At 42.7% G+C, this 72089-nt stretch overlaps 1 protein-coding gene and 1 long non-coding RNA gene across 2 annotated transcripts; both read right to left on the reverse strand.

Moving 5' to 3' along the window:
* Positions 1-48837: 48837 nt before the first annotated feature.
* On the reverse strand, positions 48838-59464 carry RASSF10 (Ras association domain family member 10). The gene has a single exon (XM_083500411.1). The coding sequence runs from the start codon at positions 52020-52022 to the stop codon at positions 50529-50531; it is 1494 nt and encodes a 497-aa protein (XP_083356537.1). The 5' UTR covers positions 52023-59464; the 3' UTR covers positions 48838-50528.
* A 7508-nt stretch (positions 59465-66972) lies between these two features.
* Positions 66973-67620, reverse strand: LOC310705686. The gene is made up of 2 exons (XR_014525449.1): positions 67420-67620; positions 66973-67152 (listed from the first exon to the last, which is right to left on the reverse strand). It is a non-coding gene; the product is annotated as an uncharacterized lncRNA (long non-coding RNA).
* Positions 67621-72089: the final 4469 nt, after the last annotated feature.

The raw sequence follows: 72089 nt of genomic DNA on the forward strand, positions 1-72089 counted from the left end.
AAGGCACACTTGGCAAATCCACACCGTGATCAACTCCCGCCTGGATACCTATGTCCTCACTGTGGAAGGATGTGTGGATCCAGAATTGGCCTCCACAGTCACTTATGGACTAACTGTTAAAACCGTGTTTTTGGACAACAATCTTACTCGGCTACGAGTGAACGCCAAAGAAGAAGAAGAGCATGTACAGTGGCCTTGAACCAGCACCTTGATTCTTATCCAGGGGCTTAGCCTGCTTACTGAGCTCCAGCTTGCTTGGGCCACTGCCTTCACTTGGTCATGGGTATCACTGTGGATCAAGACAACATCTTTTCCCTCTTAAAACCTTAGTCATCATTTTCTCAGATGACTGAACAGTGTCCAAAACTGGAGTGTAAGGAAGCAAATACCTATATCTGAGTTATGTGTCTATACTGAGTTTATTGTAATGATATTTTAGGATCCCTTATTGTTCTTCTATTCTTAATTGTCTTTGAAATTTTGCTCAGAGTAGTAAAGAAGTTTTGCTCCAGGAATTAAAGGAGCATTCTCATTTTCATTAATATACCGTATTTTTTGCTCTGTAACACGCACCCGACCATAACACGCACATAGTTTTTATAGGAGGAAAATCCGTAGGCATGCCACCCGTAGGCATTCCCTCCATAACACGCACAGACATTTCCCCTTACTTTTCAGGAGGAAAAAAGTGAGTGTTATGGTGCAAAAAATACGGTAATTTCTACTGGGCAGAGTATACTATGACGTATATCCCATTGACCTTTAAAGTCACCCGTGAAGCATGCAGTTCTTAATCTTACTGTCTAGATGTGCAACCAAAACTCAGACACAACCTCCCAATGGGCTTGTTTGGCTTATGGGTATTATGCCACTACAGAAGCTTCAGCAGAAGACAATGTTACTGTCTTCAGATACCTGGTAATGAAAACTACAACCTTCTAATGTATTTCTTGCCAGCCCAAGGAGGTATACTAAAAAGTCCTATTATCTTAATAGAGTCTATTGAAGGCTGGAGCTCATATTTGACTCTTACCTTCCCTATTCTCTGGCAAGATATACAAAAGTCTTACTCATTTCTGACCCCAAAGGCGTGAATAAATATGTTGGCTTAGGTGGTGATTAATGTATGTTGATCTCTTGATGTCTACCAAATGGGGAGTCATGGGTGAGGAACTTTAGTTTGAACTCTTTGGGCATGAACTTGTTAGATCACATCATGGCTGGGGGGGGGAAAGACATTTTGCATAGCAGTTTCTTGTCTCTGCAAACCTCAGATGACAGAGAGGCTTCTACTTAAGCTGAATCGACCCCTATGGAGAAATCACCACTGATACAGGGTGTGGGTAAGGAGCAAAACACACTTTGCGTTCATTTGGCTTCTCCCCCCATCCTTTTCTGTGTGTGGGGTGTTTGACAGGGAATTTGTGCAGTTGGGAAATCTGCTTTAAACCTACTCAACACCAGTGTGCATTGTGTTTTAAAGTTGTATTGCTACAAGCTTGTCTTGATGTGTTATTTTTGTAATTTAAAAAGAAAAAACCTGAGCTGTGTTGAAGACAAATTCCATTATTTATTTTTAAAACAAATAAGTAAAATAAATAATTTTATTTATTTATTAACAATATTTTGTGTTCTTGCTCATAATTTATTCAGGTGGTTTCCCTCTGTATAGTTTCAAGAACATCATGTTTCTGCCAAAGCTTTGTGGGTGGAAAGAGCCATAAGCATCATGGGTGAAAAGGGGGGGGGGAAGTGTAGCTTCAGCTCAGATGTTAAAAGACAAGCATCTCTCCGAATCACCTCGAATCTGTGAGCCGTATGTATTTGTGAAATAAAATTAAAACCTGGCAACCTGAAGCACATAAAACACACCCCTTGTCAAAAAATTTACTTTCAAGATGGTGTTGTTGTTGTTGTTGTTTTAAATAAACCTCAAGATGGCTGTCTAAAAAATTACAGAATATTGCTGGAGGTTTTCCTACTTTAGGCCCAGTGGTACTGTTAACAGTCAATGTATGCAGGCATATGATACACAGTCCTGACAAAATAACATTTACATCTAAACAACCTTGTTCTTATACACTTAACATTATGAGATTTCAGATACACTGTACTTCATTGTTCCCCATCATTCAGAAATCAATATACCTTCACTGCTGCTTTTCAGCTGCAGATTGTCATAGATATTCTACAGTCATTCTTTTAAGCGTTTCCCCCCCTTTTTTGTCATTTGAACCTAAAGTAGCAAGAACTTTCGGGAGGGAGGTGGGGACTTTTGTTAGTCAGTGAACAGGCTAACAAAAGTATTTGGAGTGATCCAGGATTATCTTGGAGACCAGGGCCAAAAGCCTGAGAATATATAACAAAGTAAAGCTGCTCACAGACACATCATTGTAAAGCTGTTATTTGAGATGTATGTCAACAGCTTTGCACTTCAAGAAGCCAGTTAACAGTTCTGGGAGGAAACCATCCTCCCAACAAAATGTTGCAGTAATGCCATTATAATATACCCCTCCTCTCTCACTCTCACTCTCTCTCCCCCTCCCTTCAAAGCAAACAAAATTATTATTTGTTAATACACTTTAATTACCATCTTCAAGTCCTCAGAAAATGTTCCTGTCTGTGCCTACCTCAAGTATAATCAGTTGAGGACCTGCTTTATTTTGTACACAAGGTAATAGAGAAACAGATCCTTGCAACTCATTAAAATGGATCCTGTTACCAGTGATCAAAAGCACAAAAGCTGCCCTGTGAAACCTACTAAGATTACTCACTCACTTGCTGCTTATGCTCATTTATTGGATGGCCACAATCCATTTTCAGTATCTTCCCGGCAGGCCTAGAAATGAAAGGAAGTCACACACAAAAAAGCAGCTGTTGTCTTGCACAACTTTCTCTCACGTCAATTGGCTTGGTGAGGAGAGATTCCTGGGAGCTTTGCCCAATTCATATATATGAGAAACCAGTCATGAAAGGCTTCAGGGATTTTATTGGGTGAGATACGGGTCTAGGAAAATAGCATGTTACACTTGTAAAGGCAAAGTATTCTATACCTGAAAGGATTAGATTATATAGCAGGTGTGCTCAAAATGTACAAATAAATCTCTATAGTACAGTTGTGTAAAAAGAAGCAGAGATCATTTTATTTGCTATGCCCTCCCATCTCGCCACCTGAGGTGAAACAGGAATTGCCAGCTCCTGGCTGCCCAGCCATGTGACCCCAACTTCCTCTGTTACCCCACAGCTCTCCCCAAACTTGGCGAGAACGGGGGTGCTCCTCAAAGCATTGCCGCTTGCTCAGTTTCTCTGACCCGGGTGCAGGGAAGTCAAGTGACAACGCTATATGCCAGAATACCTCCCCCTCGGTGGTGGAAGCAGTGGGACGGGCTGAATGCCGCCTCTTGCATTTCTGCTGCTTGAGGCGGGTGCTTCACCTTGCTACACCTCTAAACTAGAAACTCCTGTCATTTAAGAAAACTTCACTTTCAAATAATCATTTTTTCCTGTTATCAAGAGAAATGAATGATACATTCTACACCAGGGGTGGGCAGAAGGTAGGTCTGTATCTGCAGTAGTTCTTGGGGTGATTTGGAGTAGATCATCAAGGATGATTTCCAATGATTTTACGACAGCAACAACGAAATGACTCCGCTCCATGCTCCAGCCCTAAACTATACTGCAGAAATGAAGAAGGATTGGGGTAACCTGGAGTGGAACTTTGTGTGGAAGGAATGTGAGCTGTTCCGCCAGGCCTTCGGTCGGGGTTCAGTCTGATTCTTTTCTTTCTGTATAAGAACAAGCATTAAAGAGGCCTCCTAGCCCACTCACAGGTCCTTTATAAGACCAGTGGTAACAGTTGGCCCTGGAGAATATTAACCACTCTCAATTTTACCCGTGGACTGCCATCTGTCCAGATTTTAATTTGCTCTGAACTAATTTTAAGATGTATTTTAATTAATTGATTGCCTGTTTTATATTCTTATGTTCTTTGAATACTGTGTTAGTTTTATGATGTTAGCTGCCCTGAGCCCGGCTCCGGCCAGGAAGGGCAGGGTACAAATAAATTATTATTATTATTATTATTATTATTATTATTATTATTATTATTATTATTATTCTGTTTGGGAGATATTAGAACTAAATGGTGTTCACAGTCCTTCCACACAAAAATCCACTCCTGGTTACCCCAATCATTCTTTCTTTCAGCAATATAATGTAAGGCTGGAGGAGAGACATCTGTTATATGATCCAGAACAAATTCCTGGGATTGGAATTCCTTGGTTCTAAGTATATATCTTTTGTCCCAGGCTCTGTTTGGTGGGCTGAGGTTTCTAGACCCTACATGTCTAGAATCTGCCCATCCCTGCAGTATATGTTAGTATACAAACTAACCACATTTGGTGAGGTTGCCTCTCTGCTTTGCTTTCACCGGCAGACCAATTTTCCTGTTTAGTCAGGTCATTGGCCACTGATAGGCTACTGTGGCAGGGGTGGGTGTTGTATTCCACCCTTGTACTTTTAAATGGCTTGGTGTGTCTTCGGTGCTGTTTTTAATTGGGTTACTTATTTAATTGCTTTTTAATATTTAAGTTGATTGTGTGTTTTTAGTTGCATCTGTTTTAATTTATGCTGTGGGCCCTACACTGGGAAAAAGGGGATATATAAATTAAATACAGTAAATACAGTAAGTGCACTACCACACCGGTGTGTTCTCAGCCTAATACAGTGGATGCTCAGGTTGCAAACATGATCCGTGTGGGATGCACGTTCACAACCCACAGCGTTTGCAACCCATAGCGCCGTGTCAGCGCACGCGCAGGTTGCGATTCGGTGCTTCTGCGCATGCTCAAAGCGCGATTTAGCGCTTCTGCGCATGTGTGACCGCGAAACCCAGAAGTAACCTGTTCCGGTACTTCTGGGTTTCGGCAGTCCGTAACCCGAAAAAACACAACCTGAAGCGAGGAGTGTGGTGGAGTCTCCTTCTTTGGAGGTCTTTAAGCAGAGGCTTGACAACCATATGTCAGGAGTGCTCTGATGGTGTTTCCTGTTTGGCAGGGGGTTGGACTCGATGACCCTTGTGGTCTCTTCCAACTCTATGATTCTATGATTCTATGATCTGTAAGCCGAGGTATGACTGTATGCCTATCAACAATATACAACCTTCCATTCCATAGTTCAGGCAATGTTTCTCCACAGTCCCATTTCTTAATCGGCACTTGATAGACTTGGGTCTTATTTTCATCTACCTATTTCTTCCAGAAGTTGCTCGGTCTTTATTCCCCACCACCACAAACATTTTTTCCCAATGAAATGCCCTTTGTCTCCTCTTCCTTCAACCACCCTGTTGTCCCTCTTGAAAATGGTTGGCTGTGTGAATTTGAAGAATAATGCAATGAACATGCCTAGCAAGTTTCATCCATCTTAATTTCTAGGGAAGGGGTAGAATTGTTGACTGAAAATGCACAAGCAGCAAAGAGAAAAGCTTCCTATATAAACTGGAAAATGTTAATATTACTATTCCAAAAAATCATTTAACAATATTTTTTTTAAAAAAGATAAAAAAGTGATTGCTTCCAATCACTTAATTCCATGAGAATTAAGCTGATGTTTTCTTGTTTTGTTTTTTATTGTGCCAAAGTCTTATATGGGGTGGATCTACCTGATGTTCAACACAAAAATCTAAAGGTGTGAAGGAAGGAAATGAAGCAAAAATCATGGGAAGCCTCACTATTTGTCCTATACTGCCGCTGAGGTTTTTTTTAATGACTGTGTTGAATGAATATTATTTATTGCTGAAAAGGAGACCAATGTTCTTGTGGGCTTTGGGGTCTACAGCTAATGGCTCTCCAGCATAATGAAAGCATTTTGGCAAAGGATTGCTTTTCTCCTTTTTCTGTTATGTTGTCATTTGTCTTTCTATTCACATTTCTGTCAGCACTATGTATACAAAAGCATTGTGTGGTAGGTGTTTCCCGGCAAGTTCATTGCTATGCTTCCTTGGATACTTACTAAGCCTGCCAAAAAAATATGTGGCTTTTATGAAAGTGGGTGGGGTCAAATTCTTGTTGGAGGCTCTCTCAGGAACGTAGTGTCTCATGAACTAGTTTTGATTTATAGCTACTTTTTCTTCTTCTTAAGTAGTTTGGATGAAATGAGACATTACAGTGGCAGACCTGAAAGTGTCTGACTAAACCCATAGCCATAGAACTGAATCATTTTGCACCCAAAACTGTGTCCTCAGAAGCTGCTTTGCCCCATTTGGTTTTCCCCTGGTGGAGCTCTACAACCATGTAAGTGCTGAGGACGGGATAGGAAACAAGGAAAAAACACATCACCACTAAGTAGTGGTTTAGGTGAGGGAGCTTACACATTTTAACCATAAGGTGACCTTCAGAACTGTGTTTCTCAAAGAGTGGGTTGGCAACAGAAGTTAGGCCATCCCTGTCCAGATAACGACAGAGCTGAGCCAACGGAAGGCACTCTGCAACACTGAGACCACCTGAGTCTCAAGTGACAGTGATCAATTCAGAAGCCCCCTCAAGCTACATAGCTGCTCCTTCACAGTAGCTGACCACCTTCCATCTGCAGCTGACCACCTTCCATCTATCCATTCTAGGGAGCCACCCACTAACAGTGCCTCAGTCTTATCCGCATTGATCTTCAGTTTATTGACTCTCATCCAGTTCATTACTGAGGCACACGAAATCCACTGCTGCACCTGCAGATGTAAAGCAGAAGTAGAGCTGTGTGTCATCAGTATATTGCTAACATATTCTAAGACTCTGGATGACCCCACTAAGCAGCTTCATGTAGATGTTAAACCATACCCTGCAAGTGTTCCAGAAAAACGGGAACATCCCATTTTTTCTCAGTAGAAGACGGTTGCCATTTTGGACACCATGATCTTGCACCACAATTCCCCCCCCCACAAAAAAGTGCTTTTTCAGGGAGGAGAATGGCATCACAAGATCACGGTGCCCAAAATGGCCACCAGCCTTTCATGAGAAAAAATGGGAAGATGGCATCATCCTAGACTATGGCATCCCAGTGTGTTGGAAGATATGGTTAAACATGGAGAATAAAACTGAACCATGTGGAACCCCACAATGGAAGTTTCCATGGGGACAAACAACACCCCCAAGCATCACCCTCTGAAAATGACTATCCAAATAGGACTGGAAACATCACAAAGTGTTGCCACCTCCTGCCACGTGACTCAGATAGCTGCTGATGACAGAAAGTGATGACAGTAATTGCCAGTAGATAATGCCAATCTCTGTCTCCATTTTGTGATTGGTGGGCCTCAAGTGATTTTCATGCACCTCCAAGTTCAAGAACCCTACTTCTAGAGACCTGTGCCAGAAAGAACAAATGATATCATCAGCCTGTGGAGACCTGGCTGCATGCAGATTGTACAATTCTTCCCCTGTTACTCAGCCACCTGTGCACAGGCCTCTCCTGTTTTTCTCCCCAGGTTCAAAAGGTAACTTCTGGTTTATTCAAAAGACAGGAAAATTCATTTAGTCGCTTTTCTTTAAAATTTACGCAGCCTAGATTTAAGCATTACTTACTTTTATCCTTTAATCCAACTGTCTGGAATTGTTTATGTAACTCCTCTTGTATAACAAGGGAGGAATAGTTGAAATAAAAACAAAAATGAATAAATTCTGGAAGACATAAAGAGGCTATAATGATCATACAGGTGACCTCATTTTGCCCCCCTTGTGGGTTGAATGACTAAACTGCCCAGAATTTGCCCGTTTAAAATATGGAAACCCAAAAGGTAGCCTTCCCCCCCCAGATACATGAATAGCCTTTCAGAGGTCTACACTTGGTGACTTCAATCGGCAGCAGAATGAGATAAGAAAATGCTGAAGTGGTGAAACAGACTGTACCCTTTTGAATTGTGTTTGTGTGAGGTTTTTTAAAGTTCCTTTGTGTTTTAAAAAACTTTCTTCGGAGGTAGAAAACCAGTATTGCAGGCATGAGCAGGGCTGCCTTGAAGCTACTCTCCTTAGCATTTGATTTTTTTCAGGAAACCTCTTTTTTTAATGTGGTGAAGCATGCAGAAGAAGTATCCTCCACTAACAGTAGTGCAGTGCATTGCGCCACATTATCATTATACCGCACATTATACCAACTACCGCACAATTGCACTCATTTCACACGCTAGCAAGGTTATGCTTAAAATTCTACAAGGCGGGCTTAAGCAGTATGTGGACGAAGAACTCCCAGAAGTGCAAGCTGGATTTCGAAGGGGCAGAGGAACCAGAGACCAAATTGCAAACATGCGCTGGATTATGGAGAAAGCTAGAGAGTTCCAGAAAGACATCTACTTCTGCTTCATTGACTATGCAAAAGCCTTTGACTGTGTCGACTACAGAAAACTATGGCAAGTTCTTAAAGAAATGGGAGTGCCTGATCACCTCATCTGTCTCCTGAGAAATCTCTATGTGGGACAAGAAGCTACAGTTAGAACTGGATATGGAACAACTGATTGGTTCAAAATTGGGAAAGGAGTACGGCAAGGCTGTATATTGTCTCCCTGCTTATTTAACTTATATGCAGAATTCATCATGTGAAAGGATGAATCCCAAGCCGGAATTAAGATCGCCGGAAGAAATATCAACAACCTCAGATATGCAGATGACACAACCTTGATGGCAGAAAGTGAGGAGGAATTAAAGAACGTTTTAATGAGGGTGAAAGAGGAGAGTGCAAAATATGGTCTGAAGCTCAACATCAAAAAAACGAAGATCATGGCCACTGGGCCCATCACCTCCTGGCAAATAGAAGGGGAAGAAATGGAGGCAGTGAGAGATTTCACTTTCTTGGGCTCCATGATCACTGCAGATGGTGACAGCAGTCACAAAATTAAAAGACGCCTTCTCCTTGGGAGAAAGGCGATGGCAAACCTAGACAGCATCTTAAAAAGCAGAGACATCACCTTACCAACAAAGGTCCGTATAGTTAAAGCCATGGTTTTCCCAGTAGTGATGTATGGAAGTGAGAGCTAGACCATAAAGAAGGCTGATCGCCGAAGAATTGATACTTTTGAATTATGGTGCTGGAGGAGACTCTTGAGAGTCCCATGGACTGCAAGAAGATCAAACGTATCCATTCTTAAGGAAATCAGCCCTGAGTGTTCACTGGAAGGACAGATCGTGAAGCTGAGGCTCCAATACTTTGGCCACCTCATGAGAAGAGAAGACTCCCTGGAAAAGACCCTGGTGTTGGGAAAGGTTGAGGGCACAAGAAGAAGGGAACGACAGAGGACGAGATGGTTGGACAGTGTTCTCGAAGCTACAAACATGAGTCTGACCAAACTGAGGGAGTGGAAGACAGGAGTGCCTGGAGTGCTCTGGTCCATGGGGTCACGAAGAGTCGGACACGACTAAACGACTAAACAACAACAACATCATTCTACCACCCACCACATTCTGCTAAATGTGTGGATCCAGTCTGAAACCTGGTCTCTGTGGGAATGTTCAGGGAGGCAGGAGAGGATATATTGTTTATTAATATCCTTCCTAACTTGCGCTAGCAAGTTCTATAACTTAGCAGAGTTTTACATTCCCCTTTTAAACGCACAGCAGATAGCTGGTTGCAGGCTTGTTTAAGCCTCTCAGTATTAGATTCCTGGTAAGTTCCCTTATATCCCTCTTAAAAGAAAAAACACGCCGCAAACCTGTGTAAAGTATATAAAATAAGTTTACTCACATCATCAGTTTACAGTTGGATCCCTGAAGGCAGACTTAGTCACAAAGTATACATGTGGATCTATCCCATATGGAGATAGTACCAGTGTCCTCTTTTGGCTGAGAGCCAATAGAGCAATTCTAGCTAAAATCTGCTGGAGGAAGTCAAAGAGAGAGAGAGAGAGAGAGAGAGAGAGAGAGAGAGAGAGAGAGAGCGCATGCCCTGTTCCTTTCAAGCTGCAGATGTGGATACACTCAGATGAAAAACATGCACGCAACCCTAAAAACCGCCCTGCAAATTAAAAAAACCCCCACTATCATATCAGGGAGAAAGTCAAGTTCACTTGGCAAGTTTTATCCATTCAGAAGGTGCTACTATTCCTGCACATTTAATCAAATTCCTTTAAAATGTTACCATTTTTTGTTCCTTTTCCTTTGTTAGTCAATGCTTCCAACTTGCAAAACAAGACTTTGATTTGACCTTCAGGCAACGTGGGTCCTGGTCCTGGTCAAAGTGGTCTAAAATGAAACAATCAACTATCTGAATTCCTGAAGCAGGACCCAAATTGAAGCTTGTTCTCTATGCTTATCTTGAGGCATATCTTCAAAAATCAAGACTCTTATCTCCACTTTCAGTAAAATAATTCAATAACTTTCCTGCACCCCCTTAGCTATGCCAGAGGTTCTGCTATAATTTAAGTCTCTGTGGAAATAGTAATAAAGCTTTTTATGTATGTAGCATATTTCATCTGAGGCGTTAAAGTGATTTATGAAAATTTATTAAATTTCAAACTCTCTTTAGACCCTGGCCTAATAATTCTCAGAGACATTTATTACATTGCTCAAGATCTCTGTAGTGAGGAATATATCAGTGCTAACAAGTTTTAAGGGATATTCTTTTGCCATTCCAGACAGTATTCCCTTTGTCAATATTTTTATAAAGGGGCTTTTTTCAGTTTCCTCCTGTTCTTTCTGACATTCATGTGGAAATCTGAGAGCTGTCAACAGAGCCCTATTCCCCTATATAAATCAGTGCTGTTCCTTTGTAATGAGGATTACACAGCAAATGCTGAAGGCACTTCAATGCCAGCAACCTCTGTATTAATGCTCATGGGTTCCAAGAATCAACTCAGGGGTGGAGCATGTCAGAAGGGACTCCACACACACACACACACACACACACACACACGTGTACTTGTGTAGAGCACTTCCACAGAAGGCAGAGTAGGCTCCATACTCCCCTCCTCTATTGTTTTCCCATGTCTATTTTAGATTGTAAACCCCTTATCCACAGCATTTCCCGCCTATCATTCAAGAATTTCTTTACCACTTAGGGCTGTGCCTGGGTACACCTGGCCTTTGAGAAACTTGTATTTTAGGTCAGCCCCTCCATTGTTTCTTAACAGATAGACTTCCTGTTCTGGCCACCAGAAAACATCTCAGTTCATAGCAGAAACCATCCATTTCTTCCAACAAGCTCAAAGCGGTCTGCATTGTTCGTCCCCTCCCCATTTTACCCCCTAAACAACTATGTGGTGTAGGTTAGGCTGAGAACTAAGGACTTCCAGAAGGTCTCCTAGGTTAGTCAGTATTATTTGAACAGGTGCCTTCTGTTTCAACTTTAAAATGCCTACTGAAAACTCTTCTATTCCATCAGGCTTATGTGGGCAATTAGGAATAGATCTTTTCATAATAGCTAGCTGATTTATGCTTTTAACATTTTATATGGTTTCCTATCGTACATAATTATTGTACACTGCTCTGCTATATTTTATGAACAGCTGCATATAAATGTTTTTATAAATAAAATAAATTAAAGTAGATCTTGGTTCTGGTTCTGGAGCAACAGGCTGTTATTGAATTTTAATTGACTACAAATCAAGGTCTACAATTGTCTTCTTCTTGTTTTTTTCCTTCTTAGAGATCACCCCCTCATAAACTTAGATGCTTTGGAAAGGGCCCTATCTCCACCCTTAGCGAAAGAAAGAAAGAAAGAAAGAAAGAAAGAAAGAAAGAAAGAAAGAAAGAAAGAAAGAAAGAAAGAAAGAAAGAAAGCTTTGTTTTCACCTCTCTGTGTGTATATTGGGGGGATTTCCAGCAATTTTTCTACTTCCAAACATGTGATTCTTTGCAATGTAGCTTTTATAACCATCTTTTCTCTCTGCCTCATGTTGGAATAAGGACAAAATGTTACAGGGCAAGCTCTGCTCTCCATGTTAATTGCTCCGGTTAATTAGAGATACTATCATACTTGTAACCCCAAACTGACTCCCACAGGCAGCTAAAGACACACCTATATCAGTAAGCACTACAAAAGGCAGAAACCTGCCTCAGGACATTGGGGTAGAAAACAATGGAGTAATAAAATAAGGAGCAATAAGCAAATGCACTGGTGAACAATTTTGCTTTTATACTCCTTTAGATTTTTCTAAGTGAAGTGTGAATATGGGAGTGGTAATGAAGATCACCAAAACTGAGATTAGCAGCAGAACATCAGACACACACTAAATAATGCTTTAATAAACAGGTAGAAAAAGGAGGGGAGCACTGAAGCATTTGATATGGGCCTCTCATTTCTTCATTTGTTTAAGATGAATAGGTCCTATTTGTTTGGTTTAAAACTATAATTAACTAGGTGAGAAATCAAGATTAGTGTCATGTATACTTTAATATGCAGTGCTTGAGACAGGAAGATTAAGAAATGCTCATAAGCCCATATTCTGCTCCTGTTTAAAGAAATATATTGATATTTGATTTTTTTTGCTTTGTATCACGTGCTGCTCAGTTTGGATCAGTTGCTGTGTGCAAATAATTTAAGGTTCTCTTGAGAAGGTGTCAGATAAAATTGACAAAAATACGCAAACTGGATTTACAAACCGAGCAATGAAATGACAAAGTCAAGCTTCTTGAAATACAAGTATTGATTGACTGATCATATTTCCACAACACAAAAGGTTATGACCAAAGGCTAGTAATCCTATGAATTGCTACACACTGGCCAATGTTAAGACCTGTCAGCTCCCAAAACCGAAATCAGGTGAGACCTCCTCATCAGACGTTGACCTCACTACACATTTTACCACAAACCAGCTGGAATTAGAGCACCATGAAGGAGCTCCTACTCCAGGGAAACATTGTCATCCAGAAAACTTACAGAAGTAAGGAACCAAATGAAACCAACTGGGTGCACCCCTCCCCAGCTCTGAATCCCGTGATTACCACTCAATATTTCTTGGCCATGATACGCACCTCATTGCAAGGCTCAGGAGAAAGAACCATGACCTTGTCAGCATCAAGGTCTTACTATTTCCCCGGAAAGGGTGAGAGCAGCTAAGCCGGCCATAAAAACCATCAGGTCACAGCAGAACAGTCACACCTGCTCCTTGATTTGGCTGCCTCTTGGGCAGCTTCCCTGTAATTCAGTACTTGGCCTTCTGACTTTGGGCATGGACTTGACTGGTGCTGCTGGACAGCTCCCCTGTGGACTCCTATTCCATCTGCCAGGTCTTCACAGAAGTTCTCTAGTTCCCTGGACTGCTCCTCTGACTCACCCAGAAAATGGAGCTCCGTATGGCCAGATGCAGCCATGTGGTAGCACATGAAACCAGAAGACAGCAAAGATAAAAGCATAGACGGTATGGGCAGGTCAGAGCAGGTCATAAGAAGTGTTCTTATTACCATTTGCAAATGCAACCAGCCCTTCTGCATCTAGCAAGGACACATCTTTAGAATTAAAACTTTTCATAGGGCCCGGAACAGGGTTTGAAGATATGGGAATGCAGAAACAGTGCTTTCCATATATACAACTCCTGGTAAGGACAGTCAGTAGTGATAGTGTGATCCTTTTTTCTTTTCTTTTTTACTCTACAGATAGCAATGGTGAAAAATAGCCATTCGTGTTAACTTCTGCAGCATGAAGGAAGAAGCATGTGTTTCTCACACATGCCATTCACAAATTAGATCCAAGCCCTTATTCACAGGGCTAAAGCACATATGCAGTCCTGTCACTGTTCATGAGGATCTATGGATTAGGGGTCAACTACTTCCCCAAAGGAAACCACTTATTGTATAGTAAATTATATTGGTTTTATTCCCCGCCCCCCGCTATGTTCCCCCTATCTTTATTTTGGTTGTTTAGTGAGAGTGCAGAGCATTGTTTTAGAGCTTTCTCCCCTTAATTTCTTCATTCTCATATGCCATTGAATTATGTGTTCTTGACTAAATAAATAAAAATATATATATTTTTAAAAGACCTGTTCGCTGTCAAAGAACTACAGTCCCTACATTTCCCTAGGCAGAGGGGGAATGCAGGGAGATGTATATAGAAGCAGCAGGCTTCCTATCTGCAATCCCTCGTCTGATTTTTTTATATACAGTGGTGCCCCGCAAGATGAATGCCTCGCAAGACGAAAAACCCGCTAGACGAAAGGGTTTTCCGTTTTTCGATGCGCTTCGCAAGACGAATTTCCCTATTGGCTTGCTTCGCAAGACGAAAACGTCTTGCGAGTCTTGCGATTTTTTTCGCTCCCCCCCTTTTTCTAAGCCGCTAAGCCACTAATAGCCTTTTAGCCGCTAAGCCGCTAAGCCTTTAATAGCCACTAAACCGCTAATAGCGCTAATCCGCTAATAGGGTTGCTTCGCAAGACGAAAAAACCGCTAGACGAAGAGACTCGCGGAACGGATTATTTTCGTCTTGCGAGGCACCACTGTATACCGGTACTTACAAAGCCTTTTTCCTATTTAATGCATGCAATTAGCTGTAAACTATATCAAGCCTACACAATAAAAGAGAAAAGAAAACAAATACTCAGGTTTCATAGAGGAGGAAACACGCAGAGAAAGATGGACAGACAGACCATATGAGGCTAGCATTATCTGACTTCAAGCCTCAATCATGCCTAAGTACAATTTTCTCTCAAACAGGTGGCAAAGGCCCTGTCTGGCTCAAATCCTGCTTAAATAATCACACACAATAAAAATGTCCGCTGGATGGAGATACACATTCAGCCTGTCCACACCAAACTATGAATCTAGCCAGTTCAACAAGGCCTGCATGAGCATTGCAACACCATTACAGGAGGAGAAACTTATTTCCACATACTTATCTCCCTTGATGGACACCAATGAAAATGCCTGCTGATTATAACAGAGCTGATTTTATCTGAAAGGTACATGAGAGTAAAGCTGTTTTGAAGTAGACATGTACCTCTATGGCAGGGGTGGCTAACCTGGGCCTTCCATATGCCACTGTGCTCCAAACCCTACCAGCCCCAGGCAGCAGGGCCCAAGAGCAGGGAAGACGGGAGTTCCCATTCAGCAACGTTCAAAGGGGCACGGAAGGGCTGTCCCTGCTCTATGGGCTGGAGACATAAATCACACTAGAATGTAATCATTACCAAATAAAAACCCAGAGTGGCATTTTGCCTGTGTAAAGCCAATCCACAGAAACCCTAAAATGATCGATTGGAGTGAGCCCAGTGCTGGATTTACGTACCTCAGGTTAAGTACTTAATTCGTTCTGGAGGTCTGTACTTAACCTGAAACTGTTCTTAACCTGAAGCACCACTTTAGCTAATGGGGCCTCCCGCTGCTGCCGCGCCGCAGGAGCCTGATTCTGTTCTCATCCTGAAGCAAAGTTCTTAACCTGAAGCACTATTTCTGGGTTAGCGGAGTCTGTAACCTGAAGTGTATGTAACCTGAAGCGTATGTAACCTGAGGTACCACTGTATAAGCTAAACATGCTATAGCTCAGGGCCCCACTCTCTTGCCCCCCCCCCAAATAAACTGGGTGTACATTTCCAAAATATAAGATAAAAAACAAATAAAATAAAACCTACATACAGCAACAGTGTTTTGCTTTGTGTTGTGTAGGCTCCTATGATGTAAGTAATGGGCCCCACCTGCTAGCCATCTCCCTAAAATATCACATATAAAGGGCCCCATTACCTTCAGTAGCTTAGGGTCTCATCAAACCTAAATCCGGCCCTGAGTGAGCCCTATGGGTACCCCACACAGAAGGACCCATAGGCGGCAACTCCTAGGGGCTGAGGCAGTCTCTCCCCCCAAAAAAAGTATTTTTTTTAGAAGAGCGGGCCCCCTCAATTTTCAGAGGGTGTTTGCCTCTGCCCCCTGGCACCTTGCGATGTTGTGCGCATGACATTGCATTGGGGTTGGGTCCCCAATCTGCTAGAGAAGCCAATGTCTCTGGAAGGACCATAGTTAAGGCAGCATGTGAAGCTCCAGTGTCTGCCACAGGCAAATAGATTAGCTGGCAGGGCAACCTAGGGTTGAGCACTGGAGGGACGGGAATATCTGGCTCTCTTAAAGCAATTCTTGCATAACAAGTTCTCGCATTTCTTTGATGCATGCTATAATGAACTGTTTACTATTATTATTATCATCACCACCACACGATCATATCGCAGTCCTATCATAGACATTCTCGTTTTTCATGACTATAGCCTCCAAGTATCAAATGTCTAGAAAAAAAATGAAGTTCATCGAAAAATTAATCTCTTATTTTCTGAACTACAAATTGATTGCTCACTGCTAGCAATGCAAAAGCGGCTGCAGGAAAATGCTGTTCTTTTGCAAATTTTGTGTTATTCATAAGGAATAACTCTGGGGTACCTAATGTCCAGAAGTTGGTAACTACAAGTCCCATCATCCCTGACTGCCCACGCATGAATGCAGCTGCTGGAAGTTGTAGTCCACAACATCTTACCACAATGGCCACCCTTGTAATAGCTTGCGTGAGCTAAAGTTCAAGGGCATTAAATCAACACTACATGGCGTGCTGTTGTTGTTTTAATCTTTGTAGAATGTAAGAATATTCTCAGTAAGCTTTGCACAGGGTTTAGGAATATGAAAATAATGACAATTTCCTACTTTTGGACTTTTTCAGCAGTACGTAGGGTTAGCACCATTCCCTTGTGACTGTCAACAGTCCTGAACACATTATATGTTCTCTGGCGATACAGAGGTGAGTCTTTGAAAATGGAAAATGGATAGCTAAAGGCCTGATAACAGTGGACAGCGCTGGTAATAAGGCAAGTAGATTTGCCAACCAGCACTTGCAACTTGTTGAAAACCCGAGTAGAAGATGCATCTCCCATCCCTAGCAAAGCAGAGGACAAAAGCTCTGCAGGCAGCGGCTCAGCGTGCGTTTGCTCTGTGCCCTCTGGACCAGCTGTAGGCGCCTGCTTAAGAATGAGTGTCAGTGGGCTACTGCCCCTTTGAGTGTGCTGGTTTTGTTATCTTATTACACGATTTTTAAGAGGACAAAGGTGATAGAGATGACTGAAGGCTTTCGCAGTGTATCTGCGGTGACCTTTCTAATCTTCACCGTATTATGAAGACAGGAAGACAAAAGCAACCCCTCCTACTATTGTGACAAAGACCTGTGGGGAAGAAACCACAGGACCTACTGCACTGCAAAAGGTTTTGGAGCCCTGAAAGTCGAGGCAGGGTGGGGGGGGGGGAGAGAGTAAAATCTCTGAAATATTTGTCCTGAGAAACAGCAAAAATGGTCGTTACCACCCACCACGGTGTTGCTTGCTTAGAACACATCTCAAAAACTTTGCCTTTTGACGTCCTACTTTAAAAAACAACAACACAAAAGACTCTGTAGATATATAGGCCCAAATTTGGAGGCTTAATGTGTGTTGTCCTTTGCTACCTCAAATACAACATGACAGGTTTTATTTCCTGACATTTATCACTGTCTTCAGAAATCTGCACAAATATTCAGATATGTTTCCTGCTGGCATGTTTGTGAGAAAGTGCATATTGCTTTTCTGCAAAATGAGCAGTCAGAATCGCTTATTTCAATGACTGAAATTTATAATGTGAGAGAAATGAACAAACTGAACAAATTCATTTAATTTTAAATCAAGTGTAAATAAACTGATCCTAAAGAACTAGATCAAGCACATTTGGAAGCTTCCACACAATTATGAATCCCGATAAGTCAGAGTCCCAGATGACAATGAGGCAGTACACACAACATTTTATTCTGGAATCAATGGAGAGAGAGTACTTCTATCTTTTGTCTACACAGTCCACACACAACCTACATCTATTGGATATTCTCCCCTCCCCAAAAAGCACTTCTTGAGAAACTGGTTTCATTCTGAATATAAAAGCCTCATTGTACATTGATTCTGCATTACCCCTCACAGTGTGTCCTTTCAGAAACAGATGAAAGCAGATGTGGGTGGTTCTGACAACTGGAGGTAGGGGTTTATACACACCTGCCCAATGACAGTGTGAGTGGGTGTATACCAAGACTGCAACCACCACTTCCTTCATTCCTCTGGGGTATGTGCAGGGAGGAAAAAGCATGGGGAGCCTACTCCACAGGCGGGTTTTCAAATATGCATCAAATAACCCCAAGCACCCTTGTGGATGGCAGGATCTAGAATCAATCTAGGTGCTCAGCTAGATTGGTAAAGATATTCCTTTTATATGTGTTGTATATGTGATATAACAGTGTGACACCAGATAGCTCTGTGGAGTACCATCTTTCCCTACCGGATTTCCCTGAATGAGTTTACAACACATTTAACTGAATCGTTTCTTTGACATTCCTAGATCCAGCCTAGACTGAAAGCAGCATGAAGCGGATGGTCATGAATAATTCTGGATTCACTAAAACTACATTTTGGGGGCTACAAATGGTTTAGTGTGTACACAGCCTAAGACTTCCAGCCACGTTAAGTCAAATGGACATTGGCACTCCCTTCAGATCTTCCTGAGCAACACACAAATATCAAAGAGGAGCCCTCACACTAAGGGATGTTGGGGGCTGAGCTATTTTTTTTAACAAGGACCAGGTGGCAAGATCCATGTGCATCATACATGTTTTTAAACAACTTCATTGGAACTTGTTCTGTTTTTGACTCAGTTAAAATGCTGGTATTGATCTTTAAGACCTACACCTCTTGATCATAGGGCAAAAACTTTGAATTTTATTTTCCTTGATGTTTTAAGCTAAGTGTTTGTATTCTTTTTCTGTGTCCAAGATATAACAGTTGTCAACAGCTTTGTATTTCATTATTTATTGTTGTAAGCTGCATTGAGAATACATCCTGGATTCTAGTCCCTTCCCATTATGGTCTGAAAATGTCAGTTTTAAAGAACATGAAACATGTCAGAGTGAAATATTACTTTAACTTCCTGGATTGCATTCAGAGGTGACTTTTGCTAACCTTTAAAAAAAAATTCACATTTTAAGACATGTGAATAAAGTACTGGTGGTGAATCTAGTGTTTTTCTTCTTTAAAAAATGAGGTGTTGATATATAAACTAGTTAAATGACTGCCATGGAGACTGCGGAAATAATAGTGGATACATCTGACTGCCAGTGACTGAGAGAAAATCATGAGGAGGACATAAATTAAGAAAACAATGAAATATTTAAAATAGGGAGAAAATTGGGGCTATCGCCTATTATTTCTTGTCAGTGAGATATATTAAACCAGAAAAAAGGTAGCCACTTCATCAGCATCACTTTGGGTTTGGAAATTGGATTAGAAAAAGAAGACTTGGAAAATGGATAATTTAGAAAGCAATCTATCGTTACTATAGAGCCAATTACTGCCATTCTTTTGAGAAACCGATCAAATTAAATATTTCTCATTAGGATTCTTTTAGAGATTTGTAGTAATTAAAGCAATTTAAATTGTAGATTTTCTAAAAGAAACAATTTACTGTCTTTGGGAACTGAGCCCTTTCTCAAATAACTGTGAAATTAAGACATGCTTGAAACAATCACATCTGCTCCAGAAGTTGGTTCTTTCCAAAACACTTTATTTATTTATTTTATTTTTGCTTCTTGGCTTAGTGTATAAAAAGGAATGGAAAGCAAAATCATTATGCTGTGATGTATTTCATGTAAAATGAGTGCTTCAGATACTTTGGGTATGCAATCTGCACTTCAGTCTCTGTAGCCTCATAGCCTTATTCCTAGAGGAGAAGACTTTCAACAGCTGCTAGCCACAATGGCTACACTTTGCCTCTGTGGTCGGAAGTACTATACCTCTGAATGCCAGTTACTGGAAACCTCAGGAGCCAGAGAAAACTCTTGAGCTCATGTTCTGCTTGGCGGCTTCACATGATTTATCTAGCTGGCCGCTGTGAACACAGGATACTGTCCTAGATAGGCCACCGGCCTGATAAAAAAGTGTAGATAAAATCCCTCCAGAGCCATCTCTCAGCAAGTAAAATTGATTACGATGCGATTAAATTACAGTGGTACCTCGGGTTACATACGCTTCAGGTTACATATGCTTCAGGTTTCAGACTCCGCTAACCCAAAAGTAGTACCTCGGGTTAAGAACTTTGCTTCAGGATGAGAACAGAAATCGTGCTCTGGCGGCACGGCGGCCCCATTAGCTAAAGTGGTGCTTCAGGTTAAGAACAGTTTCAGGTTAAGAACGGACCTCCGGAATGAATTAAGTACTTAACCCGAGGTACCACTGTAGTTCTTATTTCATTTCACACCCTGGCAACTCATAGGATATCTCTGACCTACTATCTCTCAAAATCAGTCTCCTTCCCCCCAACCAGAAATGTGGGCCAGAACAAGAGACTGAAACAAACCTTATCATCTGCTTGGTTATTATTATTACTTCCATGGATTTAAATCTGTTAGCCTTATGGCGTATACAAAGGTTAGCCCTTGTGGATCTTTTATCATAATTAGAGCAATGGAATGACAGTGGATTTATGGTGTGGATTTATACTAATAGCCCTTGATATCCAAACCCATTTGGATGCTTGTATCCAAAGAGTTAAATAAAAGATTTATCTGGTCACTCTCACCTTTCTTTCAGTCAATGTCCATGTCAGTCAGCTTGAGCCTAACAACAGGAAAAGGGTTGGTCAGCTCTAACATATGAAAACTCCCCAGGGAACACTGAATGATGACTTTGAGGGATTTGTGCAACATGTGACCTCGTTATATTTTTTTCACTTGCATCAGCAGGAGGATCTTTCTTTTCTAAATTTACTTATAGTTACTAGCTTCTGTGGTTAGTGTTCCCTGGCCGCTCCCGTTCTGTGCTTTTGGCAGGCTATAATTTTATGGGATCACATGTTGTAACATTATGAATCTGTATTACGTTTGCATATAATTACATTTACACCCTTGCTGATTTGCTCTTTGTCATCTTACATCCTAGCGCCATGTACGCTGAGGGCATCAGTGCTCATAAAAACAATAACCTGTGGGATTCAGTGCTACAGGAAATGGCTCAAGGAGCCCAAAATTATCCCCCATGAAACAATCAGCACCATTTTTTAGGACTATAAGAACTGTTGCCTCCTGGTACTGTAATTTTACCCTCGAAGAAAGAGCCGTTGCAGTTTGCAGCTCACCCTGAGTCAACGCTTTTGGATTTCTTCACATGAACGTAAATAACCTTCATTAAAAAGTAGTGACATGTCCTCATGTTGCCTGGGTCATTATCACTGAATGCCCCCCCACCCTAGCCTTTCTATCTATCATTTTCTTTCCAGTGCGCTTCTGGCTCAAATTTCCATACAATATTTATGTGACATTCAGCAATAGATTAGCATCAACCGGTTGCGAAGGTGGAGCCACTCGCTGCTTGACGACAGAGTACATGCTTTGCTTGTAGGGTTATATTTACTTATTTGAAAATATTTTATATGCTGCCTGTCATGTCAACATATCCCAACAGTGTAAAAAAGAAAAAAAGAAAAAAGATGTACTAAAAGCCAAAGATATAGCACAGTCAGTAGCCGAAAAGCTCAGTAGCTGACACCTCCAGTGAAAAGGAACAGGTATCAGGTGGTAGAAAAGCCTCAATGACTGGCAAGGTGCTGTCAGTTAAAAGATGGCAATATCTGGCTAAGTGGACCAGTGATATAGCTCAGTAAATGGCAGCTTCATATATAGCTTCAGATTTATTATTATTATTATTATTATTATTATTATTATTATTATTATTATTAAACTTATGTGGATTTAAAAATGATTCAGTAAATGGTAGCTTCTAACATTCACCTCAATCTCAAGAGGAGGATGCAGTGGGGGTTTTTTTGGGGGGGGCTAGGGAAACCAAGCCAGATAGGCGGGGGTATAAATTATTATTATTATTATTATTATTATTATTATTATTATTATTATTATTATTTGGTTGTGGGCACTTTGGAAACCAAAAGCTATTGTTGTGAAGCAACTAACAACCACCATGAACTACAAGGACCGCTACTATACAACTTAAAGATCCATGAATGGATGACTTCTGATACTGTACTAGAAAACAGTGCAATGGCTCAGTCAATTTAAATAACGTCAGAGAACCAAAATAAAATAAAAAAGTCAGTCTCCATTCACCACCACCACTAACGCATCTCTCTCTCTCTCTCTCTCTCTCTCTCTCTCTCTCTCTCTCTCTCTCTCATATTGTGTATTGTATGAATTCTATTATTAGGAATCATGACCAACATCCTGACTCTTTTCCAAACTAGGGATTTCATTCAGTCGACTGGTTCTGAGGCAAGATTGAAAGTACATGCCCTAGGGAGACTGGGGCCTGCGCTCTCAAACAGCAACCATCCCATGGAACTGAGGAGAACTTGCATAACAGTTTGTGATATGGCAGGAGGGAAGAGACATCTCTCGCTCCACCACAACAAAGAGCAGGTCAGCTGGGTAAATCTGCGAGTCTTGGGGATAAACTACGCATTGCAAACAAATGAGTGAAAGAAGCATCCATTTTACCTCTCCAAATAATCTGCCAGCTCCCCGCCCCAGCCGGGTTTTACATATGTGTTTATATAAACATGCATATGAACTTTCCTCAGGGGAGAGAAACTGCTGAGGGGGTGATTTGATGCTGGGGGGTGGGGGAAATAGCACACAAGGATAGGGTTGCGCATTCCCTTCCCGTCTGCATTTCTTTACTCCAAATCATACCCTCCCAAACCTGCTTTTCATTATTATTTTTTAATATGCTGGATATTCTTCACATGTAATTGCATGTAATGTGTAGTTTTCCCCTCTGTGTTCACAGGTCAAAAGACAACAGTGAAGTAAGAAGATGGAGGAAGTTGAAAAGAGGTGTGTGTGTGTTTGTGTTTTAATGGAGAAATAATAAGCAAAAAGGGAACGTCTTGGAGTCATGAGAAGTGCTGGGAGACTGAATAATAGCTGTGCATGGAAAAGCAGCTAAATGAATGCTGCCGGCATGATCTCTTCTGACATACGCATTGGGCTGAATGCATTGAGCTGGGCTGCTCAGGACAGATTGCATCTTGCAGTAATTCCCACGATTCCCCAAAAATATCCAGATCGCTTGTGATGTAGAGGATGATTTATGAATTGAAAGATTAATGCTTTTTGTTTGTTTATGTAATGGGTGCACTTGGCCTTGCCTTCGCGTAAGAAGAAATGCTGCGCCGAATATATATCCTGAAGCATTAATCACATAATTAGCAAACTGCATGAAAACATGGGCTACTGCAATGACCTTGAAAAACCCAGACAATGTTGGATGGAATTCATTTTCTTCTGGAAGATGTTTCAACAAAATATGAAAAACAGTCCGGAAGTGAAATGGAATGTTACTAACATGCCTTTACCAAAAATATTCCTTATTGAGTGTGCTACATTAAGGCTATTTAAAGCCTCAGTGAAATTGTACATTGAAATTGTACATTTCCCTTAATAAAATACAGTATAGGTTAAAAAATTTCTTCTGTATTTTCCCCTGAGAGTTCTGTGAAACTTTCTTAAGGATTGACTACAGAGAGCTGTAGCTCAGTAGTAGAGCTTGTGTTTTGCATTTTCAGGGTCCTGGGTTCAAATTCCACATCTCCTGGCAGGGTCAGAATACACCTTTCTCTGAAATCCTGGAGACTTGCTGCCAATCACTGTATCCAATACTGAGACAGATGTGTCAGTGGCCTGATTCTGTATGAGACAGTTTCCTGTGTTATTTCCTCAAGATATAACTTTTGTGATTTTTACTTTATTTCTTAATTTTATTTAAAAGAGTTTATATATTGTTTGATTTTAGTAAAAACCCTAATCAGTTTACACGAAACATTCAAATTATCAATAATGTGGCTGTTGTTTTGTTTTGTTTTAAAAAAAAACATTTAAAATCAGCAGTGAAAGAGATTAAAACCTGTCAACATCCACATGTCTCGGTAGGCTTGTCTAAACAAAAACGTTTTAAGGAGGCATTGAGAAGAGTACAGTCAAAGTGATTGCCTGACATCAACAAGTAGGGAGTTCTACATTAAAATATTGATTTCTTACACGTGCAGAAGGAGTATTATGTGGCTCCTATAACAGGGTCTGTTCCGCAGATTGAAGTGGTTGAGTGGGTGTATCCTGCAAGTCAACTGGTGTTAAGCTGTTAAGGACTTTATATACTAATAGTAAGTTAAAAAGGTAAAGGTACCCCTGACTGTTAGGTCCAGTCTCAGAAGACTCTGGGGTTGCGGCACTCATCTCACTCTATAGGCTGAGGGAGCCAGCATTTGTCCACAGACAGCTTCCGGGTCATGTGGCCAGCATGACTAAGCCACTTCTGGCGAAACCAGAGCAGCACACAGAAACACCATTTACCTTCCCGCCAGAGCGGTACCTATTTATCTACTTGCACTTTGATGTGCTTTCAAACTGCTAGGTTGGCAGGAGCAGGGACCGAGCAACGGGAGCTCACCCCGTCACAGGGATTCAAACTGCCGACCTTCTGATCGGCAAGCCCTAGGCTCAGTGGTTTAGACCACAGGGCCACCCGCGTCTTAATAGTAAGTTACTTGCATGGTAACAAATCAGCAACAGGTGCAGATCTCTGAGCAGAGGGGCTGTATGCTGACGGGGTCCCCCCTCCTGTCAGCAACCGTGGCAGTTTCTGAATCAAGCTCAAAGAAAGCTCCATGTAGAGAGCACATCGCAGTGACCCAGTCTTGAAGTCCTCAGTGCCTGATCTACTGTGGCCAAGCTTTCCCAGTCCTGGGGCTGTCGAAGCAGTCATATGAGGTGTAGCTAGTAAAAGGTGCTTCTAGTCACTGAGGCGACCTGGGCCTCCAGTGACAAAGTTGGATCCAGAAGCACCACTGGATTGTGTGCCTGCTCCTTCAGGGGGAGTGCAACCCCATCCAGGGCAGGCAACTGACAAATTTCATGGACACAGGAACTAGGACTAGCCCAGCCATGGGGCAAGGTGAGGCAACTGCCTCAGGCAGCAGGAACCACAGCTGCAGCAAATCCCGATACAGATATTTATGTCCCCCTTGTTCCTGTTGTAGCTCTTCACTCAACCTTTCATCCTGATTTGCTTCTACAAAGCTTACGTGGAGGTGAAGTTATATCTGGTCTTTACTATTTGTTCTGATTTGTTTGCAGGGCGATTACACAATAATGAGCATTCACCCTGATTTGTTTGCAGTGTGTTTACATGCTTCTTAGTTATTCATAGATAACCACACTTTCCAATGCATCTCCCATCACTTTCCAAACCGCAAATCCCCAATTATTTTTCAAAGTGGATTCTTTGCCCTAGGGTGACAGAGCCCTTTTTAATCCACTTAAATTGCACAAATCTGAATTTCAAATACGCACTTGAAATCCCTGACATTCAGGAGGCACCCCATGTCTGCAGAAACCTCCCTTTTGTGTGTGGGTGCTGCTGTTTTAATTTCATAAGGATTCACGCTCAGAGGGTGAGTCTGCAAATATTGTATAGGATGCACGTTAGTGCTGATGAAGTTCTTCATTTGTATTTAGGAAGGTGTTACATTTACATTCAATCCTTCCCCCTGAGGCGCTCAGGCTAGCATAAAATGGATTCCCTGGTGGTCTCCCATTTGAGTATTTGGTAGGTTCAAACCTGCTTAGTTTAAAAGACGGGTCTGCCCCAGGTGTCTTCCAAATATCCTCTGACATATAGACTGGGCTCTACGGATTCCTTGCATTTTTTGAAATGTTTCCTTACCCTCTTCCATTTGACTCAAAGTGATTGCAATCCCACAAGCTTTGAAGCAGCACTAAACATTGTATGATTTTGGTATGAGGGCCATATACACCACTTTTCTCAGTACAAAGTAAGCACTAAGTGACTTTCTGTGACTGCCTTAGGAAACAGTTGCCATCTCCTGATCATGAGAATGCAAGTCATCTCCACTACCACAAAGGGACTAGGAGATGGACAACGACATCAAAGAAAGTTGTCATGATTCCTGCAAGGCCAAGGTGTTATGTACTGAAGTTCTCACCCTGGGCCAGCAGGGGGATACTGTAGATACTTTTCACTCAGGTCCACGTATGCTAATAAGGGATTGAAAGTGACGTTCAGTGATTGGATAGTTACAGAAAATGGTTACTGTTGCATTCTAGAGGAGCTCTATATAAGCAGGCTGGCTGAACCCTTCAGTTCAGTTCTGTTCTGGCCTGTGAATAAACAAGAGCTGTTTGAAGAATCGCTGTGTCGTCTGATATGTTCACCCACAACTTAACACAAAGCATTTCCCTGACTATAATTAGGCGATCTCGTATTACCTATCCTATTCTTTCAGACACAGATGTGACTTGCACGAACACTCCCATGTTGTTCGATTGGAATGGGAAGAACCCTTAATTACTTTGGACACTCTCCAAGACATCTGGAATATACTACAGTCCAAAAGGAACACATACCTTTTGTTCGCTTTCAAATGTATTCTTTACTAGTTTTCTTTTTAAAACAACAACAGCCCTATAATAAGCCCACGAGCACGTGTGCAATTTTAAAATACCAGTATATAGAAATATATCTCTGTATAATAGCAAGTTGCCAGCATTCTGTCATGCTCAAATATGAGCAAAAATAAAAAGCATCCTGTGATGCAGATCAACAGATGGGGCTTTACAGATAGGAGAAATAACCCCCCACTGTTTGTGCCAGATGCAACCTACCTTCCCCCTATTCAGTTCAGCTGAACCTAGCTGGCTAATTGTAACCTAGAGAGAACATCTAACATGTGTAATGCTCTTTTATCCCATATTAAATAAGAGAACAACCTTGGATTTAATGAGGCATGTTATATCATTATCTTCGGGGGGAAGCAGGGAGGAATCCGAGTCTGATTTTGAATTCCATCCTTGCAGCCTCCTAGTTATTTTTTGAAGAACATAAATCTCAGCCAAGCCAAATCCCTACAACCAACAAATATTCCGTGATCATAGCTGCTCCCTGCTTGTGGTTCTGACTTGTTAGCCATGAGCATAGCTGTCAACGTTTCCCTTTTTTTAAGGGAAATTCCCTTATTCCGAATAGGATTCCTTGCAAGAAAAGGGAAAAGTTGACAGCTATGGCCATGAACAAAAACTGCAATCTTGCATTTCACTAGAAACTTTCTCAATGGGGATTTAATGTTGGTTTGCAAAACTGCATCTTCTGAATCAGGGCAGCTAGTGTTTCCCTTTTTTCTATGTTTTACACATTTTCAAATCAATTTGCAGTATTTTTTAGAAAGTCTGCATGAAAATTCATCAGCATTTTAGTGCTAACCTCTCCTAATACCTTTCTGCCTAAGATGTTTGCAAATAATTTTTCCTTAAAATAATGTACTTGTGTGTGTGTTACTTTCACCAATGTATGCATTCTTAGTCACACTTTGCCCTAGTAGATGTATTTTTCTATACATTACATGACTGGAGAACTGCATTGCAAAATTCAGAGAGTTTATATTTTGAAGGATGGCTATGTTTTGGTTCCTGTGTTGCTTTGAGGAAGTTCTAATTTGGTAGGTTCAATGTTATTATGGACTGAACTGAATTTCTGCCCACCCCTAGTATTGGGTGGTCATATGTGGAACAGATCTGGTATTGGTGTTTTCTAATCCAAGAGGCCTGTAGCCTGGAAGTGGGATCTGGAAAGCAAAGACAATTGATTCTGTTCTGTCAGACAAGCAAGGGTAGAAGACAATATTCCTAGAATTTGTCCCTATCCCAGCCAATCCAGAAAAAGAATACTGTTTCACAGAACACAGTTCCTAATATTGTACTTTCCTAGACTCTTTTTTACGTAAAAATCTTGAGCTAAATTAATCTGTTAAGGGCTCAGTGGCTTAAACTGGGAATCTAATAATCTACAATTAATCGAGCAAACAATTCAGTTCCAGAGCTTTTTTTTTCAAAAAAATGTTTAGGGGTACTCTCTTTTTGACTCAAGAAAATCACCATTTTATAGTTCAAACCAGGAAAATTAATACAGTAAATGGACAAATGTACAAAGGTTCACAAAACGTTTAGGGGTATGCGTACCCCTGCATACCCCCAGGAAAAAGCACAGGCTTGAATCATGCACTGCCTTTTTTAAAAGTATCCTTTGAATTAAATTTCAAAACTGTCAAATTTGAATTATGAAAACTTTCCGTATTTCAGATTTGTGCAAAAAATTGTTTCTGTTCTAATTTATCAAATGAACAAGAATGTGTCTCCTTTCACTGCATTGCTTCATAGGCTGTTCCATGGCACATGACTTCTAAAGGGTAAAGAAAACTATGGATGTATGTTTTGCCAGTGATAACAAATTAAAAAGCTTCTTTTATTCTTAATGCTGAAGGGAGTTGGATTCTGTCAGATTTAGCATCTACACATGTTTGGACTAGATACACCAACAAAACATAATAGACGTTTTAATTAACAGTCATTACAACAGAAGATTCTGATTACATTTTTACATATAAACATTCCCAGTTGAAATTAACTTAATTTCTCCCCCCAGTAATTTTAATTTGTGTTCATCATTCATTGACATACTTTTTAAATCTCCTGATGATGTTTAAGTAAGTTTTGCCCTTCAAAAAACCAGGTCAAGAAAGACAACTTAATCTCTCTGTGTTACTCCCCTGTTATTTTTTTGAGATGCTTGTGATTCAAATTGCTTTTGGATTTATTGTGTTGACTGCACTGTTAGTATAATTTGTTGAATAATGCGAAGCGTTTTCTGCCTCTTTCATCAATGAGTAATGTGCATTAACATGCCAACGGAATCTTTCGGGGTTTTTAAGAGGGCCCTGGACTAGCTGAAGGATTTCAAATGAGGCCTTGTTGCTCTACCACTTACAATTCTGATCAGGGTTTTCTTTATTTTGTTCCATGAACAGAATAGGTACCGGTGCTGTGCCAAAGATTTCCATTGCGTGTTTTACCTCCTCCACCAATTAATTAGAAAAATAAATTGCATGACAAAATTATCAAAGGGGACAGCAGATTTCAGTGAAATTCTTCCATCTGCGGTGCAGGGTTTTGTTTTGTTTTTGTTGCACTTACCTTAATTTTGTAGTGGCTTAGGGATGTTTGTGAGTGTCATATATTTCATTCTAAGAAAAATAAAATTCACGTTCTCCAACACTCTGCAGCCTTCCCAGGTGCTGCTAGGCTTCAGTGAAAAGCCATAATGAAATAAATTTTCCCATGGGGCCTTTTCAGATCAGGAAGCACAGGGAGACTGTGGCATGCTGGAGACGAGAAAATAGGTACTACTTCCAGCCATGTCACAATTATGAAGTGACATCAAAATCCTACACCCACTGGAAGTGCCCTGAGAGTGAGGCATAAAAATGGGAGTCTATTTTGTGGAGGAAGAAAACGTTTGAGAAATTGGAGTGCAGTTTTCAGCACAGCACTAATTCATATAGACCAAAACCCCTAGTCTGGCTAGCTCAAGTCTCCCTGCAGTGGTGTATTTGCCTTGCATGGAGCACTGAAGAAGAGAGGGAGCAGAAAGATCACAGATATTTAATACAGTCTGCTTCTCTACTCCTTTCCCTCCACAGGCCGTTAGGTGGGAAAGGCAACTTGTGTTTTTTGTCTTATTGTTCCAGGAGGTGAAAAGATGCTCACTGTCTTTCCAGTTAATGTTCTCCTCATCTTCTCATCTCTCACCAGATCAGTGTCCTCCCTTTCCATGGGCAGCAGGGAAAAGATGTTTCTGCACATGTATATTTTAACAGCTTCTCCACAAGAATATCTGCACTTAAAATGATAGTTGGGGGTGCAGGTACAAAAATTCCCTGGGGTTCCAAAGAGCATAAAAGATGCATTTATTTAAAATGCCTCCTTCTTATCTTAAGCGTGTTGACATTTATCATACAATTAAATGACCAAACTAATATTTTGTTGTGGTTGAGATTGCCCTTGCAATTTAGTTCGTAGCAAATATCATATCATCTAGCACTGCATTCCTTTAAGAATCTGCTCGTAAAAAACAAAGGAATATCATATTTATGCTACAAGCATATGCTGGATTTATACCCTTTTAATTACAGTAATTACCTTCAAAGTATCCTGGGAACTGTAAGTTGGTGATGGTCTGGGAATTCTTTGTTACATTTCTCTGCATAGAGCTACAACTCCTAGGATTCTGTGAGGAGAGGAATTTCCTGAATATTTTGAAGATGTGAGGAGTGTCACCTAGCTGTCAGGAAATGAACACTGGTGTCATTAAAGTAAAGGCTATCATCAACATCATCTATTAAATTTCTATACTGCACTTCATCCAGGTGTCACAAGGTGGCTTACAATATAAAACCACAAAAATACATAACATAGTAATAAACAAACAATACCCCCAACAACACACAGTTTAAAAGGCTATAAATTGTTTAATTCACCGAATGACATAGAGAAGAGGAATGGTTTTTCCTGGCACCTAAAGATATGTATCGAAGGCACCAAACAAGAGAGCATTCCACAAGCAGGGGGCCACCACAGAAAAGGTTTGTTCTAGTGGAGGAGGCACAGGAAGAAGAGTATCAGATGATGATCTCAGGGACTGGATCATATGGAGAGAGGCGGTCCTTCAGATATTGCAGTCCTGAATTGTTTAAGGTGTTATAGGTCAAAAACCAGCACTTTGAGTTGGGCCAGGATCGGTGTAATATGCTCAAACTGCCTTGCCTCAGAGAGCAACTAGCCACCAAATTCTTTACCACCTGATGTTTCTGAACTGTCTTCAGAGGCAGCCCTATGTATAATATATTGCAATAATCTAATCTAGAGGTTACCAGAGCACAGACAATAGAAGTTAGCCTATCCCTGTCCAGTTAGCTGAAGCTGATGGAAGGCACTCTGCACCACTGGGGCCACCAGAGCCTCAAGTGACAGCAATGGCTCCAGAAGTACCCCCAAGCTACATACCTGCTCCTTCAGAGAGTATAAACCAATAAAGTTAAGGCCACCTCCCTGCCCACTAACAGTTCCTCAGTTTTATTTGGATTGAGTTTCAGTTTATTGGCTCTCATTTAGTCCATTACTGGGGCAAGACGACAGTCCAGCACATCCACTGACACATTTTTTCAAGACCTGAACTCTCTCTGTTTGTTTTTCTGGACCCTTCATCTTCTGCACTATCAGGCAGTTCAGTCCATCAAAGAAGAAGGAATATCAAATTAGATAGGGATCTCTTTATATTATTGCATACCACTTTGATTTAGGGGCAAACTGCACGGTACAAAGCAGTTATGTTAAAGAAGTTCTGGTAGTACCTTCTTTCCTCCTGAAAGTTCCTCCTGAAACACAGAGCTCCAGATCTGGGTTTGAGAGGTAAACAAGGACCCAGAACACTGGTGAGAGGACAACACAAGGTTGAAGAGGAATGCACCCAGCAGAGGACCACAAGGGCATTGCTATATACGACTACAGCGTAATAGGCATCCGGCAGAACAGAATGTTTCTGCTGGCAGGGGGAAATCATCCTGAGGGCATTGACTCGCTCTGTTAGTGCCAAGGCAGCCTCTGTGGCTTGCCTTTGAAGCATATCCATGAATGAAATATGCAGAGCAGCTGCTCGGGCATAAAGCCACATAGTTATCAGATTCCATCTGGTGGGCTTACAAGACAGACAGTTGGCAAGCCTAGAACTCTGCCTCAGAGAGGCTGCAACTTGGCTCTATTAGCTTATCAAGGTTTGCTTGCTGTGGGTCCAATAAAAAGACTAAGAATATGCCCACCATCCAGATTATCACTATGTGCCAGCTAAGGCTTTATTAGGAGGGAAGAGGCAGTGTGGTTTAGCATAAAGTAGAAAGGGGACTAAATGAGAATATGGGACTCATCTCCTGCACTACTTTTCAAAGTCATGGATTTCATGTTCTCTGTTGATTGAGTTACATAGCTCAGGCCCCCACCCCTGCCTAGAGACTAAGCTTAAGATACATCCAATATTTGTATGAAGCTAATACCAAGCCTGACTCTCTGAAATATCATGTTTTATTCTGGAGGAAGGCAACTGAGAAAATATGAAAATTGTGTTTTGGTTTGGGTGTCAAAAGGTGCCATTCACACTTCAGGGCTTACCAGAGAGCAAGCCCCATTGAACTCAGTCAGCCTAACTTCCTGACAAGTTTGCCTTGAATTTGGCATTATGGTGCTCTGCAGACATTTTGGGGGTGTATATTAAATGTGTACCGTATGGATTTTTTTCAATGCTGAAAGCCAAATTTAAATCATTAAATTAATTTACACATATATATACTTCTACAGTGGAATGCCTTCTCTAGTGAGGTGTGCCTGTCTCCATCATTATTAACTTCCAGCAGGAATTTGAAAACCTTCCTGTTTATTCAGTCACTTGGTGACGGAATAATACTGTTCCAGGCAACCTAGATCATTGGGTGGAAGTATGTCTTTAACTTTTGGAATGTTTTGATCTATTTTAGAATGATTTTGTTTTCAAATTGCATATCTGTTTGCCCCCCTGGGCTCCTTGGGGAAGAAGGGCAGGATATAAATTCAGTAAATAAATACTGTAATTCACAACTGTTGACATAGAGTATCCAGTTCGTTGTAATTGAGGCAAAAACAAATGAACATGACTCTCTTTGTACTTTGGGAGCTGCATTGTGCTGGTATATTTGTGATAAGAACAAAAAAGTGAACCCTAACTACGACATATCTTGGCTTAGTAGTCATTTTGTTCCACCCTCTAGCAAGCTGCAATGCCTTTTCTGAGCAGAGATGCTGTATTAGCAATGACAAATCTCCTCAGAACACCCTCATGTCACCATGTAGCTTTGAGCATTAAACGTCTGTCTGCAGATAGTAAACTCAGTCCTTTACAGCAGAATGCAGCAGAAACAACTGTGGTTGGAACAGCAACATCAAAGGTTTTATTTATAAAACAAATAACGAAACAACAAACTACTCTCACAGCCATCTTCTTCAGCAGGGGAGCAGAGAGAGAGCAGAGAGAGGGAGGAGACATTTAAATAGTTCCCATACTCATACATCAATTAAGTAATTAAAGGTAACCTACAACATTATGCAATGTGAGAATGAGACATTACAAATACTAACAGTAGCATTGTTGTGAGGGACTTCTTGTGAGGGGGGTGATGGCTGCTGTCAGCTTCCCGGAAGAGCACCTCACTTTCATCACAGAAGCATTGTCGAGCAGGGGCAAAGGAAGGGGTGTGTGGTACTCAACGAGGGGCCTGCAGTGCTCCAGAGCCACGCGTCTCTTCTGGGAGAGATGCGGTGGCTTGGGTGCGCGCAGGTGCCGCACTGTCCAAACAGTCCGCCTGCTGCCTCCCCCCCCCCCGCCCCCGCTATAGGGTGGCTGAGTGGAAAGAGGCAGGCAGACTCCGGAGGCCCTACAGTGTGCCCTGCACCTATGGGCAGCTCGCCTCGCCCCTGGGCGCGCTGCCCCAGGCACCCGAGCAGCTTCCTCCGCCACTGTTGTAGAGTAGTTTCTATGTCTCATTCCAAGGACACAGCTATAAAGTTTAAACTGGACCTTTTCTTAACAGCATCAGCCATTGCCAGTTACAGCAGAAGGAGGGAAAGCAAAAAGAGAAAACTAAACTCACAACTGAGGAAGGCTACTTTCTGTTCCTAGATACAGTGACACTTTAGTGCCTTTTTTTCTCAGTACAGTGAGTATTAATTAAAGGCTATTGCTTCTCATAACAAGAAGTCTCTTCTGATGGGATTTCTGGGTGGAAATGGTGACCACCAGCTGCTTGGAGAAGCACCACTGCCACTGTGGAACAGGAGCAAGCAGTAAACAAAAGTAGGGGAAGACTTAGCCCAGGGGAAGCAATTTTGTGTTACCCTTCAGCAACTCCCCTCCATGTTAAGTTCAAAGTTCACTATATGAGAATTTTCAGAACCGGCGTAACATACATTAGCACATATTAACTGGAGCTGGTCCAGTTAAGTTAACCACGTTTTATGCATCTGGCCAAAGCCAATTTATTCCATTTTCATCACACTTATCTCACAAGGGTTATTGTGGTATATATACCGGTAAGTAATATGGTGAACTCCATATAGTGGCAAGTGATATTAAAATGTTTACCCATAGTGGCAATAACACTTCTGTATGTAAAGGAAGGCTCAAATTACTAATAGAAGAATTGCAAAGAGGAAACAATAAGCCACCAAATAAAGGGGAAAACTGACTGTGATTTCCATACCGGGGTGGAAAGCTCTTGCCCTTATTCCTTATTATCACATCGGACAGGAAAGCACTTAGAGAAATTACAATCATTGCAAAATTGTAAAGGTAAACAAATGTGCAAAGAAAATACAGTAAGAGAAGTAAATAAATTATAATGAATGAGATTCCCCTCCAAGGTTTTCCATAGGCTGTAGGCATTCATAATTATAGGAGGTGGTTGTTATCACAGTAAACTGCAGAGGTGGGATTAAGTGTGCATATAATTAACACATTCAAAACAAGGTAATTGTGTTCATAAACTAAATTAAGTACTTTAAAAGTGAATTACTTGGGTGACACATGACACTAAAATCAACTGATACCTTGAAATGCCACCAGGTTGGTTTGGTGGCATTTTCCAAAGTGCACGCAGATATTTCATCATGTGTGTTCTAATTCAAAACAATCTCTATAAAGTAGAGTGAATTGGTCAGGCTCTGTGCTCCATTAAATGTTTCATATAATGGTTGAAAGGCACCCATGAGAAGACAGATGTGCCTTGAGTGATTTCCTTTGGACTTAGAGAAGATTGATAGCATCTATGTCAATATTGTTGATGGGAAATGTTGAAGCTTAGTGTCAGGAGGGGAGAATCAGTAAAAACTGGGTACCCTATACTGCATGAGCGGAAATGTTCCCACTTGCCTTATGCCAACATTATAAACAACTAGGGATGTAATTCAATATAGCATGCATCTTTGTTCAGCTTTCATATGATCTCAGGCCTCTTCTGGTTCACTACAGTTTCAGTTTCACAATGTTGGTGTTCTTTCGATTTGCCATGCTTCATCTGCAGTGGATTTTGTAAACAATTTCAAAACATTTGAACCAATAACAAGGTGTTCACTTACAAAATTGATTGGAAAATTCCTTCCAGTAGCACCTTAAAGACCAACTAAGTTAGTTCTTGGTATGAGCTTTCGTGTGCATGCACACTTCTTCAGATACACTCAGTACACCACTTGATACACCAAGAACTAACTTAGTTGGTCTTTAAGGTGCTACTGGAAGGATTTTTTTTTATTTTGACTATGGCAGACCAACACGGCTACCTATCTGTAACTAAAATTGATTGGGTTACTTAACCTTAGTTATCTGACCTTACTTACCCTTCCCCCACAACCTGTAGTGTGGGTGTGGGGGGGGAGAGGGGGGATAAAAACCAACCATAGCACTTTTCAAGGGTTCTTTTGAATAATGGGTATGTGGGTGTTTGGTTCTTTGTGTTCAAGTGAACACTTGCTACTGCTGTTGGAAGTGGTGTAGACCCCTCAGTTCATTACAGCTAGCCAACTCTGGAAAGGAGATCTCTTGCATGAAGTGAAGGTAATGCAGCAGGAACCTTTTAAGATGGAAAGATGACAGGCATCAAGTGAAGCTAATTCTTTTTGTTAATTTCAGGAAAGGAAGGGGCAGGGCGCAATAATCCCATGGTCACTTGACGCATCTCCTTCAGTGTATGCTTGCTTCAAAGGTGGAATGAAACAATGAATTACATGCTTTGTTAGCAGTTTTGAAAACTGCAAACCTGGTGCACATCCCTGGATACAAACCAGTGCCTTGTATCTGATGCAGAACAAAGTAACCATCCCGTCAGCACAAGTGGGACTTCCCCTCTTCCACCTCCCCGACACCCCTTTAAATCTGTTTTGTGATTTCCCTCTACCTCTGGAAAAGATCTGGGGAGAATGCAGGGCAGACACAGGAGGAGAAAAGTGAGGAAGTCCCATTGTCTGTTTGTATGTGTCTGTGTTCTTTATTGAAAAATATGGGGGGGGATTATACCCATTATAAAATAAGCCATGAAAAAATGACAATTGTTAAGATACACTCTTGTAATAAAAAAAAAGACAAAAGAAAATGAAATTTATAAATTTACAAGGTTATTATTTTACTTATTCTAAACTTAACCTAATGCAGTGTTTATAAAAATGTCCATGGCAAGTTTGTACATGACTTGTTCACATGTTGCAAGATTATACATATCTTCTGTCCATTCATTGAAGAGACCCACATTTTTATTTTTCCAGTTCATCAATATCAGTCTTTTTGCCACAGTAAGGGTGGGGAAGTCCCATTGCGCCCATGGAAATCCTTGCAATAATGGGATGGCTGCTGGATCTCAGCCTTTGTCATTAAGCAGCTGTCACTTGCTTTATATGTGAAACATGAACAGCTTTCTTTTGTCTGTCCTAAACTATCTTTCTTTTTTCCTTATCTCCTTCTACTCAGGTTCACTTTACTCTTATCAACATCTCTTCCCCCATTTTTCCCTCGTGTTGTTGTCCCATAATTGTTGGTTCCCATTGCCCTATCAGTCAGTGACTTATTCTCACCCTCTCAACTGCCCCCACAATTCATTACATCCCCAATATATTGCGTTTCAAGCCTATACAAGTTTACTTAGAAGGAAGCCCCATTTAATTCAATAAGGTTTACTCCTAGTTAGTGGGTGTAGAAATGCACTGCTAATAGTATCTCCATTCTTCTTTCAGTATCACCAAGTTTTTATTGGTAGGGTGTGTTGAACCTCTCCCACATTGCAAAGAGGACCAGCTTTACTAAGATACAATGCAAAGTCGCTGCTTCAGGCAGAAGGTGTCAGGAGAGAAGCCATTTCCCCATTCTTTCCCGTCTACAAACTCTTTCATTGTTTTTAATAAAAATGGCCAGAGGTGGGAAGGAAGAGGGGATCATTCTGACCTTTCTTCTTATTCTTCGTATGCAAAAAACCTGTCAAAAGCTGGTAGTTCTTGTGGATAAAGACCATGTGATAATGGTCTCACAGGGCATAGGGACCTGGTGACAGCATGAAAGGATAGCTTTGTAGCTTCCTGGAAGTCACCACTCTTCTCAAGGATGAGACCACATTTCAATTGCAGTTCAGGTGCTAGCCCATACGGTGGTACCTCTGGATGTGAACGGGATACATACCAGAGCCCCGTTCGCATCCTGAGCAGAACGCAACCCATGTCTGCGTGTCTGCATGTGCGTGGGTTGCGATTCGCCGCTTCTGCACATGCACACGATGTCATTTTCAGCGTCTGCACATGCGCGAGTGGCAAAGCCCAGAAGTAACCTGTTCCATTACTTCTGGGTCCCGTGGAATGCAACCTGAAAACGCTCAACCTGAAGCAACTTTAACCCAAGGTATGACTGTAATGTGTTCTATAGTATTTTGCTTCTCAAGTCAACAAGGTTGCAAGCCAGAATGCCCATCTGTTCAGACAGGAAGCAATGGTTAACAAAAGTAGCGAGTTGATGGGGTGGTGAAGGACGGAAAGATATCTAGGAGAACAAGACCTCAAAAAAGATTTTCCTCTAAATTCTGGGTAGGTAACTCCAAGTATAAGATATATTTGAATTGGAGTAGCACCTTCTCATTTCCTAGACATTAACTGCCCCCAGTCTAGCTTTAGTCAAGTGCAAGTAGCATACATGTGAATCTGTATAAAAAATGCATCCAGCCAGTTCAATGACCCGATAAGCACTGAATGTGGTTATACCAGCAGATGTACATTTACATATGTACCATCTATATCCTGGGGTGTGCTCTGTGCTGTGGCTAAATAGCAAGGCAAATTTTGGGGTGATTTTGCCTCTTCCGAAGTAGAACCATTATGTCAACAAAGCACTCTAAGTCAGATCATGGGCCCTGAAAAGCTTGTTTTTTTCTGTACATCATCTCTATGTTTGTTGTGTTTCGCTGTTTCTGTATAGCACTGAAGAGCTCTGGGTGATATTTTTTTGTTAAAGTAGAGTAGCAGACAGGTGTGGGTTGTTGTTTTTTAAGCTAACCAAAGTTAAAATAACTATTTTTAAAATTGCCTACTGCTCTGCTTTCAGGAGGGTAAGGAATCACTCACAGCTCTACAGCACTCCATAGGCTCCAGTAAGGGTAGTCTCATTTTGCGATGCCTGTTGGAGAACATCCTCTCCCAACACAAACAAGTGCCAGAAAGTGAATCTAGGCAGTGTGAAGATGCTCGTGTTTTTCTCTTAATGTTTTAAGAGTAGACTTAGTCTGTTCTTCAGGGCTCCTGTTCCTGCAAATTTCATCTGCTTCTGCCAAAAGAAGGGGAAAAGCAGAGCTTTTTTTCAGCCAGAACTCACCAGAACTCAGTTCCTGTACCTCTCAGGAGGACACCATTGCCATTATAAGAGAACAACTGAAGCTTTCATGGTGAGTTCCAGCATTTCTTTTTCTAGAAAAATAACACTGGAAAAGTATGGCAATTTTTAGATTCCCCATAAAACTGAATGGGGAACGTACAATTTAATGTTACACAGAGTGGCACAGAATCCAAATCACAGATCAGCACAACAGAACACAGGGAAAAAAGTACAGATACAAAGTGAATGAGGGGGCATGCACTCCGCTACTATATGCACAGAAGCCATCTTCTGTTTATGTAACCTTCTTGCTGAATTAGAGCTATTGAGGTCAGTAGATATTTAAAATGTTTGACTTTAAAAATAAAATCTGGAATTGCAGTTATTAAATACATACCAGGTTGCCCGCTTTCATGAAAACAATTGTGCATTTAGATATTAAAACAAAGGTACTATATCTTATCTGAATTGGAAGACAGATTAGATCACTTCCTTACAGCTACTAACCTAAAGCTGCTTTGAACCACAATTCTACTGATGAAAAGTACTTCTTTTATAGATAATAAACTAAGTAACCAAATAATTATGCCATGCCTACTCTGCAGCTGGTTAAAATGATGATACTATGCTTCAGTGATATGAAAAAGTTCTTCCTGTGAGTCACAGTTACAGAAATACTATCATCAGTAAGCTATCTACCTCTCCCAGATTCATTAGGGAATGGCTCCACATCTATCATCTACAGGTCATGTGGCAATACTGCTTAACTACAGAGTTCCACATCTGGTGATATCGATTGGAAAGACAATTACTATTATTCTCATTGTATAGCTAAAGGAATTCCTGGGAATATCCCTGTGCTCATAAAATAGATTAAGGGACATGCCCAAGGTCAAATTGCAGGTCAGTGGCAGAACAGGAAATAAGAATTCCAGCCTCATGATTCCTAGCCTAGACCTGTATGCAGTAGGTCAGGCTGGTTCTCAAGACATGTCTCACTTCCCAGCTATTCCTCCTGTGCAGAGAGCCAATCAAAGGCCCATTATTAACGCTCAAAGTTAAAAGCCAGCAGTAACACAAAAGTGCAGGGCAGAAAATTGCCTGCCAATTCTCTTCAGAAAAGAGCTCATTATCTTGGGCAAAACATAGCTTATTCCAGAACATCTGTCAGGAAAGAAGCTTATTTCTGCAGACTCCAATGGTGACATTTCTATCGCTATAAATAAGGTGCAAAAATATTATGCTGCATATAGAACACAGTATTTATATAACATTTTGGGGTATCTTTACTTCTTCTTTTTAAGCAGGCCATGGAACTTGGTTCACTAGAAGAAGGACTGGAGGCCTAGTCAAGCGTTTGCTCTAAATCTTGGTGAAGTTTTAAGCTTACACATGCAGCTAATAAGAATATAGATAAGGATGGCATATGAAGGTCATGTCTTGATCAGGTGCCTTCAAGGAGAATTAGTTTTAACTAAACTGGAAAAAGGTCCTGGAGATTTGACATGACTTGGAAAGGATGTTAAGGAAAGGAGAGAGTGCTATATATGGAAAGAGGAGTGTGCAAAGGTCAAGAGAACAACGGGGTGGTATCCAAGCCAGATGATAGTTAACTTGTAGACCAATGGCATACATGTCTACCCAGAAGTTTTCATCCATTTGTGTTTAAGGGGACTTACTCACAGGTATGCTGGCACAGGGTTGCAGTCTAGGATTTGGCTTAGGGTTAGCACTGGGGGAAAGCAGAGATATTGTGACTAACAGCTTGCTGTATTTGAACATAATTTTTATAAATGTCAGTTGTTTGTGGATATTGATTTGAACATCTGGGGGTTTTATATTGACTTTGTATGTTTAGTTTTGGAGGGAAAAGTGTGTGTTGTTATTGTATTTTTCTTTTTCTTTTAAAAAAAGCTATACAGTGGTACCTCGGGTTAAGTACTTAATTCGTTCCGGAGGTCCGTTCTTAACCTGAAACTGTTCTTAACCTTAAGCACCACTTTAGCTAATGGGGCCTCCCGCTGCCGCCGCACCACCGAAGAACGATTTCTGTTCTCATCCTGAAGCAAAGTTCTTAAGCTGAAGCACTATTTCTGGGTTAGCAGAGTGTGCACCTGAAGCGTATGTAACCTGAAGCGTATGTAACCTGAGGTACCACTGCATTTGTTTTTGCTTTCTTCTTTGTTAAATTTGACTAGATGGATAGATAGATGATAGATCAAGACAGACAGACAGATAATTGATGAAAGAGAAACTGCCCAGCAGAGAAAGGTTAAAATGTGAAAAAGCTGTTCCTAAATGTGCACCAACTTTACAGAAAAATGACTAGTGGACAAAAGACTAAATGCAAAGTATCTGTGTTAACTGGAGATGTCCTCCCACCCCACCCCGGCATGTTGAAATGCAGTTGCAAATCCATGTTCCTGCATGGCCACCCATTCATTTAAAAAACCTGGCAAGGATGCTTAAAATAAATCTGCATCTCTTCGTTTTGTACAAGCACATTCGCAGCCTGAGAGACACTCAAGAGCCCTTTAAGTGGCATGTGTGAAATCTGTTGGTGTCTGACTGCCTCCCTAACTAGTCCTTACAAAATAAAGGCTATATGTAAAGCTTTCAGATAAACATCACAAAGTATTATGTAATGGGCATTTCTAAAGTCATTTCCCATAGTTCCCACTAGATGTTATTTCGGTTATGCTCCATATTGACCTCATTTTTTTATTTTATTTTTTGCTGAAAGTTTAATTTCCCGCCCTAGGACTAAGCTTCTAAGTTCATTTAGCCAAAGTTCATATTAAAATGACCTGTTGGCAAACAGTAACATCTGTGCACATTCCCTGAGATACAAAAATGCTCTTTCTGAAGATCCTTGCTTCAAAGCAAAACTGTAAAGCCCCTACATTGGATGGTCTGTTGCATTTGGATGCTCTGTGCCACATGGCAATGTGGTAATCATTTGTGATGGCAGCATGTAGAGAAAGCATATTACTTTTAATGTGATGTCACATCCATGTATTGGCTTATAGCACAAATATTTAAAGCCTATTTACACCACTAGCTGCGGCGGTTGTTATTTTCAGACAGCTGGTGATCGGTTTTAGGAATGCTTCCAAGAGCAGAATAATTGTGTGGCTGGAAAAATACTCGTGTGGGAAGGAGCTACAGGACGGACCTCTCCTATGCAGCTTCAGATATTGAGGAGTGGAATTCAATGTAACCTTAAGGAGATTGTTCCATTTCTGCTTGCCCAGTGAAATAGTCCCCCCCACCCCCTGTTCTGATGGTTGCTCCAACCCCCCATAGCAGATTTGCAAATAGGCATGGGATTAGGAGACGTAGGGAAGCCCTGTTGTACTAACAGGAGTTCTTGCAACGGGCTTCTGCTAATGAAACTGAGTAGTTGAATTCAGTCCCAAGATTGCTGGCCAGCAAAGAGCCTTGTGGCAGTGGGGAGCCTCCATCCTCCATCCTCCATCCAGTGGGTCTATACCTGGCCTCCTCGTATTACCTGCGAGGCCATTTCAGCCAGGCCACGCCCACCTAGTCCAAATGCAAGGCCCAAATGGGTTTCCGCGAGTAGCCCAAGAAATGCAACATGCGTCACCATTCTAAACTATTCATAACCAGCCCTTATCTACCTGTGCTATCAGCATTATTATGTTTGACCCGCATCACCACGAACCAGTTTGGTGTAGTGGTTATTGTGTTGTATTAGGGTTCAAATCCCTGCTCAGCCATGAAACTCACTGGATGACCTTGGGCCCATCACAGTCTCTTAGGCTGACTGTCTCGCAGGATTGTTGTGAAGGAAGGAACAAAACCATGTATGCCACTTGAGCACCTTGGAGGAAAGGTGGGATATATATATAATAAAAAATAATAATAAATGAGCACGTTTTGTAGGTGAAGATGTGGTTTTTGAATGAGGTGGATGTTATCAATAAAAAAAACACACCAAAGCACTTCACTCAAGTTCAAGCATTGTATAAGCTTGTAAACAAGCTTTGTTGTAAATTCAACAAAGCAGCATCTTCTATCAAATACTAATATATCTTCAAAATTAATTAAAAAAAATTAGAGCTTGGTTCAAAAGGTATTTCTCAATGGGACTCCCATGTATAAATTCTGTTTTGTCTCCACTTGTTCTTCTAAAGCCAGAATAGCATTTTCTTCCTCTTTTAAAATTAAACTAAAGTAGTCATAGAGTTATTGATGCATCATCACACATTTCCTGTCTCACAGGTTTGGAATACAGTACCATTTTAAGGAGGATGCTGACTAAAACATTGACCTGATCTCACGTGTGTTGTTTAGTCATTTAGTCATGTCCGACTCTTCGTGACCCCATGGACCAGAGCACTCCAGGCACTTCTGTCTTCCACTTCCTCCCGCAGTTTGGTCAAACTCCTTTTGGTAGCTTTGAGAACACTGTCCAACCATCTCGTCCTCTGTCATTCCCTTCTCCTTGTGCCCTCAGTCTTTCCCAACATCAGGGTCTTTTCCAGGGAGTCTTCTCTTCTCATGAGGTGGCCAAAGTATTGGAGCCTCAGCTTCAGGATCTGTCCTTCCAATGAGCACTCAGGGCTGAATTTCTTAAGAACTGATAAGTTTGATTTTACACATTGTGTGTTACCTACAGCTGCTTCTCTTGCCTGCAGTGTTTGCATTGCAGTTTAATAGAGCATGAGAAATTAGAAATCACATAGAATACTTATAGGACTTACTGAGATGCCAGGATTCTGAAACTTGAGTTTTCTGTGTTGAAAGCAGCTAGATCAGTGCATGTTCTCCATCAATATGCATAGGTCTAAGGCAGCAAGGCTCATTTTGTTCCTTTTCCACAGCTTTGGTCTATTTTTTCACGTGTTAACAAGCAGCGAAAGAATAAGCAGAAAGACAGGATCCTGTTTTTCCATCATATTTTTTCAGTGTGGCACTCAGTTAATCTGGGACAGAACAACACTTTGCCAACTTCTGTCCTCAAGTGAAACCTTCCACTCCTTTTTAGCTTGGCTGTGGTACCTAATAAAGGAAGAATAAATGAGACAAGAAGCTGGGAAAGGTAATAATCATGGTCTAGCACAAAAAGCTCTTTGATCTTTCCTACCTCCTTTTTATAGCATTGTGAGACAAGTATGCCTGCATATAAACTGTGGCTTTAAAATGCCAGATGTGAGAGTCAGACCCCTAGAATTAGGCTTAGACTGCCAACTGGGCAAGAGGGACACCTGCCCAGGGTGCTGTCTTGACTCAACCCCTAGCTGGCCTTTCTTTCCAGCTGCCATGGAGCAACCCTTTGTGATTGATTGCATCCACCTGAAGCCGTGCTCTCTTTCTAAGCTGATAAGAGGGAGCTGGTTCTTTATGTGTTTGTTAACTCTGCCCTGCCCTTCCTCCAAAAAGACCTCAGGATACCAGATATGGCATAACCTACTTTCATTCTCATAACAACCATGCAAGACATAAGAACATAAAATGAGTCTTGCTAGATCAGATTGTCAATTAGATGCCTCCAGGAAGCCCACAAGCAATAGCCCTCCCTCTTGCTCACCAACAGCTGGTATTCAACTCCTTCCTTTCTCCATCTCATTTCTTTAGTACAGTGGTTTTCAAACTGTGCTCTGAGAAATCATGGGCACGTATCAAGGAGAGTTATTTGATGAAACCATACAAGTTTCCTCAGAAGACACCACAACTATTTGTGATCTTTCCATCCAGAGCTGCATGAAAGTGCTTGATCAGCTACAACAGGTATGCAGTGCGTCCTCTAGAATAGGCTTCAGGATCTTCTACAGTATGAATGAGGTCCTCTGGTTGTTGCTGTACTCTGACTTCCATCATCTTCAGGCAGCATGGCCGATGCTCAGGGATGATGGAAGTTGTAGTCCAGCAACTGGTTCTCCAAGCCTGCTTTAGAATCATAGACTTGTAGAGGTGGAAGGGACCCAAAGGGTCAACTAGCCCAAGACCCTGCAATGCAGGAATAACACCTGACAGATGACCATCCAATTTCTGCTGGGAAACTTCAAATAAAGGAGAGTCTGCCATCTTCCAAGGTAGTCCATTCCACTGTCAAACAGCTTTAACCACCAGAAAGCTCTTCCTAATGTTTAGTCTGAATCTTCTTTATTGTGATTTGAATCCACTGGTCCAGGCCTTACCCTCTGGAGCAGCAGAAAGCAAACTTGCTCCATCTTCCATGTGACAGCCGTTCAGCATGCAAGGGTTCCCTGAAACGGCTCACAAGTTACTCAGTAGATAGGGTAATATGAAAAGGATATTCAGAATGTTTGGAAACCACTGTTTAAGGAAACATAAATACCACAATAGTCCGGAATTATCCAGGGACAAAAAACAACCCCCCCCCCTCAGATTGTTCCCTCCCAGCCTCCCTTCAGTTCTGTATGCTTATCCATCTCCAAATTGCCTAAAGATCTGAGTCAGGGTTTAGGGCAGCAGACATCTGGCAAAACCTACTGTGAATAAAGTTAAGCTCTGCGTGCTGAAATAAGCACAATGACACTTACATAAGGGATTACACTTCTCAAGCAAATGGAAATGGCTATTGGAGTGTGGGGGAGAGGAGATAATAAATACAGCATACAGGCACAGCAGCTAAGTGACACGGAAACAATTGAAACTTCAAACCTGCGTTACCGCTCAGATTATTTCTTGACATACTGCTCTCCTCTCCTATTCCAAGTGCGGGCTATGCCATAGTACAATGCAAAAGGCTACCCTGTCTCAAATGCAGACGTTTTGTACCTGCAGACAGAGCCACAGCTACTCAAGTGCTTTCACATGCAATCCGAGCTTCTGGCTTCCCAACTTTTAGTTCCTTAGCATTGGTACGTTGCGTCTCACATTTCACAAGACACCAAAGATGTGTATCAACAGCACAGTATGGCACATTCTGTGGTAGCTGATTCTTATTTCTGTCATGTGGGTTTTTTATGTGCTTGGTAGTACAGCCAAGAGGAGAGTTTACGAAAGCTTGGTGAAAAATAGACGCTATCCACAACCGCTTTCCTTACCTGCCCATTATGTCTATAAATAGTTATAAGCATGCAACAAACAAAAATGGCCTCCACCCTCCAATTGAGTTCTCCATAAGCACTTTTTTAAACACACACACACACAGTTCCGTAAAGGGCCTAATCTAGTCAAGTGAGTATTTCTCTCCTTTGACCTTAATTATTTATGAGGATGATGCTCATCATCTTATATTCCACAATGCCTTCCATGACCATGTTAGTTTGCTTCAGTCCTTGATTGGCCATATGCCATGAGCTCACCTTGACATGCCTCATGCTACAACTGCAGGGAATGGCTCGCGATTTGCCCAGGGCTACTGAGGAAGAGCAGGATTTCAACTCTAGAGTGATTCCAGCGCTGTGCCTGCTACAAACAGAATTGCCACTGCATAGGTCCCAATATGACATTGTTCAATTCTGTGCATTCTGTGTCATATTCTTGAAGCTAAATTCACATGTGCTATTTCCCCAGATACAACTGACATGCTTCTCTGCTGTTCTCCTCTTTTGCGTAGTCAGCTGTGTAAACTGAATCCGATACGCTACCAGCCAAAGCAAGTGAGAGGGCTTTTGATCTTTTCTTTCCTTCCTTCCTTCGCTAAGTAATGAATGGCCCAGTACTAACCATGTTTATTCAGAAGTAAGTTTCATTGAAACCAACTTCCTAGTAACCAAGTTCACAATTTGCAATCTTGCAGGCCGATCTTGTTAATATTTACTTGGAGATATAAATCACACAGACATCAATCGGACTAACTCCTAAGAAGGTATGTACTGTATAGCTCAGAAGTCCTACATGGGAGTAGGCCCCATTGCATAGGATTGTGCTGTTCAAATCAGAACTTTAGCATTCCAAAGACACCATTTCCCCCTGTAATTCCATTGCTTTTCTTAATAATATAGTAAGTAGATATTTTGCAAAACTGCAAATGGATAAAAACAATATCCAATGTGTTATTAATAGCTTGCCTTGAAATTTGTTAGTTGAAAGCTGCACAATTGTACCTGAAGTTCAGTTATATTTCTACTGTTGTAAAGGATGAAATCCTTGAAGGTAGATGTTACTGATGTCTGTGGATACCTACCAAATTATAGAAAGGAATTATGCTGGTCTATGACCGAAATAAAATTTGATACTGATACTGATACAAAGGAATGATATGTTTTAAAGTGTCTAATTATGGTTTACTACATAAACATCAGTATGGTAAATACAGACTGTATCCTTTTAGGAACTGTTCAGCAGCAGAGGTTGACTATTTAGCTGAAAACACCAGGTACTGAAAATATAAAAAAGTGTTACTGAAACAGCTGAAAATGCTACATTCAGCTGCGTTCTTAAAGGTCCTCTTTGTCAGCCGGGGATGGGCAGGCAACTCAACTCACTTCACAGTTAAAGATGCCATCCTTCAAAATTCGCAATTGTCTGACCTTTGCAATGCAGTTCTCAAGCCAACTAATGTGTTCAAAAATACATATACTATTCTTTATTTTATTCATTTATTTCATAAAAATGATACATCACTTGATTGTAAAAAAAACCAACAAAAACCTCAAAGCAATTTACAACTAGGGTAAAGTGTGCATAAAAACGCATGTGTCTGTGAAAATAGCATTCAAAAATACATTATATTAAGGGAATATTTTGCTTTGCAAAGATGTATATATCAGGCAAAATTGGATATAAAATGCATATGAGGAGATATTCACATTAAGATGCTGATGAGCTTTTATGCAAATGGATGCTGAAATGTGGATAACCAGAATTAAAGGGTGAAAAATAAGAAACTGAGAGGAGCTACAACTGACAGATAAGCCCATTCTAATGGTCACCATATTAATTTATTCTGGTCTGTGTTCCTGATTTGAACTAAATGTCAAAAAGACACTGCAAGCCATGTTTCTTTCTCCCTCTTTGGCCCATATTTGTTTGAGCTAAATAATGAACACACTTTCTCGCCACCTTATAGCTCCCACCTACTAATATTCGTTTGAGGGAGCACCAAACGCTTCTTTGGGTGTTCCCTCCTCCAAGAAAGTTAACACTCCATGCAAGACAAAGTGGGAGCAGGGTCACTCCCACCCCCTCCATTGCTCTTCACTGGTTGTCTCCAGTGTGCAGCCTACCTTACTGGTGTGGAGCAGACCCCAACTGCAGTCCTCCTCAACTTGTGGAGGGCCACGGCAGGGAGAGATTTAGGACTGTAAGAGTGGTGCACATGCACTGGGGGCTGAGCCAAGGGGGCGTCCTCTCATCCTCTCAAAGACGCTGGGCTTTGGGAAGGAAGTGTGAGGCTCTGACAGGGTCCTAAAGTCCTCCTTCCTAAAGCCTAGTTAGCACTCTCCCAGCTTTGAAAAGGAAATAGGAGGGCTCTAGGACCCTGCTAGAGCCCTCACACCTCCTTCCCAAAACCAGGTGCCTCCTTTCCGGCCTTTGGGAAGGCAGTGTAAGGGCTGGGGGGGTGTGTGTGCCAAATTTTGGCCTCACACAGGTTGCCATACTACCCAGGTCTGCCACTGGCAACAGTGGGGTGACAGCAGGGATGAGAGGAGAAAAGCTTGTCCTAACATATTCTTCCATGTAATGTTAATGATATTGAGAAAGGAATGCTTGAAGGTTTCCAATCTCAGGGATATCTCATTTACTTTCCAGACAGCACATTTGTTGCAAAATTGGCAGGTGGAACACGGTTGTACAAATGTGACAAGACATTTACTGAAGGTCGCCCTGGCTCCATCGGACCAAAGGTGTTTTGAACTTACATTTATCAAAAAGTAGCTACTCAAAGGTCTTTTGAAACTGAGTGGAATTCCAAATGCTGCATAGAATAGGGTTCAAAGAGGGGAAAGTTGGTGGGCATGCATGCCTGAAGTTGGTCTTTGGGTCATGGTCATAGTCTGTGAGGCCAACAGTGAGGTTAGCAACTTCGCACCTGCATGCTGTGACTTTCCAATAGTGCCCGTCTGCAAAGGTATCTGGTTTTAAATAGCAACCACAGAGGCCCAATCAGGTCTGCTCTTTCCTTCTCCTCCCTGTTCCCAACCAATCACTCCCATGCAAGCTGCACTTCGCCACAGGTGGAAAACATCCTTTGACACCAATGGAATTAGCACCGCTGGTTCCCCAATTCTGAAACTTTGAAAATTTATTTGAAGGGTTTCCATTCCCCCTTTTCAGACTCCTAACCAAGAGTACACCCCTAGCTAGTTTACCCAGTTGGACAACCATAATGCATTATAAATGGGGCTGCCCCAGAAGTTGACTCAGAAATTTCAATTGGTACTGAAGAGCAGCTGACTGTCTTAAAGGACAAGTTACAGCACATTTCAGTCCAATTCAGAGTGTTGGTACTTACCTTTAAAGCCTGAAATTGTTAGGGGGTCCAAATATCTGAGGTAGAGTCTTTTTCTTTAGGAACCTGCCAGGGCTTTCAGATCTTCTACTGAGACTCTTCTCTGAGTACCATCTTTTTCAGAGTTATACTGTTCGGTTACATATAAGAGGGCTTTTTTAAAAAAAATAGATATGGCACCATGATATGGAATATCATCCCAAAAGAGGTGCACCTCGCATTTACACTGCAATCTCTATTCTTTTTGGCTAAAACATTTAAGCTCTCCTGGGCATTTTAACTGGTTAAGGCTTAGTCTTGATGGGGGGGAGGTGCTGAATGGTTTTTAAAGATTAATTTCATTGTGGTTGATTTGCATTTATGATATACGTGCCTTGAAATTGAAAGAGGATGAAGGGTGTTTTAAAGGAATGAAATAAATGTGAAGTAACATTGCTCGGTTGTGGATATTACAGAAGGAGTAGCAAGATATTGTTCCATTGCTACTGAAAGGTTATTCAAGGCAGCAGGGCAATAGCTCAATTAAGGCACTGGCATGTGTGATGGGAAGGTTCCTGCACAGCATTGACTTAATCAGCACTGATGGATTACTTTGGCTTAGGCTAAGACCTAATTTAAGTCCATTTTATTTAAAATATACAATTATTCTGCTATTGTTTGGGGGTTGCTTATGGGGAAATGGGCTTGCTAGACATATTGGTGTTTCCAAAAGTCTTCTGTTGGTTTTGAGCAAATTACGTTAGGTCTTCTGCATCCATCATCCATTTCTGAGAGGAACAGATGCTACATTTTTTGTGGTGTGGTTTAGTTTCGTTCGCCTTCAGTGGTTCATTATTAGCATTTAAATTAACCCCCACCCCACCTGCATGACCCCATGTACACATGCATATGATATCTATTGCTGTTAAGGGCATCAGGGAATCAACTGGAATCTATTCCAAAACACAGCATACATACTTGTGAGTGAGTTATTAATCACCCAGTGTTGCTGCTGTGTCCATCCTTATTATTAATCATCATCATCAAAGGAGCAAACTAATTATTTCATGGCAAGTTACACAGCTGCCTTTAAAGAAGGGGGAAAAAGATCAAGGTGCTAAGTGTTCTGTTTCAACTGGAAAACATAAATCAAATGAATTCTATAAAGAAATGCATACTGTCCCATGTTTACATTGCAGAACTGAACGGTTAGAACTTCCCATTCAACAATCTTTGATGTGAAATAAAAAGGTATGAATCTGAAGGAAACAGGTTATTCCAATATTAAATGAAATGCAAATACCCCTCTCTTGCTGCTTCTTTAAAAGATAAAAGTAGGAAGGAGTCAGCCTGAAATCTGCCTGCCAGGGACTCGCTTTAACACGTTTCAATGTCAAAGCCACAATTAAGATGCAATCAAACGGCTATGATACAATATAATCTCCCTTTCTCATTCCTTCAGAGAACCCCGTACATCCTTTGCAGTCAGTGGGCATCAAAACGCAGCTGATTTCTTTCCTTCGAACTTTTTGTTTGGAAAAAAATACCTATAGGGTGAGATGTTTTTTACTTCAGAAAAAAAGAGAAGCCGGTGTTCTTAGGTGCACAAATGTATGTTATGATTCCCGGTGACCACAAATTAACTACAAACATGAATTTTATTATTATATTTTATCAGAATGAAAGCATGTGCCTCCTTGAGTCGTTTTGAAAAATAGATCTTTGTTGGGAGGGGGAAGCGGAGAGATCCAGGAACTCCCCGTCTGAGCATCTTGCAGAAGACAAAACAAACAAACAAAGAATAATAATAATAAAAACCCGAGGGAAAGCCCAACTCTGCGGTCCCTGAGATGACATGTGGGGGGAGGGGGGAGGCCGCCGCTATACCAGGGATTCGCAAACGGGCAGCGAGTCCGAGTCCTGGCTGTGCATGGAGCTCAAGCCCGTGTCGGAATCCTCGTCGTTGTCGTCGCAGTCTTTGCGCAAGCCGCGCGCAGCCTGCTCCCCCCACACCTCCGCCGTGATCGGGGCCGGGTCGGGGGGAAGCTGGCCCCCGTCGTCGTCGTCGTCTTCGACGGGGAGCTGGAGAGATGGGGCCGCCTCCTGCTCGAGCTCGCCGCCCGCCTCCTCCTGGACGTCGAGGGAGCGGATGGTGTCGAGGAGGCGCTGCAGCTCGCTCTCCTTGTCGGCCCAGGCGCGCTGCGTCGAGTCCAGGTCGGCCTTGACGGCCTCCAGGTCGGTGCTGAGGCGCAGCCCGATGTAGAGGCTGGTGCTCAGCTGCGTCTTGACGCGCTCCTGCTCGACGTGCAGCTCCCCGCCGCCGCCGCCCACCAGCTCGGTGGTGTTGCAGTCCGTTTCGGAGAGGCTGGCGCTGGAGCCCTTGGCGGCCGCCAGCTCCTCCCGCCGCCGCTTCATCCAGCGCTCGTTCAGCTCCTCCTGGATCTCGCCGGCCAAGTGCTCCAGCAGATCCTCCTGGCGGCGCCACTGTTCCTGCAGCAGCGCCACCTCCTCGCACTTGCGCGCGTATTCCTCCAGGTCGCCGTCGAGGGTCGCCGCCTCCAATCCCCCCTGCGCTTCCCCTTCCTTTTCCTCCCCGCCGTCGGGGACCTCCGTGTCGCCGCCGCCGCCGCCCACCAGGTAAGTGTCCTGCACGTAATTGACGCCGTGGCGCTTCATGCGGTCGAAGTGGATCTTGGCCTCGAAGCGGTCGATCTCGCGATCCAGCTCGCGGAGGCGCTTCACCTGCTGGCGGATGGTGTGGTCCTGCGACAGCACGAGGTGCACCAGCGTCTCCATCCTCTCGGCGGCCGGCGCCTCCTTGGCCGGCGGCTCGTCGGGCTGCCCCGACGGCTGGCCCTTGCGCTTGTTGATCTTGGCCAGCTTGCGGAAGGCCTTGCGCACCACGCGCCGCTGCCGCTCCTGGGTCAGCGCCAGGCTGGCCCGCGCCGCCGCCGTGGCCAAGCCATGCTGGCAGGGGCTCTCCTTGCTGGGCACCACGCGGGCCTCGGCGCTGCGCGGGCCCGTGTTGGGCAGCGACGCCTCGCTGCGCACCAGCACGAAGCGCACGTTCTCCTGCTCGTCCCCCCAGGCGGCCCAGAGCCGCAGGATCTTGGTCTTGTTGGGCAGGATCCGCTCGAAGCCGCGCCACTTCTCCACGATGCAGTAAGACTGCGGGACCCCCGACAGCATCCCCCCGCCGCACTCCTGCAGCGACGCCAGCTGCTGCTGCTGCTGCTGCCTCCGCCGTCGGCTCTGCTTGCTGTCCTCCAGTAGCACCCGCACCACATCCGAGCAAGTGGTGCGCTTGGAAAGCCCCGAGATCAGCTTCTCCTCCTGGCAGATCCACACCGAGATCTTCCTTCCCTCCGGCTCCATCAGGGCGCGCCTGCGCTGGGGGCTTGAAGCTGCTGGGGCCCGCGGCTACTCCCGCCCAGCGGGGGATCCCCCATAGAAGCGCTCAAGGGTGCCGCGGCGGGCCAAGTCGGACGGCCCGCGAGCCCAGCCGAGCCATGGCTCCAGCCTCTCGGCTCTTCTCTCCCTGCCCGACGCCGTCTCCTCCTCCTTCTCCTCTTGGCTAAATGGATTCCACTTTGGGGCTCTCCATGATCCAAGTCCTCCGCTGGCCGCGTAAGACACAGGCTCGCCTCCTTTTGAAGCTTTGCAATCTTTCCCCTTCCCGTCACTCTCTCTCTCTCCCTCGGACACACACGGCGCGTACGCTCAGCCCGGGGAGTCCCGGGAAACTGCCAACTTCCAGAGTTGCAGCTCCTCCTGCTTGCTGCTTCTGTTGCTGCTTCCAGCAGCGCCTCTGTGTGTGTCACAATCGGCTTTGCCTGGGAGTCTGACACTGCCCTTCCTTTGCTGCCGCCTTTTTCCTTTCCTATCACGTGGTTCTCTCCTCCCCCCACCCCTCTCACACTCACACACTTTTCTCTGTGTCTGTCTGAGCAGCTGTACTGTTTGATCCAAGACGATCTCCCTCTTATTGATTTTACCCCTGTCAGGCAAATTCACTCTCCTGCCTGGAAAACAGAAAGGCGCCCACCTATGCAATTGGATCAAATGGCTTGCCAGATGTTAATGTGGGGGGTTGGGGGAGGGAGAGTTGGAAATGCTGCTATCCTGACATCCTACAGCCTCCAAAAGAAAGGTGGGAAACAAAACTTCAAAGCAAAAGGCCAAAATGAGACCACATTTCTTCCGTTTCAGTAAAGTCCCCAGCCCTGTAATTAAAAGGAGTTCATGGGTGCCAAAGCACTTTGCAGATTAAAATGCAGAAGCAAACAGTAAAACTTGCTAAGTGTTATTAAAATCCTTCCTTGCTGCCAGGGCTTGAAGAAGAGAAGAATTAGGCTATAAGGCTGCAGTCCTGCTAGGCATACTAAGAGGAAACTCAGCCCCACAGAGAGCATAGTAGGACTTACTTCCCAAGCAAACGTTGTGCTGTAAGCATAGATTTGGAGTACCAAATAAAATGGGCATGTGGGTGTTCTTTTTTAGAAAAATTATAATTGTGTCGTATAATAATAAAACATTGCTTTTCCCATAAAGGAGAAAATAGCAAAATGGTGATGATGATGATCAATCCCATGACATTGAAAGTACCTTAAGTTTTCCCATCATTAAAAGCCACAAAGCACGCAATCACAGGGAACTTTCCCCTAGTTCCATTGAAATGAATGGGGAGCTGTGCAAGTGAGCATCTGTGTGCTGCTTTCACTACTCTTATTAATTTCAACTCGAGAAATTCCTGGTAGACACACAGATCGGAATAAACAGAGTTTGAATGGTTGCCACCTTGGAGAGTGTTGTCAGTGTCCATGGTTCCTGCTTGATTTGTGGGCACCTATAAAACTGCCCTAAACTGAAAAAGAAGGAAATTGGTATAAATGTATGTGTGCGTTCCCCTCCCCCCCCCCCAAGTTCACATTTGCCTTAGGGCAGATGAACACAATTTCCGAAATGATGGGTGGGCTACCTGTGGTTTACCCTGTTATTTTTTTTCATTTCTCACATTGTGTACAGACCTCTTTGTAGGGACTATGCAGCATTCCTGGCACACTTGCAAGCCTAAGGAATGGCTAGGCTGCAGTCCGTCTTCCTGGTGGGCAGGGTGTGGTTTTTTTTGGGGGGGGAGGTTTTGAGCAGGAACTTAAGGGAGCTGAGTTCCCTTACCTTTAAAATAATAATAATAATAATAATAATAATAATAATAATAATAATAATAATAATAATAATTTTGTCTGTGAGGGCTGGAATGGATATACACCCAATGCCTGATCAAAAAATCCACCAATATCTGTAATCAATAAAGTTGTGGCCATTTCTTATCCTTATTTATTAACTGCTTGAGTTTATTAGTCACACCTTACATTTAGCCATTGCCCCGGGGTGAGGGTGGGTGGGAAGGTGGCACTGCGACTCGGCCCCTCAATAAACAAAGAAAGAAAGAAACTAACTAACTTTGTGGTGAGTTCCCCCACCCTTTTCCCAGAAAAAGCACTTCTGATGAGTTAGTTCTCCATGTACAGATGACTTTTGATATCAGAGCATTGTCAGTCAAATACTCTCCCAGGTGCATTCTGCATCACCCCAGCAATGTCTTCCCTTCATGCACATTATTAATTACATTTATATCCCCCCCTTTTTTTAACTAGAAGAAAGTCAGAGGGAGTAACCAGGCCACCCCTGAACCTTGGGCACTTCTTAGCTTTAACCACAAGCCACATTGGGAGCCATTAGGACAGCCTTCTCCAACCCTAGTGGCTTCCAAATGCTAGTTTCTTCCAAATGCTAGGTACAATGTAGTTCAACAGCCACCAGCCCCAGCCAGCATGGCTAATGGTTAGGCATGATGGGAGTTGTAGTCCAGCAACTGCTGGAGGGTACCAGGTTGGGAAGTCTGCCTTAGGCTATCCTTTAGATCGAACCTGCTAGCAGAGCAGTGTGGGAAGAAGAAGCCGCAGGGAGAGAATGCCCTGTAGCCTGCATTCTGAGGTGGTGGTTCCCCTACAAGAATACCATCCCGCGTGCAAACCCAGCATGTTTGGGCGAGCTTTGCTCAACTATAAAGCATCACTCTGCCCGTTGTGCGGCACTGAGCTGTAGCGAGGCATCCGTTGGATAGACTGCGCTTTGTGTGCCAGGGGAGGAGGGCTGATGAACACCTCCATGGCCTGACGGCAAAGAACTAGCATTTGGAAGCTTGTTAAAGTGTTGGGGCAGTTGGAGTTTGCAAGGGAAGCACATTAAGTGGGTTAATTAAGTGCTCGTCCGTGACGTACGAGTTGCTTCATTACGACTCCACCGTGATCGCTGTAGGCTGTGTGCAAGCTTAGGCATATTTTATTGGTTTGGTCATGCTAGGTTTTCACTTGGAAGGGTTTCTTCAAAAGCATAATACCTCTGCATATGCATATATATATATATATATATATATATATGCATACGTGTATATATAGTACAATGGTAATGACCTCTTGGCAAATCCTCCTCCTCTAGAACCATAGGGCTCTGTTTAAAGTTCCACACTCCTGTTTGGCAGAGGTTTATCCCTTCCCTGCCCAGCCACCATCCCAATAAGAATTACAACTCCTGCCAGGAGTAAGGGATTTCCATTGGGATTGTGACTGGGGAGACAAAGGTTAAACCTCCCATTCCCAGGCACTGTTGAAAACCAGGGGCCCTTGCACCTAGTTTTATATTTAAAAAAAGAACAGCAGACCACACAGTTGCTAACCACACAGTTTCTGCAACGTGTAGCCTGGCTGTAATTCATGGTTATAAAGCAGTTTTTTTAAAAAAATAAATAAACAATAACCCAAAACAAAACATGGCTTCTGAGCAATGAGATTTTGGCTCCTAGTTTTTAGTGTTGTGAAACTTGGGACTCCTGATCAACCTCATTAAAGAAACTGGGGATTCAGGAATGTTTGTGGAAGCTAGAGTAATTCCAAGTAGCTTGCGATCTGGGGAGAGAGACCCTTAAAGTCATGTAAACTACATTGCACTGAGTTTAGCTATAACACTGTGAAGCAGGAAGGGGCACATTCAAGGAAGGACATGGTAAGTGAGAGGTGGAGAAGGTCCTTAGCTCAGTGGTGGAACTCTTCCTTTTCAGGCAGAAGGTCCCAGAAGGTTCAATCCCTGGAATCTCCAGGTAGGTCTGGGAATGTTCTCTGCCTACTATTTTCCGGAAGGGAAGTTAGATAGTTTCGGCATCTCATCCAGTGTAGCATAGTGGTTAGCATGCCAGACTAGGACCTGGGAGACCAGGGTTCAAATCCCCACTCAGCCATGAAGCTCACTGGGTGATCATGGGCCCATCACTGCCTCTCATAGCCTAACCTACCTCACAGGGTTGTTGTGGGGGGAAATCAAGAGTGGGAGAAGCATATGTGCCACCTGGAGATCCTTGGAGGAAAAGTTGGGGTATAAATGCAATCAAGAAATGTAGAACAAAGTATGGTTTATAACAGGAATGGGCAACTCGAGAGCTGAGGGTCAAATTTGGCTCTCCAACCAGGCCTCACACCATCTCCCCAGATAAGACCCTTCACTGGCCCTGCTTTGCACCCTCCCTGAGTGTTTTTCCTGGCTGGAATACATCCTTGTTTCTTGCTTGTCGGGATGGAGGCTAGAGAGGGGTGTGCAAGGGTGTGGAAACTTGCCTACTTTTCAAAGGTAAGATTCACATTTAGTTTCCCTGCCCTCCACTGCCACATGGCCCCTGGAAGTTTGCCAAAAGCGGAACTTGGCCATTCTACTGAAAATGGCCCCCCATCCCCATTTTATAAGATCTGAGAGTATTTTTTCCCTGTTTTCTCTCCCTAAGCAATTCATATGGAGGTGTTGATTTAGGACTGGTGTTTAACTTGGTGACAGCTGCTAAGATCCCAGTTACATCACACTAGAGAACCTCTATTAATCTGCCACTCTGTAATTAGCTTTATACGACACATCTGGAACTGGCGACAAAACGTTGCCACGGGGAGCGCTCAGGTTCAATGTTTCAGCTGTCTCGCTTAGGAAATAGTGAATTGCCTTTATGCGTAAACAGACTCCATAATTTGTGAAGATGACATATAGCGGCTACAGTAGCTCATGGAAGAAGCAAGCTGTGGCACCAAATCCAAAACTTAGCAAATGTTGAAGGAGGAGCAAGAGGAAGAAGGCAATGTGCACAGAGTTAGGCCTGCAGCAGACACTCCCAAATTCTTTGTGTGGGGCTGCTGGTGTGCAGGTCAGGCTGCAGCTGGCTCTGGTCAGTTCACAGAAGTCCTCAAGACAGCTTTAATGAAGTAGGTCTGGGACAGATATCTGACAGGGAGGAAATTCCAGGTGTGTGCAGGAGCACAGAGTGCTGAGGGAAACGAGATGACCTTGAGATGAATATGTATGCTCAGGATTAAAGGCGTTGAGCAGGAATGTACTGATATATATATATATATATATATATATATATATGGGGCAGGATGTCCTCCCAGTGGTTAAGATGTGCTTCTGAAAGAATGTAAGGGCTCTGCACCTGGGAACCATGGGAGATTGTTCCAGGAGTTGTGTGCTTGTGTGTGTGTGTCCTCAATTCCAAGCTTGAGAGGAGAACTGAGGTTGCCATTTTTACGCTATGCTGCTGAGGAACCTGGAGCACTCCCAAGGCACCATGAATACAGGAAAAGGAAGCTGCCTCATACTGAGTCAGACCTTTGCTCTATCCAGCTCAGTACTGTCTACACTGGCTGTGGGTGCTGTTCTCCAAGATTTCAGAAACTGAGTCACTCCCAACCCTACCTCGAAATGCTGGGGCTTGATCCTTCTGTGTGGAAAGCAGATGCCCTTCCACTGAGCTAAAGATACAGCCTTTAGTGACTACAAGGAACAACAACAACAACAATTTATTACTTATACCCTGCCCATCTGGCCGGGTCTCCCCAGCCACTCTGGGCAGCTCCCAACAGAATATTAAAAACACGATAAAACATCAAACATTAAAAACTTCCCTAAACAGGGCTGCCTTCAGATGTCTTCTAAATGTCAAGTAGTTGTTTATCTCTTTGACATCTGATGGGAGGGCATTCCACAGGGCGGGCGCCACTACCGAGAAGGCCCTCTGCCTGGTTCCCTGTAACTTGGCTTCTCGCAGTGAGGGAACCGCCAGAAGGCCCTCGGTGCTGGACCTCAGTGTCCAGGCAGAATGATGGGGGTGGAGACGCTCCTTCAGGTATACTGGGCCAAGTCCATTTAGGGCTCTAAAGGTCAGCACCAACACTTGGAATTGTGCTCAAAAACGTACTGGGAGCCAATGTAGGTCTTTCAGGATCGGTGTTATGTGGTCTCGGCGGTCACTCCCAGTCACCAGTCTAGCTGCTGCATTCTGGATTAGTTGTAGCTTCCAGGTCACCTTCGAGGGTAGCTCCACATAGAAGATTCCCCCATCCCAGCTCCAAGCTCAAGAGGAGAGCAAGAGCTATTCCTTATTGCCCAGAGACTGGAGAAAAATTCTCTCAACCCTCTCCATGCCTCTGAGCTTGCATTCCGAGGTCAGAATCTTGATGAGAGGTCAGGGGCAAGGCCCCATTCCTTATAAGAGGCAGAGTCCTTATGACCACACATTTTTGGTTAGCTACCAACACCAGCCACACAGTGTGTAAATACCCCAAGAAAAGCTCAAACCAGAGTCTGAGCGGTTGGAATGCAGAACAAAGATCAAAATTAGCAGTGTTGCAGCCAGACAGGAAAATACAGAGTACAATTGGATCAGAAAGGTTCCTAGTAGCTTAACACAAGGAAGCACTGTGTCCAAACCTGACAGGTCATCTTCTTCGCTCATTTAGGCTTGGTAGCCTTTACTCTTTATCGCCTCCCTTCTCTTCTCACTGCCATCTTTTCCTCCCAAGAAAAAGCAGTGTTACTCACAAGAAGGGTTTCCAGAGAACAGGAGCCTTGCCAAAATTTATAAGCTTCTGTTAGGGAGTTAAGAACATAATGATTGTCTGGTGGCCCATCTAGTCCAGCCTCCTGTTCTCACAGTAGCCAATCAGATGCTTGTGGGAAACCAGTGAGCAATACAGGAGCACAAGAGCATTCTGCACTCCCATGGTTTCCAGAAACTGGTATTTGGAAGCATTGCTGCTTCCAACTGTGGAGTTAGAGCATAGCCACCATGGCTAGGAGCCATTGATAGCCCTCTCCTCCATTAATTTGTCCCATCCTCTTAAAGCCTTTCAAGTTGGTGGCCATCACTGCCTCCTGGAGGAGCAAGTTCCATAGTTTGACTATGTGCTGTGTGGAGAAGTAGGAGTCCTCTCTTCCAGTAGGGGGCAGTGGCGCACCGGCTAATATGTGGAACAGCTGTCGCTTCCTCAGTGAGGAGAGGACTGCTCTTCCTTCCAAGTTGAACACCATCATGGGTGTTCAGTTTTGTGCTGAAGCACTTGCAAGACAGAACCATGTTTAAAAGAAACAGAGTAGGAAGAAAAGTTACACTTACATACCTGAATTATGGTATCCTGAATGAAATGCTAAATAATAATAACAATTTTTCATTTCATACGAAGACATTTTCCCCAGAAGGTTACGTTCACTTTGTGATACAGTTACTGGATCTACCACATCAAAATATTCGTAACATTCCTTGATTCAAGTCAGAAGACAGAAGATTCCGACTAAATGTCCAGAATAACTTTATGACGGTAAGAGCTGTTTGACAGTGGATTGCTTCAGAAGGTGGTGGACTCTCCTTCCTTGGAGGTTTTTAAGCAGAGGTTGGATGGTCATCTGTCATGGATATATTACTTGAGATTCCTGCATTGTAGGGGCTGGGATGACCCTTCCAGCTCTTTAATTCTAATCAACAATCATCCAAGACCAGGTACCGTATTTTTCGCCCTATAGGACGCACTTTCCCCCCTCCAAAAATGAAGGGGAAATGTGTGTGCGTCCTATGGGGCGAATGCAGGCTTTCACTGAAGCCTGGAGAGTGAGAGGGGTCGGTGCGCACCGACCCCTCTCGCTCTCCAGGCTTCAGGAGAGCCCCAGCGCCAGCCCCACAAGGTCGGGGGACAGAGGGAGGCGGAACGCCGCCATCCCGCTGTCTCCCGAAGTGGTTTGGAGGCTGACGGCAGGGAGACCCCGCCGCCAGCCCCGCAAGCTCCGGGGACAGCGGGGAGGCGCAGCACGTCTCCCCGCTGTCCCTGGACCTGATCTCAAGGTGGGCAGCAGGGAGAAGAGCGCTTCTCCCCGCTGCCTGCCCCACAAGCTCCGGGGACAGCAGGGAGACACAGCGCGTCTCCCCACTGTCCTCGGACCTGATCTCAAGGCGGGCGGCGGGGAGAAGAGCGCTTCTCCCCGCTGCCTGCCCCACAAGCGCCTGGGGGTGAAATAAATTTTTTTTCTTTATTTCCCCCCCAAAAAACTTGATGCGTCCTATGGGCCGGTGCGTCCTATGGGGCGAAAAATACGGTAAGTATTGTTCAAAATGAACCTTTTTCCTGTTCTTCTGATTGCCGAAGACTCACAACCACAGTATTCTGAATAGCAAACAATAATCTTCCATGTACATCTCTTCTACCATATACTCTGAAAAGGCTGGGGAAATGAAATAAATAAATAAATAAATAAATAAATAAATAAATAAAAATAATAATAATAATAATTTGTTATTTATACCCCACCCACTCTGGGTGGCGTCAAACAAAAGATTTCAAGCCAGGGATGCAAAGGAAGAAAGGAAAGAACCAGGAGTATGTGCTGCTGATTATTTCCTTTTAAGTCTTGGTGATGTCAGGTAAGTGGTCCACGGAGGACAGGGGATTCTCCTCCCCACCTGCTGCATATGAATACACCCTGGCCTGGAAGCAAGTCTTACCAAACTCTGTAGGATTCACTTCTGAGTAGATGTGCATAGGATTCTGCTGTTGAGTCCCACTGAAATCAGTCCATACATTATTACCAGTCTGTGGCCTGGTTTCTTAAACGTTATTAAAAACCCTCCTTTCAGTGCTGAATATGATCACCTGCAAGCAAACAAGTAAGGGTTTTTAAGTGTGCAATTTTCTTATTAATATCCAGTTTGTTTGCAGGAAATAGAATGCTGCCGATGGCAGCTGAGCCAAGGTGAGTTGCAGCTGAGCTTCAATCCACCCCTTTGAAATGAAGCTGCTCTTTGTTCCTCTCCTGAACAGCAGCACCATTTGTTCTGTGTCCCTCCCTGGGCTCCTGTTAATCTTATTTTACGAGGCTTTGCCGTGGACGCTTTGCACTTGTTGTTTTCCTTATGGCGAGACAAGCAGTGGTGCAGCTGAAGGCACAATAAGGCCATTAATCAGGATCCGCAACAGGCTCTTCAAGAACCTGCCTAGGATTTGAGAGGCATGAATAGGGAAGAGGCTACTTGACCATACATATTCTCTCGCAGATGTTTCGTTTCCCTCGCACCTATTTGTTCCTGAAAGCATAAAAGAGAACGACCAACCCAGGTTGCCTCGGGAAATCTGCCACTCTTCGTTGGGATGCAAATCATGAAACACTAACTTCTCAGTCCATGGTTGTGTGGAAGAGCACAATGAGACATTTCCCCACTTGGGCTTTTTCCTATATTTTGCAAATGGGAAAGAATTTCTTTTCAAAGAGCTGGAAGGTACAAGTTTAGCTAATCAGGTTGATAACTATTGGCTGCTCTGGCAATCTGGAGAAGTCGCACTAGCATTATGTCCTAATTCTTTGCAGATGCTAGTTTTTGCAATTCACTTTCAGTTTCCTTTTAAAATAATTGCTTCACACACACACACACACACACACACACACCATATGATGCAAACCAGTTTTGTTTGAATGACGTATCTGGAGGGCAAACCCAGGCATCGAGATAACCAAACAAGTAAAGGTAAAGGACCCCTGACCATTAGGTCCAGTCGTGGTCGACTCTGGGGTTGCGGCGCTCATCTCGCTTTACTGGCCGAGGGAGCTGACGTTAGTCTGCACACAGCTGGTCATGTGGCCAGCATGACTAAGCAGCTTCTGGTGAAACCAGAGCAGCGCACGGAAACACCGTTTACCTTCCTGCCAGAGTGGTACCTATTTATCTACTTGCACTTTGATGTGCTTTCGAACTGCTAGCTTGGCAGGAGCAGGGACCGAGTAACGGGAGCTAACCCCATTGCGGGGTTCGAACTGCCAACCTTCTGTTCGGCAAGCCCTAGGCTCAGTGGTTTAGACCACAGCGCCACCCTCACCCCTAATCAAACAAGTGGTCCTATTTTGAATAGTGGACAGCCTTGGTCCCACAAACCTCATTGACCACCAGGCCTCCCTCCACATTTGGCTCACAAGGTTGTTTCAGCCAAGCCATGGCCACCTGTTCCATTGCATACTGTCAAAAAATGTCACCTTTACGACAGGTAAAGATAAGACAGCAAACAACACTGAATTAAAGCCACCTTTTGCAGTCCTGGTTTGAATCTGTCATTCTTCAAATTTGGCACCTTGCTTTGTCGTGCTCCTTTGCCATATTTCAAACAGTGAAAATCTGGACAGAAAAGTTGTTGAGCTTTTTCTTAGTTTTTTTACTTTGGCCCAAATTCACAAAAGAAGAAGCCTTTTTACTGGGAATATTAGAACCAGATATTGCAAAGGAAAATAAGAGAATCTTTCTTTATGCGACAGATGCAGCAAAAATTCTAATTGCCAAAAATTGGAAAAATGAAACAATCCCAACAAAAAAAGAATGGCAAGATAAGTTATTTGATTATTTAGAATTGGCTAAACTGACACAGGCAATTAGAGACCAATCCAAACAAAAATTTCAAAAAGAATGGGGAAAATATAGTCAATACATGAAAAAGCAGTGCCCTCAAATTAATACTTGGACTTGTCTGGATTAATTTTCGCAAAATAAGATATAGTGAAAAAATGTAAGATATAGAGGAAAAATAGAGAAGAAGAACTGAGAAAGAAACAGTTTATTAAGTATACAACCAGACCCGCTTTGAGGGGTAAGGAAGTCAAATAGAAATGAATAAGAATTGAAATAGGAATGTATGTGTATCATTTGTTCTATATGTGTAGTTATACTTTTTTGTATTCTTGTCTTGTGAGTGACGTCTGTGTTGGTGTTAGTATAGTAAGTTAATAAAAGCATTTAAAAAGAGAGGAGGAGGAGGAGCTATTTTTAACAGAAATCACCAAAAACGACACTGCCAACATGGATTGCCATAGGTCCAGATTTTCCCAAACATTTTGGTGATTTCCGCCCAGATACTGCTTCAGGGTGGAAATTACAGACTAATAATAATAATAATAATAATAATAATAATAATAATAATAATAATAAATAATGTATTATTTATACCTCTCCCATCTGGCTAGGTTTCCCCAGCCACCCTACGTTTTGCCAAGGATCAAATAGATCAGAAATTTGCATCAGCCACTAGCCATAGCAATAAAATAAAATATACTGAAGATAGAGGTAAAAACTTAAGTATACCATATACATTTTGGAGGTTTATGTCAATAATCAAATAATAGAAGGATCTGATACATTTAGCAGCTCCTGACCACTCCCAAATGTATCTGATCCATGCTGAGTGCAGCAGGACAAGGCACCAGATTCCAACAAGTGTTGAAGGTAAAGCCACAGCTGCAAAGGGACAATCTGGGGTGTGCTCCCCCATTACTTCTTTGCAACCACAGCTTTACCTTTCCTGCACTTGACATCATATGGCATCTGATGATTAGCAGGTGGGGGATCCTGCCTAACTGTCAAGGTGGCCCACAGAGGGGTCACTCTTTTCAGATCCAGCCCTCTGGCCAAAACTGGTCCCTCCATCCTGGGACAGTGTTTTCTGCCATGGATGGTACAAGAACATGTGTGGATTAAGAGAGGAACTAAAAGTCTATTTTGAAAGATTTTGCTGTGTTCATGACTTGAAGTTTACAGGTTAACTTTTACAATGGCCATTTCCTGAGTGATATAGGAAAGATAGACTGCTTTTTAAAAATAAATAAAAAGCTAAAAGGAGCACACATTCTTCACTGTCTTTTTAGTGTCAGAGGACATTTGGTTGGTTTGCAACTGCTTCAGCGTCTCCTCTGACGTTTCCATGAATTAATAACTAAGTCATTAAAGAAAACCTGCCCTCCATCTTGGGACTGAGAACATCTGTGGACATGATTCACCAGATGATACCTTATCTCTGAATGGAAGCAGCAGGTTTGTGTTTCTTCTTGCCCCTTTGCCAGAACAATTTGCCCGAGGAAGGTTTGTGTATGCTTGGAAAGCCTAGAGTGTGGATTTTCAGTACTAGTTGGTATAAATTAAGACATTGTTAGTCTCACTTGATTTGCGTGTCTTGTTTGCTGGGAGCAATATGGCTTCTACAGCTAAGGACATTTTCATGATGCCATTGAGGTGCATGCAATATGAATATAGTGCTGTTTTTCGTAACTTGAAAACAAAACTAGCAAGGAGTTGTGGGGAGAACCTACTGAAACAAGCCAAACACCAATGCATAGCTCCGGAAGATGTTGAGTATAGGGCAATGGTTCCCAAACTCCCCTGCCCCACAAACCACTTGGTCTGTCAGGGTCCTGGTGGAGCAGGCAACGATTTTTCTGCCTCTAATAGCAATTGGAATCCACTGTGCCAGATGCTGTATGGTTTTTAATTGTAATTTATTGCTGCTTTCATTACATTGTATTTTATTGTAATTACAACTTGAAATTCTATGAAATTAAAATTGTAATGCAATAAAACAAAATATAAGAAATAAAGAAGCAATAAAAACACAAGAAAAATAATGGATATGCCACAGACCACCAGTGGAGTAAAGTAAACTCCTACTCTTGAATGAAACAAGGAACAGTTAAGTATGAATGAGAGCCCTGGACTGACCCATACATTCCATCTCTGCGTGTGTTTCAGAACCAATGAAAACTGAATTGGTTGGGTCCAATTCAGTTCAATTTTTTCATTGACTCCAAAAGAAATGCACATTCACATTATGCATAATGTAAGTTTTTGGTTCAATAATGGACCATTAAAAAAATATTCAGTTCATTATACTTTTACTGCCTGCAGTTCCTAGATTTCAAAGTAAAGCAACCCAGAATTGGGGTTTCTAAGGCCATCACCCACCATCAATAGTGCTCATTCATTGAACAGGTATATTGCGTGTAGAATTCAGGACAGGCCACAACACTCTTGGATACCAGCCAAAGCTAGAAGAATTAGGAAGAGCGAAGAAAGAAAAGGAAAGCTAATATTCTCAGGTTCGGAGGGCATGTTGCCAGAGGTTGCTTCCACATGGCATGATACTCTTGCAGCCTAATGTGCTGTCAGCATTTTGTATATTAAATTCCTGCAGGTGGTACCTTCCTGCCCCTCCAAGTTTCAAGGATAGGAGAATGCAACAGTTGTGCAGTGTTAATACTGATTTATCATATATGTACATTTGCATATGTTCTCTTAATGTCTGCATCCTCCTTGTTGACCTCAGCTGGGCTTGGATGCAGCCAAAGGCTCGATTGTTGGAAGCTACAAATCCAAAGGTTCTTTTCAGGCAGGCAACATAATACAGCAACTTCATATCCCAGGTATAATTGCTTCGGCAACTGAGGCTCAATATCAACCTTGGCATAGCTTTTGGCACACACCTCCAACTTGCACGGGATCACAAGCTTACAGACTGTAGCTTATTTTGGGGTGGGGGTGGGGAAAGGGCTAGTACAGCTCTGAAAGACAGAGAATAAAAAGCCTAATTGTCCAAATCCAAGGCAGCAGAAAGGAAAGCAATCCTGAAATTGGTTGTAAGTTCACAGATACTTGTTGTAAGATAACTTACAAGGTTTTCAGGCCTGCAGGGTGACATGGTTATCCAAATATCATCCAGTTGATGTTCTGCTGCATCCAGAAACTGGAGAAAGGCTGAAATGCAGGTGTGTGGTGTGGTGGGGGGTTGCTGAGATAACAACTGCATGCAAGATTGGTGTAATTTCTTGAATGTTTGCTAAAGCTTGAAAATCGCAGGATGTATGCTACTCCAGTACAATACAGTACAGTTTCCATTTGTGAACAGGATTAGGTTTCCTAGAAATCTACGTCCTTTGTGGATATAAAAGGAAATTTATCCATGACAGAAAATATATTGATGTTTGTGAACATGATTACAACTGACATACATATGAATATGGTTGAACTGACCAGACTTTTGCTGGGCTTTCAGCAACTGTACATCATAATCACTCATATTTTGTGAATTGAATATACACTGGAAAATGAGACTGGGAAGACTGGATGAAGACATACTGTGGACAAAGTTCCCAAAATCTGTTTTTCAAGTGCCCTAAAAATCTACTGTAAAGATTTGGAGGCTGTTCTGGAAAATCCTGAAAATTTGTGCAAGGGGAAGGGGGAATTGGCAAGAATCATTTGCCCCTCATTCTGTGAGCAACTGCTGCTGCTGCTGGACTTGTCTCATCAGGATGGAACACAGGTCAGGTCAGCAGTATCAGGCCAGTTTTCTGTTGCAGTTTTACAGATGAATTTCATGATGGGTGAGGCAAATCTGGTTTCTCTGTCAAATAGGATACATTATGAAAGCAACGCCATGGTCCATTGTGCAGCACACAGCGTCACAGTGTGTGTTACTGTGAATGAATATTTACATATTATTAGACAACACACTGCAACCTTCAGCACATTATTCCAAATTGGAACATGAATGAATGTGAAAAGTTTCAAAAGGTGAAAATTCGGTTTCCCTTCTGCTAGCTATACAAAACAAAACAAACAAGAGAGGAAAACATGAGGAGGGAAGACTGAATCTAGCTGGAAGGGGTGCTGGGGATCATTAATTTATCACAGCCAGCATTTGCAACAAAGGCTTTATTGAAAATTTCATAAACAATTGCTCTTTCATGACTAAAGGTTTAAATTGCATAGATTTTTGGGCCCTTGCCATAGGGTTCAGCTGGGGCTGCTGTTGCTTTGAGCTATATGGCACAGTTTTCAAGGCTCTCTCCCCTTGGAGGAATTCACATCTAATAATATATTCACAAGACTTATTCTTCCATTATTAGCTATGTACTATATATATGTGTATGCCTTCTGGTGAGGAGTTGGAAGGAAATTGAGATTCTGATTGTTAACAATATTTCATGACAATAAGAGACTATATCTTGTAATATTCAAAAAAGCTTCACCTATGCATCTGTGTTAAGTGGTTTGGTGTGATAGCAGTCATTGACTCTCTCAGGCTATAATTCTGTGCCCAATACCAAGGAATAAACACCCTTTATTTTCCACCACTTAGCTTCTTTATTCCCCCCCCCCTTCCCGGCCTTCCTCTTTCATCCCTTAACTTCTTGATTTCTGCATCCTCCCAGTCCGTAGTCTTGGTGCCACCATACTCCTGTGTTAACATCTCTAGAGCCCCTGTGAAATATCTCCATCCTTGTACGCCTTTCCCCCGGTGAGCAAGAGGGTGGCATTCAACAAGGCCTCCACCTGCTTGACTTTTCCATGGTTTAAATAAAAAAGTTCCTTCCAGTAGCACCTTAAAGACCAACTAAGTTAGTTCTTGGTATGAGCTTTCGTGTGCATGCACACTTCTTCAGATACACAGATATGTGTGTATCTGATATGTGTGTATCTGAAGAAGTGTGCATGCACACGAAAGCTCATACCAAGAACTAACTTAGTTGGTCTTTAAGGTGCTACTGGAAGGAACTTTTTTATTTTTACTATGGCAGACCAACACGGCTACCTATCTGTAACTGGAACTTTTCCATGGTTTGTTGTTGTTGTTAAACTCTGCATACTGCCCTTCAGCCAAAGATTACAGGGCAGTTCACAACAAAAATACAAAATGTGAACACAAAATGCAGACGAAAGCAAAGGCACACCAATAACCCCCTCCCACAAAGACATTTAAAAGGTTTGAGCAGCCAAAGGCCTGCATGTAGAGAAAGGTTTTCACCTGATGCCTAAAGATATGTAACAAAGGCGCCAGATGAGCCTCCCTGAGGAGAGCATTCCCAAAATGAGGAGCCACCGCAGAAAAGACCTGTTCTTCTGTTGCCTTGGATTTGCGTCACAGAGTCCGCCATGGGAAAGAGTTGCTTCTCTGCTTTCCAAGCAGACTTGGAACTCAAGCTCCAGGACCGGCAGACTGGATGGCAACAGAGGTAGCCGCAAAGAATGAGAGCGCAAAATTGTAGCGGCGAGAAGAGCTACACACTCTTGCGAACTGTTTGCCAGAAGGCTTAGTGAATCATGGAAAGACAGAGAACCACCACCAAGGGAGTAGATCAAAGAAGCAGAACCAGCTTAGGTTCCTCAGACCTTTTCTCTGCCTAGTAATTAATAGAAATATTTACGGAAGGATGATCACTGTGTTCTAATTGCTTGTAAAAAGAGGATACATTAATTGGATTTCCCACCAAGGGTGGGGAAAGAGAAATACATATTGTTCCCATGTCAAAGCAAGGGAAATGTTAAGTGTGCACTGGCTGTGGAAAAGGTGGACAGAATGTCTAAGGCAGAGATGGGCAGCCTGTGGCTATTCAGATGTTGCTGGACTCCATCTCCCAGTGGTCATGGATGATGGGAGATGACGTCCAACAGTATCTGACTACCATCTTTACATGTTATAGGAAGGATCAATGCCTGTCTTTCCACAGCATGTTCACCATGTATTTCCTCGTGCATTTGAAGGGGGAAATCTAATCATTTGACTTTTTGTTGTTGTTGTTGTTGCGCCAGTGCAAACAATGGTCTTCTGAACCCTGCATCCCAGTTTGCTAATAAGGTTGAGGTAGTCTGCTTTGTTTCACTTTAACATTCCTTTACACCTAGGGAATGGGCCATGCGAAGATGTCCTCAGCGCCAAGGCTATGGCCTGCATCCATCTATTCCCTGTGCCCAACTCTTACTCTTAGCTGTGCCATATAGGGAAAAAAAGAAGAGTGCTGCCATGCTAATATGTGGCCTATATCTGGGCCCTGGGCCAAAATGGGGAGGCCAGTTGCTCTCTTACACTGGGACAGTGTTGAACCTGTGAGTCAATGTCTAAGCAGAGGTTCATGGGATCAAACCATTAGGGCTGTATGTCTAATCTGGTTGACAGGAAGCCTGGTGTATTTGAAACAAGGCTTTGGATCCCTGTGAGAAAACTAAGGAAGGAAGACAACGCCTGAGTGAGGAAGCTGAACTGCACATTTATGCATGCAGGAGTGGCAAGCACTTAAGCAGACTCCCATTAGCATTACTTGGCTGTCTCTTCCTTTTCAGCCGGGGCTGGAAATTTCTTTTGAAGGGAGATAATTTTATAAATTGCTGAATGCACATTTTCCAGAGCCTCTGGCATTCGGCAAGAGACACTTTGCTTTTAATTTAGCCCTTCTGTTCCTGTATTAAAAGGATACATTTTCAAAGCAATGGGGGCACAGTACTGGTATAAACATATCTTCCTCACAGATAAAGAGCATGTAGGATGTAACATAGATGTAGACACTTTGAAAGTTCAACCCCCCACCCACCCAGGGGCTGGAGAACAAGTGTTTCTCCCTGACTCCGAATGATATGACAATAAAACGGAAACGCACTTCTTGAGTCAAAGTTCAGCTGTTGTTCTGCTGCTGGGTTGAGGCAAGCTACGTTTTTGACAAATTGCTCTTGTGCCATGCACATAGCCATGTCCCTCTGGGTTGGTTGATATGGAGCACTGAGGTAACAAGTCCTCTCTGACTCTCCTAAATGCCCCACTGTTTGTGATTGACAGCTACTGCCGTGAAATGAGTTGTGTCAGCTACTGTTGTCAAAGATGGCTATTCAGTATCAATGAACCCCTACACATATACACCTGACCATTCCTGTCCCACCTAGAATAAATCTCACTATCCCATTTATTTGGAATTAGTATTAGTAGAATGATCAGTTGGTTGTATTCAGATCTTTTGAGGAAGATGAGCTAGGGAGAAGGGTACAGGGAGAAGAAAATGGCTGTTATGTTATAGTGTTCCAGTGAGACTCCCCAAAAATATGGCTGACCACTGTTGGAGGCTGGATATTGGACTAGATGGCTCATTGGTGTGCTTCATCAATGAAATGTTTTATTTTCCTAAAGAAATAATGTGTGCCAATATATAGTGTGGGAACCAGTTCTTAATAAATTTGGAGGTTCCAGCTGACAATGATTTTATATTAATAGGTAACACCGACCGCAATATTTGGCTTGGATCCAGAATAGGTGCTTTGTAAAATAGCTCACCTCCATCCAAACTTCTTTGTAGGTCGCCCAGCTTGACACATCTGACTGAATCAGCTTTGTTTAACATCTCCCCATTCACTATTGTGAAATTTTAAACAAAAGACCCCACCCCTTTTGAAAGAAGTTGATGAAATTTGCAGGCATGGTAGCCACTCATGATTGGATAAAGCCTGCCAAACTACAGGGATATAGGTCTACCTGTGCGTGCACATACACCTGAAAGGAACCACTGCTAACTCTTTTTTGTAGAATTTGCAGGTAAAATTGCCCCTTCTGATAAAATAAGTTTTGTCAAATTTCAGAAGGTGGTTTTCTTGCAAGAACAGGCTTTACATTTCTGGAGTGGCTAAAAATAAAATCACTTAATCTTTCCTGTTATTTTGTGGATATTTTGCAGGAGAGCAGCACACACACAAGAGAAATACCCTTAGGTAAGAAACCTGCTAAACAGCAGACAAAAAGGTCCGTGAGCTGTTCTGCTAGCTTCCTACAAGCTTGATATATTAGTAACAAAGGAGCTGTCCCACTGAAATCTCCTTCCCCACTCTGCCATTTCCCTTGAACTTTGAGAAGACAAATGCTTTGCCCTTGCGGAATAGCATCTGCATCCCAAGCCATGGGATTGGTGAGCACTGGTGAAGCTCCCTTTGATTGCAAATTAGACCTATCAGTTGCCTCCACCCTCCTGATCTGGGCATTTTTCTAGACGTTTTGATTTTGTGAAGCTGCTGCCTCTCCCACTTTCTCCACACCACAGCCTTAAAGGTTAAGCTTTGAGACATCATTTCACTTTTCACAGACCTTTATCTGCAGAATTTCTATTTCTTTTTAATGCCTGGGTCAGAGGCCACGGGGTGCTCAGGGGTTTTTGCTTTGACTTGCTCCTGCCTTGTAGAGATCTTGCAAAAGCCCCCAATCCTTCTAAGGCATCTCACCCCATCATTTGGGAATTGTACCAAGCTTTAGCACACCTGGACAAACAGGGATCCCAATTCTCTCAGCGCCAGTCCTTCCGTAACTAAAACAGCACTTTCTGGCACAGGATATCAACAGGCTCAGGGAAGCCCCAAGTTTGAAAAGATACAAAACAACTTTAGCAAGCCCACCTTTCAAGTCTGCAATTCTAAAGTGGGGAAGGGGAAGGGGGACCTGAAGGCGGTCAAACAGTCTCATGACAACAATCAGAAGAGTGGAGCAACTCTCTTGCACACCTTCATCCTTTCCCATTCATTTTTATTTTACAAATGAAAAACAAATTACGCCAGCCCCTGGACGGGCATAGTTTTCTCCAAGTGGTACTACTGGGAAGGGTATGGATCCTTTGGATTGATGCCTTCCCCAAGCCTACGCCAAACACACCCACCCTCTCTAAGGTTGGACCCCTGACTTTGGAGAGGGAGAGGTTCTTGATGACCTCTGGGATGACTTCTCAGGGATCATAGGCCCGCATGGTCTGAGGGGGAAGCTCATTAAAGCAGACCAGTGAGAACCAAGTCACGTCGGTGGCCACTGAATGCTGACTGAGTGTTGGAGGGAGGAGTCTGCATTGCCCCACTGTGTTGCAGGTGCCCCTTGCCCTTTTCTTTTAGGTAAGGAATAATAATAATAATAATAATAATAATAATAATAATAATAATAATAATTTTATTTATATCCCGCCCTCCCCGGCCAAAACCGGGCTCAGAGCGGCTAACATCATACAAGTAAGACAATGCATAAAAACAACTGATCAATAAATTAAGATACAGCCCACAATTAATTCAAACAAATTAAAATTAAAACTGGACAAATGGCAATCTTCAGGTTAAAATTGAAGGCGGTTACCAACTGTTTCCACTAATATTATAAGCATCTGTGAGCAGGCTGGGAACCTCCTTCGTGCTTGTTCTTATTCAAGGAGAAAATGAGTCAGAATGAACCCTGACAAAGGCTGGGGTTCAGGCTGCTGCTGCAGCAAATGTAAAGAGTAGCTTTGCAGCACTTACTGAGCTTGAGAGTAGATGAGAGGCTTTTCACTTGTTTTAAAGTTGTTGCAGTGTTTCTAGCTGTTTTTAATTATCTCATATGTAAATTGCCTAGAGACAGTGGTTTAGAAGGCCATTGGCAAATTAATGATGATGATGATGATGATGGTGATGATGATGATGATGGTGATGATGATGATGATACGTGCACC

The sequence above is a fragment of the Podarcis liolepis genome (assembly GCF_965112155.1).
Source record: "Podarcis liolepis genome assembly, chromosome: 1".
In the NCBI taxonomy this organism is placed as follows: domain Eukaryota; kingdom Metazoa; phylum Chordata; class Lepidosauria; order Squamata; family Lacertidae; genus Podarcis; species Podarcis liolepis.

Excerpts from the sequence above, each read along its gene's own strand:
- RASSF10 (XM_083500411.1), bottom strand. The coding sequence starts at position 52,022 with ATGGAGCCGGAGGGAAGGAAGATCTCGGTGTGGATCTGCCAGGAGGAG.